The 56,776-nt window shown below is 33.7% G+C and overlaps 1 protein-coding gene, 1 non-coding gene and 2 pseudogenes across 2 annotated transcripts; 1 reads left to right on the top strand and 3 right to left on the bottom strand.

Moving 5' to 3' along the window:
* Nucleotides 1–33,174: 33,174 nt before the first annotated feature.
* On the bottom strand, nt 33,175–33,289 carry TRNAL-CAA (transfer RNA leucine (anticodon CAA)). Its single transcript has 2 exons — nt 33,252–33,289; nt 33,175–33,219 (listed from the first exon to the last, which is right to left on the bottom strand). It is a non-coding gene; the product is annotated as a tRNA-Leu (tRNA).
* A 5,335-nt stretch (nt 33,290–38,624) lies between these two features.
* LOC140446976 (uncharacterized) lies at nt 38,625–43,527 on the bottom strand. Its single transcript, XM_072539572.1, has 4 exons — nt 43,368–43,527; nt 40,939–41,209; nt 39,077–39,272; nt 38,625–38,747 (listed from the first exon to the last, which is right to left on the bottom strand). Exons 1-4 carry the CDS (start codon nt 43,437–43,439, stop codon nt 38,738–38,740), a joined length of 549 nt encoding a protein of 182 aa, XP_072395673.1. The 5' UTR covers nt 43,440–43,527; the 3' UTR covers nt 38,625–38,737.
* Nucleotides 43,528–51,011: 7,484 nt separating this feature from the next.
* Nucleotides 51,012–53,220, top strand: LOC140446975 (uncharacterized; annotated as a pseudogene).
* On the bottom strand, nt 51,318–52,223 carry LOC140446131 (uncharacterized; annotated as a pseudogene).
* Nucleotides 53,221–56,776: the final 3,556 nt, after the last annotated feature.

Below are 56,776 nucleotides of genomic sequence, written 5' to 3'. Positions count from 1 at the left end.
TGATCTTGTGTAGGATTTAGATCTATTAAGACGTACGTTACCCTGTTTATTTAACGGTGATCAGTATTTACAATTCAAAGATTCCAGTTTAATATTTTCTGAGTACACCAACTAAATTAAAAATCAAAAGATATTAAATTAGGTATAATACCAATTTACATAAGAACCGAAAATCTTTTGAAGATAAATCGTGTATTTCTGATGGGATTTGCCATCATAAATATCGTGAATATGCGAAGTGCAATCCAATAACACCATGGAGATTACCATATACGATTTTCATCTTGTGTGGTAAAGCAGAACTATCGAATTTACATATCGTGCTGTGAAAAAATTTTGCTAAAGCAAAAAAAGGCATAAATTCTCTCTTTGGTAATAATACGAGAAACATTCTAAAATATATGTAGGTTTTTCTACTTTGTAAGTATCAGGAATAAAGAATTTTAATAGGAAATACTCGGGTGTTATACTACAGCTGGTTTCAAATAAAGTGGCGAGAATTTCTTGGAACAGTAGCCTAATCTAATGAAGCAGTAGCGTTCTAAAATTAGATTAACAATATGTCAAATAGTTAAAGATAAGTACAAAATAGACACAATGTATAACAAAATGACATATAGTTTCGTTTTTGTATCATAACTTTTTATTGGTGTTTCACAGCACATCCGTAACTTATCATCTTTGGTCCTTAAGTTATCGAAATTATTACACATTTTTACCAAAAAAGTCTATATAAAAAAAACCAAAAAATATTTAACTGATATCAATGAGTGACATACATCTCAAAGCTACAAAATTATTGTCATAATTCATAAATGAAACGCTTATTTCTTATTGGAACATCAGCCCATCAGCTTTTTTGCAGAAGCTTCAATGATATACGACAACTAAAGAACTATTTGTCATAGGTCGTCAAGTGTGTCTCAGTTTCTTTTCGTTTAGCAGGTGTTGTAGCTGGAAATTATTGTGCATTGATTGAATTTGCGTTTGTTGACATATTTGCTTGTTAAATTATCCCTTTAACTGTGCATACATATACTGTTTGTATATTTTTAAATACTTTGTAAACTAATAAACTAACTGGGTAGTAACTTTGTCAACTATTCCTTTGGATTCCAATTGCAATTTGATCTGTTTACTGGTACTACACTTAACCGTCTTTATTCAATAAACTAGTTTCTAATACTCGTATTCGCAACTTTTTGTATAAGTGGTAATGGTTTTTCTCATTACCCAAAAACTTGGTTATAACTTTTGTGAATGCAATCCAAGCTTCTTTTTTCTTAGTAGTCATCTTGGTTTCAAAGGTGGAGTCGAACATCATTTGACGAATGTCTGGTGCAACAAAAATACCTTCTTTCAATTTGGCTTCTGATAGATGGGGAAACTTTCCACTTAAGTACTTGAAACATTCTCCATCTTTAGACAGGGCCTTGATAAACTGTTTCATTAAGCCTAACTTGATGTGTAGAGGTGAAAGGATAATTTTTTTTGGATCTGCCAAAGTTTTGTACAAAATGTTCTTCTCGCCAGGTGTTAAAACATTTCTTATGGGCCATTGTTTTGTGTACCAGTGTTTATCTCTTGCTTTAATGTCCCATTCACAAATAAAACATACAAACTTTGCAAACAACTTTTAAATCTCCATATGCTATTCAATTGTGAGCTGAACAGCTGATTTTCTGTAGAATTGTTTTAAGATTTTCATATATCTCTTTCATATGGACTGAATGAGCAATAGGAAGTAAAGAATAAGTGTTCCCATTGTGTAAGAGTACAGCTTTTAGACTTGTTTTTGAAGAGTCTACCAAAAGCCTTCAATTATCCTTATAATACTCAATAACAAACTCATGCAGTAGACCGCCAATATCATTACAGTAGGATAAATCCCCCTTCTGTCTAAAAAACTGATCAAACTGTTGTTTTCTGTACCTGTACTTGTTTATAGATGTACCAGGCGACAACAAATTCTTTTCTTTTAATCTTGAATTAAGCAATTCTGACTTTTCGTTTGTTAAACCCAAAGCTCTTACTAAGTCATGTACATTAGCGTGAGTAAACAATTGTGATTTTAAATTTTCTAAAAGACACTGAAATTGAGCATCATTTCCTGGACCACTTTTATCAGATTCTGATTTACTAGTATTTAAAATGGTATCAATACCCAGAGAAGGCTCAGGGATTGGCAGTTCAGGTCCATGCTCCACCGACGGATAGCAGACGGAAGGTTAAGTTAAACAACCACTTTCTTATGTTTGGAGTTATATCCAGAAACATTGACATTACAAAAATAACAATCATTTCAATAATTTTTTTGCTCTCTCCATACCATAGGCACTGCAAATCTGAAATCTTTTGTTTCTTTCTTCGACCACTTCCTTAAATCGTCAACACAAACATCCCTTTGTCTTGGTCACCAATTTCCCCACCAAAATATGCAAAATACACCTTTTTACAAAGTCACTAATGTTTCTCTGATGTTTTTTAATAACAAAATCAGCACATATGTAGGAAATATATATTTGGACAGTTTTTACAACCGCGTCTAGCCATACTTAAAAGCGTATGAGTCAAACACTGAAAAGTAAGGTTATGTTTATTAGAATGAAGGAACTATACTGCTGTTAATGAAGAGACAGAAGAATGAAAGCTTAGTTCGTCTTGGAATATCAGCGCATCAGCTTTTCTGCAAAAGCTTCAATATACAGCAACTTTCAGTTTTATGAAAATGATAAATTGTATTTCTAATGAACTGTTTTTCATAGGCCGTCAAGTGTGTCTCAGTTTCTTTTCGTTTAGCAGGTGTTGTAGCTGAATATTATTGTGCATTATTTGAATTTGCGCTTGTTAACATATTCGCTTTTTAAATTATCCCTTTAACTGTCCGTACATACATATACTGTTTGTATATTTTTAAACACTTTGTAAACTAACTGGGTAGTAACTTTGTAAACTATTCCTTTGGATTCTAATGGCAATTTGATCTGTTTACTGGTTCTACACTTAACCATCTTCATTCTATAAACTAGTTTCTAATACGCGTATTCGCAACTTTTTTACAAGACTGAAAAACATAATGAGACTGAGTTACAAACTCGTTTCCAATGCAGTGTTTAGAAATTCTCGAAAATTATTCTCAACAGTTCTTTGTATGTCTCTAATGACTATATAATTACCATATTAAAATTAAAACAATCTTTGTAAATGCAAATGTCAGTTATTGTTTAAGTAAGTAATACATTTTTTTTGGGTTGCAAATATAATATATTATTCCCAAATTGTTTAATATTGAAACGCCCCTGCATAGCTCTTTCTATTATCTACTCAATCAAATATTTCGTGGAACTGTTCGCCACTACATTTGAAAACAGCTGTATACACCAATAAAAAAAATAGAAGGATTTTTTTGGATTTTTTTAATTATTTTATTTTGTCATTTTTGTAGTACATTTTTATTATATTATAAGTAGATAGAGTGATACTACAATGAAGTAGCGACGGACTCTCTCCATCTGATGTAATTGGACGATATTGGTAGTAAATTGTGAACCTTTTGTTCCACAATTTGACGTGTCGTGTATTTTGGTCCCAAACTACAATGTGGCTAGCAAGACTCTAAGCCCTCTCACTTCGGAGTTATCCAGACGATTAACTTTGGTGATCTTTGACTTATTGATTTTAAACAGGAAATTTTTAATAATGATTTTGTTCTGGTCCCTAAAAATGAGTTCCGAAGTGGAAATCGAAACATCAGAATAAACCTCTTTTAAAGAAAAAATGTAGCTTATTCCCAATAAAAATAGTAAATTGCATTAGGGTGCCACATGAAAATAGATTCAGAGTAGTCCTAAGGACTTTGTAGAAATCAAAATCTTCCTTCTAACTATAAAATTTTTAAAAACCTTATAAAGTAGAATGCCTACAAATACTGTAAATTTGTAATTTTGGAAAAAAATGTATATTTTTTCATATGCCATATAACTTAAGATTAGTTTTAAGGTTTGACGTAGTACGACACCATCGTTTCTTAAGGCGCAAATTCAAAATTTGTAACTCATTATTAACAGGGTAAAATCTTCTGGACGCTACTTGTTATTTTTAGTCTTAGTTTCTTATAAAAGATTACAGAGTTCTACGTTCTAAGTTTCGTTTATTTCACGTAAAAACTAGATAAGTCATTCATCGTAAAAGTTCACCTGATTTCTTCCCCTCTAAAGCTTTCTACCTATTCCCGAAGATTCAGCTAAATCAGTAGAATCGATTTTGCTGTGAGTATTGCTTCTTCCGGCTAGAACTGAAATTTTTCTCCGAACTTGTAGATGAGTAGACTCTTTTTCCTCATTGCCTAAAGTCTCAATAAACGAATTTTATATTACTCCAGTCAATAAACGTAATATATATATATATATATATATATATATATATATATATATATATATATATATATATATATATATATATATATATATATATATATATAATATAATACAATAAATACCGGGAATGTATATATTAACAAATTTTAGGCAACTTTTGTCCTATATATTTTTTCTGAAAGTCAATACTTTTCGACTTATTCGCAAGTAAAAATGTTAATTCCTACACAAAAAAATACTTTTTAAACGATTTTTTGCGAATTACTCAAAAATTATGTATTTTATCATAAAAATCATTCTTATAAAAAATTTATCTCATAAAAAAAACAGAAGGGATGGTAGTATCTGTTGCCCCAATACAAGAGAAGAAATAGATTATCAAAAGTTGGTTCTTCTTCGACAAACGCTAAAATTGAAAGATTCAATTTTGATATTTTTTGTAGAAAACTTATAAAAACACCAGTCCTAAGAGAGTTATACAAAATAAGGTTGTTTTTGTAAGTATGTTTTCAGCCACAAAAAACGTGAAAATCATCTCTAATTACCACCTTAATTAAAAATAATCGTTACCCCTTTACTTCATTTTATTAATCTATTTATAGCATGCTTTAGAAGTTTGGCTGACTTAGAATGCTTAGGATTTTTGTATTTTTCCAAAAATGTCCTTTTTTTTCAAATAAATCGAAAACTATAAATAAAACTTAACCTACAATTTTGTACTCTACACAATTTTAAGTATCTCTAATAGATTATATATAACATATATGTACAATAGTTTATATAAGTAATAAAAATACAAAAATCGTCCTCACTTTAAACTCAATTTTTTTTTCAAATGTAAACATTTTAAACCAGCCAAACTTTTAGAGCATACTAAAAGTAAAATAATAAAGTGAATTGTAAAGGGATAACGTTTATTTTTATTTAAGTTGTTAATTAGGGGGGATTTTCACGTTTTATGTTGCTAAAGAAAATACGGGCTAAACTTATTTTTGCCATAATTCCCTCCCATAAGGATTAATGCCAGAGATAAAAAATAAAAATAAATGACTGTTTCAAGCACTACAGAAAATATTATGTGAGATTTTTTATAAAAAATGCATTGGTTTTTCAGATTATACGTTGAAACTTTCAATTTTGACGTTTGACCAAGAGGGACCAACTTTCAATAAGGTATTTCTCCGCTTAAATTAGGGCTACAGACACCATAAATCAAAATATTCTTTTTGTTTCTTCATAAGCTACATTTTTTATAGAAATAATTCTTTTGGTAAAATACATAATTTCTGAGTAATTTGCAAAAGACCGTTTGAAAAAGTGTTTTTGTTTTGTTACAAAATTGACATTTTCACTTGCAAATAAATCGAAAAGTAATGACTTTCAGAAAGAAATATAGGGACCAAAATTTGCTTTAAATTGGATAGTATATTTATTTATGGTGTTATTTTTAATAAAAAAAATTTAACCCGAAGGAGTGGCATCCCCCACAGGATAAAAACACCCTACGGCAGAGAGTCAACTTTAAAGTTGAGGTTAAATAGAACTTAAAGCCAAATTTTGGTGCAAATCAGTGCAGACTTAAAAATTATGCGGGAAAATGGTCATTGACTGGACTGCAGATATATTTTTTGATTAACTACACCGTTATTATTTGTATTACTCCAGTCCTCAGAGACGAAAATGCCACTGAACCCCTAAAAATTATACAAAAATATTATTTTCACAATAAACAACCTTATTTTCGATTACTAGAACAAGCTGAATTTTGACTGACCTCAAAAAGATGCAAAAAAGTTTGCCACTTTTAGCCCCGGGCTTTCCCCTAAAACCCCGTGCGTAGGGGGGTAAAAATGCAAAAAAAATGATTTACCAAGTATCAGTACGCCGAAGAAAAAATGTTTCAAATAAAAAATGTAGATAAGATAATTTTAAACAAAAACGTTTACAAGCATTTTTTGCGTACAATGAACCGTTCTCTTAGAAACAACGCTTGAAGCGACCGTCGTTTTTGAATGTTAGTTAGTCAGCTCGACGGTAAAAATTTAATATCTTTTGATTCAAGTGTCCTATCGACAAACATCAACATGCATTTTAAAGGTAAAGAGATCAGCTTTCGTACGCAAGTTTTGTATTTTGCCGCAAATAAACTCAAATTTTATAATATTGTGTACAATATATAATATAATGGCACGATTTTTGCCATTTTTTATGATTCTCATGAGATCAATACAAACTATGCATTTCATTGACTGGCCACTATAAAGTTTCGATTACTAGAGCATTACCTAACCTTTAAAACCAATAGCATGAAATTTTAGTTTTGAGTTATTTCAACAAATGTCAGGCATTTGAAATATGCTTAAAAAACGCTGGATTTAAACTTTCTCATAACAAACGAACTAAAACATTTAAAACTTTTTTTTTTCAATTACGTTTTTAGGGGTTTTAGGGGGAAGCCCGTGGGTAAAAGTGGTAATCTTTTTTTCACGTTTTTGGGGACCCAAAATTGATATTATCGGCAAAATTCAGCTTGTTCGTATGATTTTTAGGGGTCAGTTCTCTGACGACTGGACTGGGCTCAAACAAGAGACTCACATCAAAAGATACGATTTAACATTTTCCAAATCCCGCTATAAAATTTGACGCACTGATAATAGAAATTTTCTCCATCAATAATAGTCCTAGAATTGTCGAAAAATGTTGTTTTCCGAGATAGTTGACCTGCTTTAAACGTTACGTTCTTTGCGATACTCTGACAAAATGTTGTGTCTTTAATGGGACACAGAAATTCTGTATGACTGTTATTGACAGAAAATAATATACAGTGGACATTATATTCTTTACATACAGCTAATAAATCGACATTTAAAAGATAAGGTAAGTTATCTACGACGGTAACTTTTTAATTACATTTTTTTTTCAGTTTTGGTAACAAAAACTGAAAGAATCGTGTATTCAAAATCATGTGTTGACATAGCTAGTTGGACAATTCTTGGTCCACGTGTCATAAATATTTATAGTTGTAGACCTCAAAAGGTGTCAAAATATCACCCACTAAAGTTCCGACCATCGTTAAAGAAAAGAAGTTTTTGATGAATTCACGATCCTTTCTGGGTATTTTATGTTCTGTGATACTGATTTCACAATGTCGCGGTAGTTATTACAAGATTTAGACTTTCATGTCTGTTACCAGAATCGCAATACATTAAAATTTGGGTCGTACTATTGTGTTCAATCTTCCACACCCCATAAAGAATAACTAAAATAGGTGAAATAGAGTTGTATACATATTTTACTCAAGTAGTGTCCACAAAATTTTACCTTGCTGAATATTTGATATCACATAAGGTAGTTCAAAAAGCGTAAAGCCCTAAAACATTTTAGAAGACCGTATGTGATCAAAATTCTTATTTATTTCATTTCTGGTTATATGTTTTAAATTATTTGTTTATATTTTTATTAACATTATGAAAACATTATTTATTTTGGACGTATTTTATTGACAGTTTTTATTTTCTAATTTTATGTAAATTTTTTACTTTGACGGAGATATTTTTCGTAGAGTGAGGCTACACTGCAACATTCTTTTCACCATGGCGTCGACTACAAACGAAAAATTAAGGGCACCTACGTTAAATAAGAAATACACCATTTGTTTTTAGTCATGTATGTTCAACTTTTCGAATTTAATTTCTAGGTTTAAGTTTACCTGAACTACCCAGCGTAGCAGGACTGTAACGATCTACCTCATTTTTGTAAAGATATTATTTTTACTGATTACTTTTTAGGAAGTTAACCTTAGTATAGGATTTTTCTTACTAATTCCGTTTCACATCGTCGATTAGCGGCTTAATTGTGTCTTATCACGACTGTGCAGCGTTGCCACAGCGCCAAAAGTAGGCGAATATTGGAAATTTTTAAACCAGAGAACAAAGTTCATTTCAATGACAGTGTACCACAAAAATTATTAATATAGAAAAATATACTGAAACTTCAGGCACTTCTTGCGTTTTCATCTTTTGTACAGAGTGCCTTAGAGTAGATTTTAGTTTTTAAATCAATAAAACGTCGGTTAGATGTTGACCATCTCGCTCGTAGCACTCTTGCAATCTGGATCGCAAGTTAAGAAAGACGCGCTCACACACATTCACTGGAATGTTGTTAATAGCGTTGCGAATATTTTGCTTTAGCCCTTCGATTGTGGCTGGTGGATTAGCGTAGACGATGTTCTTTAAATACCCCCATAGAAAAAAATCTTAAGGGGTAAGGTCAGAAGATCTTAGGGAAAAACGAATATCACCATTTTGTGAAATCAGTGAGCCTGGAAACATTTCTGTTAGGGCGTTTATCGAAGTGCTCGCTGTGTGTGGCGTAGCACTGTCTTGCTGGAAGCATGTATTGCCTGGATTATACTCTGCAAAATTATTCAATTCTGGACGTAGCCAATCCGCAACATCACAGTGTATCGTGCACTGTTGACAGTTAGCGTGCGTCCTCTAGCATTTTCAAAAAAGTAGGGTCCGATGATCCCCGATGCAGATTGCCACACCAATCCGTCAGGGCATCAGTAGCGAGCATTGTGCTTATTGACATATCCATTAAGGTGAAAGTGACCCTCGTTACTGAAAATAATCCCTTCTAAGCCACCGTCATTCCAAAAACAAGTCATCATCTCCTCAGAAGGCTTCCTCAGTAAGTGATCAGTTTCTTTCAAATATTGGCTTAACTGAATTTTGTAACAGTGAAAACTTCTTTCAAATACGCTGGATACTAGCATGAAATAAATTTAGCGCTTGTGCATGTTTGTAAAGTGAACGCCGAGGATTACCATCCACAGCACGTCGAACTCTTGCAATATTGACAGGAGTTTGAATAGTTTTTACTTTGCCTGGATGTTTCACATTTGTAACAACTTCTTCTTCTCTAAATTTCTTTACCCATGCGTGCACTAACATCGCGGCTGGTGCATTATCCACGCGTCTAATTTTGTACCGCACACAAAAACGCCGTACAGAAACTGTATAGGAATCTTTGGTTTTAAAATACGCCTCAACTATGTAGTCACGCTACGTTTTCGTCCACTGTTCCATGGTAACTGAAATCCGCACATGTCGGCTACACGGCTGACACATCGTTTATATAGAATTTCGAACAGGGTCGACGTAAGGTAAGTTTAAATACTAAAATCTACTCTGAGACACCCTGTATATCTAGAATTTTTTAATCCCCATATTTTGTTTGCTACTTTTTCAATATTTTTATAATTTTTTGTTGGCTAAATAAAATTTATGAGCTATAGACAAAAACAAAGAAAATAATGCAAATTAAATACGTATATCATATGTTACCTTTGATAATGCGTTTTGCACAAAATCCGCAACATTGTTAAAGTTCTGTTGGATAATTTTTTTACTGAGATATATGACATCAATCATAATAGATTATTCGTGGTTATAAAGTGGTTTCTAGGTTATACAGTTGTGGTTTGTACTATACAAGATAAACAATATTCCATATACAATATATAATAATCTTTACAAAATGCTTTGTCTCCATGAGACCTTACATATTTATTTTACACTTACGGGAACGAAGGATATTGCCGCACTTCTTCTTTTTCAAGTTCCGCTCCTATTGAAGATTGAAATTTATTCTGGTTATATATTCTGATTATAATTTTGTTGGTTACGCGTCTGAATAGTTCAATCGAACTGCATTCAAACCATTCATTGAGATTTCGTTGTCACGAGATTTTATGTCTTCCTACGCTTCTTTTTCCTTTGATTTTGCCCTGTATTACATTTCTTAATAGTTCGTATTTTTCACATCTCATAATGACAATCAACCAATCAATCAGTTTATTACGTTCTACGCCGTTTTCTGATTTCCAGTCTCCATTTATCTGGGTCGTTACAAAGGTTTTCTTCAATTCCCCTCTCCCTTCAGTCTTTATCGATTCCTTCTCTCCAACTTAATCTCGGTCTACATTGCTTTCTTCTTCTATGCGGTCTTCAGTTCAATACTTTCTTTGGTATTCTGTATTCATCCATTCTTTGGACGTGTCCATACCATCTTAGTTGATTTATTCTGATGTCCTTTGATATATTGTACTTAACACCCATAATTTCTTGTATTCTTTTGTTTCGTTTGTTTGTTTCGTGAATCGGGTCTTTACCTCTTTGAGATCCTTGCCCTCAGCCAAGTGTTCACTCTTCTTAACGTAGAGAAGGACCCCTCGGCTAAATAAACTCCCCTCGGCCTGTACTAAAAAATAATAAAGTGTAAATTTAACGTCTGTAATATTCTTCTGGGTCTCCTGGATGACTTGCTGTCTTAGCCTGTCTACCCACAAATCTAGGTAACTTCACTTCAACATCCAATTCGTCTGCTAATTCTTTAACTTCGGTAAAGATCTTACTAAATATTTCTATGCAGTTAGATCCTCTATCTTTCGATAAGTCAGACATGGTATTGGAAATAGCCTTAGTGGCCAGGTTAGCATCAGAAGATTTTGTTTGTTAAAGCCGGCTTAGTGGCAATGTTAATTTTAGTATACCAATCTGTGACATCATTGACACTATAAAATCAGATGTGCATAAAGAATTAAGTAAGGAAAGTTGATGCAGGTGTAGCAGTTTTGGGATCCTTCCATGTTGAGATAGATTTTAGTGCTTCAATTATATGTAAAATGGCAGATCTGATTGTATTACGCTTTCATAGTGCTTAACCCATCTTGTTTTACACAAATTGATTTTAAATAGTGATACTAATGTATGTTGCTCGAAAATATCTTGTGGATAGGTGTTCTTTAATAGTCTCATCTTCTGATGCGATTTTAAAACTTAACAATTTCCTGAAATTCATCTCATTGCTAGGTCCAGCATCTTCGTGAAGAAGCAGAAGAACATCATCACAGATAGAAGGATGGAAGGGGAACGGCAGACGCAAATACTCAGTCTGTTGCTTCCTCCAACAGAACGCGTTTATGGTATACACCATACCTTAGGTTCTATGCTTAGATTCTAAACTCACATTTTACCTCCTTCAGCGCAACCTCTGCTACTCTCAAAACAAAACTAAAAACATTTTTCTTGTGGCAAGCGGGATATATGCTTGAAACTAAAAACATTTGAACTACAAATATTTAAATTGATATTTTTTTAAATTCTAGATCCGCCCCTGCCGAACAAAAAGCATGCCACCAACTCCCACAGTTTACCCACCTGTACTATGATTCCTTATCTTTACCGAAAACACCACAAATGAAGCATAGTTCCTCAACACCAGTCTCACCACCCCAATTTCAACAAAAGCTTGTTATAACTCTCCTTTATCATCACATAAAACGTTTTGTTTTCCCTCAAACTCAGAAGATGATGAACTCTCCTTTGCAATTTCCATTTTTATATTATTGAGTGGGTGGGACCTAGTACCTAACCCTGTGGAACCCTCTGCGACAACCTGATGTTGATATCTTTTTTCTTTATGGACCTGTCAGTACCTGTCAACCACGTACCTGTCAACCACGTTGACCAGGTACTGACAGGTCCATAAAGAAGAAGGCCCAATTCTCTCAGTCTGGAAATAACTTTTTCCTATGATGCCATGTTAAAGACATTCTTGATATCAAGCAAAATAAAAGCCACCAATCTCTTTGTATCTTGCGTGACTAAAGTGGCCACTTCTGTGACCGTATCCACGGTGAACCATTTGGCCCTAAAACCATAATGGCGGTCGCTCAGCGCATGCTTTTCTTCCAGCCCGCTCAAGGCGGCCTTTCACAAGCTGTTCGTACAAGTGAGCTACCAAACTAAGAAGCCGAAAACGCACCTCTTCCTCGTCACCTCCATCTTTCGAGATAAGGACAACCTTAGCATCTTTCAACCGAGTTAGAAACTCCTGGTGTTCAAGCATGAAAACTGAACACATGTACTGGAAAGCAGAAAGTGAGATTAGGTTGACGTTGACAGTAAACAAAACATCAGCTGTGAGTAGATAGTAAATGTGTTTCAGCAGTGTTGCCAACTAATCTACATTCAGTGAAAGTTATTTTACAATTCCATTTGAACTATATAAAAGCTGTTAAATTGTTTTTAACAGTTTTAGAAATTCTACCACTTGATTTGAATTAACTGTATATATGGATGGTTCTCACATTATTGACATTTCTATATTGTCTAGTATATTTTAATAGGAGTAAACCACAACTTTGATAAAAAAAACGTTATATTTGACGTTAATGTTTCCACTTCAAAAATCGTTTCAAATAAGATTTACTTTATATGTTTTATTTATCGGTTTGTAAGATGCCGGTGATAAGTATAGTTTTAGTTAGTATATACGGTTCTATAATGTCATAGTTAGGTTATTGACCATGTGAGACGGACTTAGTAGGAAAAAAGAAAATAACGAAGTTCCATTTTTTCTAACGTGTACCTGAAATGTGAAGTGGACCATTTCGTACAAGAAATTTTTGAAATAAGCTAATAATTATTAAATATTTAGTTATTTTCAAAATATTGTTTTTATACGATTACTTAAACGATCGGCAATGCCAGAATCATGCTACAATAAGTACAAATATATAATAAACCGACTATTAAACATGCAGTGCATTTCTTCTCAACTTGTTGCTTTATTGGTGTAAGTATTCCAAAGAATAAAGTTTGTTCGTAAATGTATACTGCAACTATGTTTTTGGTTGTTGTAGGATATTTGACAGTAGAATAATTTGTTTTTAATTCCACATATAATTTGTACACTAATTTTCCTTATTTTGTACAATAAACTTGCCAATTGACATCATCTGCAAAATCTTGTATTTATACAATTTGTATAAATTTTCAGCTTCGGTGCAAACTGTAGTCATCCAGATCTCCTTGGCCGCTGTAATTTCTTTACGAATTTTGCTGTGTATATTTCGGTATCCTACTTGGTCTTTCCTGATCTTACACTGTCTGTGTTCTTCTATAATCTTTAATATTTCTTCATCCGCTCATTCTTGGTAGTTGTTTTATTTTGGACAAGAAAAGTGTTCACATTATTAAATGATTCTTTTTTGGCGACCCATGACTTTTGGTGCTAATGGTGTCTTATCTGGTTAACATTTTCTTTAATATGTTCCCTGCTTTTACTATTTTTACCAAGAGGGTAGTTTTATTTTTGTGTTATCGTTTTGGTGTAGAGCTATTTCATCATATAGTGCATCCCTCTCTGTTTTCTTTAAACTTTTCGTTCAAGATTTCTGTTCATCTTTTAAGTATTGCACTTTGTCGTGTTACTGTGTATCTGCAAATCATTGTTTTTAGTTTAAACTCTTTTCTACTTTTGTTAAACTTTGATTTAATTTTTTAGTTTCTGTAGGTTTATTTAGTTCTCCTATATCTCTTTTTATACATCCTCTCTTTCGTTGTTTGATATACTCTCGTTTTTTTTCTCCTTGGAATCTTCTCCTTGATAATCTGTTTTTTACTTTCTTTATATTCTTTATACTTGATATAATTTAAGTTCCTTATATATCGTATTTTTCATTATTGGATATCTTGGATTCTGACTGTGGTTTTACTTACCACCAGGATCGAGTCTGCATTGGTCCCTTGACTAAAACATGCAATAATTATTGCAACTAATTTATGTCTGGAGTAAACTGCACTGGATTTCTCCATAATCTTTTTAATTACTTACTTTGTTTAGAATATTTTTGCCTGTAGTATCAGTTAGAGTTAATTTGTATAAAATAAGAAGCCAGAAATTCAAATGGAATTTTAAATATTATTGTTTATTTGGCTAATAATGAATGTATAAATATAATGGTTAACCTTCTGTACAATTATTTTGTAAATAACATCATAATAGTGTACTTACTAATTATTTAAATTTATAAATTATCATCATCGTCACTAAATTCATTACCGCTATCATTATGTAAATCTATAATCACTGGATTAATTTCCCAAATTTTATTTTCCCGGATCCACTACTCTTCTATTAATTTTTCACATTTACAGTTTTGGCTCATATTTCTGGAGTTGCAGTTTTAAGAGCTTCTTGCCACATTTCCCTAACTGCATCGTCACTGTATCCATTACATCCAACGTGATTATCATAATTCGTTCTACATATACCCCAGACGTTAAACTGGAAGTGATACGGTGGTAACCGTAGTACTTGATGTCCATAACTTGATACAATTTGGTCAACTACAAAAACTGTTGGTTGTTCATTACGTTTCGAAATTTTCAGTAACTCCGATTTGAAGCCGTATTCCGGAGAATTGATATTATTTTTAACTAAACAATTTTTTTTGCTCGGGACGTTCCATGACTGTTTTGGTTGTTTCTCCAAAATCTCCGAGTGGTGAGGTGCATTATCTAAAACTATAACTGATGGTTCACTCAGACTAGGTAACAGTTCCTCAAGCCATTTAACAAACATATCTGCATTCATGTTTTCATGGTAATGAGCAGATTTTGATTTTAAAGAAAAAATCAAATCTGCGTTTTCTACAAAGCCTTCTTTCCCTCCTGCGTGAGAATGTTGTGTCTTTTGCCGTAATTCCGTTAATCGTTTAGAGGTGTAAGTTAAACAATGACCATATTTAGAGCACTTACTAGGTTCAATAACCTAATGCCATCAATATTGGATATTTCATAGATACTGTGTTTGTCTACGATTAGTATAAATTGCTGTTCTTTCCTTATTATTGCGTTGAAGTCACCATAAATAATATTTATGTTCTTTTGGGAGTGTATGGTATGTGGTTTCTAATTGATCGTAAACCTGTTTCTTGATCTCGTCATTCTTTTGTCCAGTATAAACAAGTACATTTAAAATGCTATAATTAATATAAAATATTTCTTCTAGTCTTGGAATACACATTCGGTAATTTATCGCTTTAAAGTACTTAATGAGATCTTTAATTCTTATCTTGAGACAAGATCTTTAATATTACAACTGTAGTATACGTGTTTGCGTTATTTCCCTTTCTATCCATTTCTTTCCAGTCTCAGACTTTCTAATTTCTTGCAGAGCTATTATATCCATTTTATGAAAGCCTTATTTCTTCTCCTTGAACTTTCGTAACTGCTGATTTTTAAACTGTTTGTTTATTAGTTCTAGCCTAATCACACATCTGGAATATCAGATACACTTTCGTTAGTATTGCAATAACTTAACCAAGGCAGTCCAGATTTAAGGCGCTGGAAATTCACGCTGACTTGGGTATTGCTTGGTATTTAAGACAGCAGTAGCTTTGTGTGGCTTCTACCACCGACGTATTCACTAACCATTCACTCTTCTCTTTTATAATCCATGCTTGGGACTCAGCTGCCTCTGGAATTATTAGTGATATTTAATAAGTTTTGTTGTACTGCAGTGTACGCAACCACCATTTCACCAGAATATTTTTGAGATTGCCTACTAATGCATATTTATTTCGAACTGTACTGCAATACCATTTGATGCCAAACCAATTAGAAGCAAGTTTCTTTACAAAAGTTCCGTGTCCATGTTTCATTTTTTCCCATTTTGGCCTTTCGAATATCTTTTGTAAGAAGATTAGCGTTAACGATTTTTGGTATACCGATGATGATGATGATGATTCATGCATTAAAAAACTGCTATGAAACATGATATTCCTTTCTCATGGCTCATTAGTAGGTACGCCATAAGAGCTATTGACTCAATAGATCTATTTGGATATTAAAAAATATTTATATAGTAGTGACAGCTCCTATTTTATAATAACTTTTATTTATTTAAAACCTAGCACTATGTATTTGTTTTAAATTACATCTCTACATTTTTAGTTGAAGTTACGCTGTATGTTTAATTGTCATAAATTGTTATACAATAATATATAAATTCCTTTAATGTTCCTACTTCATGCGTTTATTCTGGTAACGATGTTTCAAGTATCTATAAAATTAGAGAACCTAGTACAATTTTTTTAAATAAAAGTCTTTACCTTCTAGGTTTGACCCCGATAGGAATACAGAACGAAAGGCAGTACGTATGGCATCTATATGCAAATTTTCACCCTGGTACTACATGTGAATGGCGCTTGCTAGTACTACGTAATTAACTACGAAGGGCGCTCTCCTCTTTATGTTCAATAAAATTATACAATCTTGAGTGTGTTACCCATTCGCAATAATACTGGCATTTGTGATGGTTTCACTATTACATCTTTCCATAATTCTTTATTAGCTAACAATGTAGTTTTTTATTGGTTCATTTGCTATTTCAATTGACTTTTTAACGCCTTTGTATATTTTCTGTTACATCTTATGTGAGTCCAAATATCCACGTAACTTGCTCCTTTTACATAATAACTTTTAATGCTTGGCTATAATTTTCGAGCCTTGGATGAATCAGAAGATGGTATTACAGTAAATGGCCCACTTCTAAACAATATTAGATATGCAGACGATAACGTATTGGTGGCAGATAGTGCACAGGGGCTCCGAATGATGGAACAAATACGGTCTTAAACAACATCAAAGAGAAGACAAGAATAATGATCATTCTCTCTCCTATACGAAAGCTGCAGTCTTACAGAAGATGCTATAAAACGGTTCAAATACAAAACAATCAGTTCCATTAAAATTTTTATCTTCAGTCAAATGACCAGAATAATAGTCTGTGTGGCAACATTGGCACAAGGTGTCCAGGGGATAGCTTGTGACACCGTATATCACCGTTCTGTCTGCGATGGAACTTATATGTTTTTATTATGTTTCTATTACAGTCATACCTAGTGAGTAAAGACCTTTATACATATTTCGATATAATACAAAAATGTAATACTGGGTTATTTTTAGTACTTATCATTACAATAGTTTAAAACGCTTTTTTAAGTTGATACATTTGAAAACTTATGTTAGTTTGGAATGACAGCTTTATTACCTGTTTGGTTGTATTTATATAGACTTAAATATTTAACAATAGACTGATTTTCCTCAGGGATGTGTATATGTTTAAGGGAGCAACTTAGTTTTGGATTTTTTCCATTGGCCCCACACCGTAGTTCCTCAGGGATATACAACAATGTCTACCAAACCAAATACAAACTTTTATTATTCCAAATGTACGTAATATAGGGTAGTTTGCAAATTGATTGTTTTATTTACATCTTTTTCAAAATCAAAAGTATTTACACAGAACTCAAATGCACTTAAAACTCTTAATGTGAGTCTGTGTGTTTTAAGGAACTTACGCTACAAAAGTTATCTCTTACAGAGAGATAAGTCTACTACAAATGATTCATCACACTAATTCTTATTTTGGAAAATCCATTGTACAATTCAACGGTGTCAAATAATCGTCAACAAAATCAATGAAAGCCTAAAAGGAAAAAAATGTATACCTCAGTATTTCTTGATTATACAACTAGCTTTCTTACAGAATTATTGTACAATTTAAAACTAGATCTTTACGAGCTTTATTTCAAAAAGTCTATGATGAAATTATCTAATTATCATAAAATAACCGCAGTACCAAAGGGCAGCGTGCTTGGACAGTTTCTTTATCTAATAGTTTCTTTGGGCAGTATTTGTTTTTACGATTGGTAAATTGGTACGAAGGGTGATCGGTTGCCAATCACCCTTCACATTTTATCCGAGCTTTAGAACCGGCTACGGTAACTGTAAAACTACTTAATCCAACCCGCAATTACTTCAGACAACTGGAAGGTCAGATAATAGAACAAGTTATGGAGTTAAAATATCTAGGCAACACACTATCTGGCTACGGAAAGCTTGAAATAGAAGTGGATGATTAAGTGAGTAGAGAAAACAGAGCCGCAGGTTGCCTGAATAAAACAATATGGAGAAATAAAAATATCACGAAAGAAATGAGAGGCAGAATTTACAATTTACAAATCGATGGTAAGACACTAGGGATAGAGGTAGAAGTACATATATACGCAGGAGATACAAGGTAGAGAACATCAAGGAGTGAGTAAGAAATGGGAGAAGAATGGAACGATCATATAAGTCGAATAATAACAAATAGAGTAGTAAAGAGGGCAAGACGGCATTCCTCAATAGGAAGATATACAGTGGGAAGATCACGGAAACGATGGAACGACAACTGGAGGCACATTGAAAAACAGACAGAGTTATCTCTATATAAAAAGAAGAAGAAGAAGACGATATTGCCGATGTTCGTTGCAATAGCAAAATTCGTACATGATACTGCCATTTTTACCTTTTATCCAGAAAGAGTCACTAAAAAATATCAGAATCATCTCAACCCACTACAGCATTTGCTAGAGAAATGGAAAATAAATATGAACTCATTAAATCAGTACATGTAGCACTTACAACCATAAGAAGTAATTATCCTTCAGTAAGCATACATTGTCATAATCGAATAGCCAATACGGAAGGGATAGAATGTAATATCAGATGATATACAAATACCAGATATATCCCGGGAGGAAATTTAACAGACTCTCAAAAATATGAAAAATAATAGATCTCCGGGAGAAAATCGTGTAGTCATTAAGACAATTAAACTAAAAGGTCAACTTCTGATGTCAAGAATCAAAACACTTTTTAATTTATGTCTGCATAACTAAAACATCCCAAATAAATGGAAGAGTTCGGTTACAATCCTCCGTGATAAAAAAGAAAATAAATTATATATTGAAAACTATGGGCCAATTAGGGGCTTAATCACTTATAAAAGCTCTTTACTCGAATACTGACAAACAGATTGAAAGTGAAACTCGATGTATACCAGTCAGAAGAACAAGCAGGGTTTCTATCAGGCCACAGAAAAAATGACCATCTGCCCTGCCTTAAAACTCTAGTCAAAAAGTCTATAGAATATAATAGACTTTCAGTTTTTGTTTTTGTTGACTTCCACAAAGCATTTGACTAAGTGGAAACAGTCGCTATCTTATAAGCACTATCAGAAAGCAGGATAGACCACACGTGCCCGAATTTTATAACAACAGCTGTAAACCATGATTGCTTGAATGAGAAGACAAACATTGATAGAGAGGTACAGCAAGGAGATACTTTGTCGCCAACATTATTTATAACAATCATAGAGTACGCATTTAAACGATTAGAGTGGGGGTATTAACATCGATAGGCAGAAATTAAGTCATCTTCGATCTTATAACAAACGACTTAGGAGAAGCCATAGGAGCCAGGAGTTATACTACAACAACCACAGCCAGTAACACAGAGAATCGATTTAAGGATTTATTTTATTTATCGTCCATTCCGAACGTTGGCGATCATTCTGGCTATGATGATTTTGTTGGTTGCTATACGAAATAGCTGTGTTGAGGTCTTTCTATACCATGCTCTCATGTTAGCAAGCCAGGTATTCTTCTTCGTCCTGGGGCCCTTTTTCCTTAAATTTTACCTTGCAAAATGCATTCAAGTATCTCGTATCTGCGTTGATTTCTCATTATATGTTCCAAGTACTGCAGATTACGGCTATTCACGATGTTGACCAAATCCGCAGTTGTGTTCATCCTCAAAAGTACCTCTTCATTGGTGACGTTTGTCACTTGACACATTTACATTTAAATTTACATATATTTTGTATCAAACATAATACATATATGTTTACAAACGAACATCTAGGAGGAATCCGGGGGGGTCTGGAATCTTCAAAAGACATCTTAGTCCAGGACGCCGCCTGACTAACTTTAGTGCAGGATTCGTTCTTCGTACTCCCGGCGATAGTTCCCGAGGTACTTTAAAATGCCCTCTCGTCGCCGAGTCTACGCCGAACGCCTACCTGCTAAACCAGACCCTCCTCTGTCATCCAGCGATCCTGAAGCGGAATGGCCGCTGTAAGGCCGGCATCACTTCCGAATCACTACCTTTATTCATTCATTCTCCATTCATACACATCCACACTCTTTTCATCAGCAAGGAGGTTCCCTGTCTCGTTCCAGGTAGCGCGTAGAAGAAACTCATCGCTCCTAGTTCGGCATTATTTCCAGATGGGCATTTCCTCCTTCCCCACAGTCTGACTCACGCATTCCAACTCATACAGTGTGACCCACTTTTCTAGCTTCACCTTTCAGCATCATTCACTCTTACCTTTGGCGTTGGTTTAGCAGTCTTTCTTCCTCTTCCTTTTTCTTGATCACTGCACGGATATAGCTGTGTATGTTAGTCTAAACTAATTTATTTTCAATCATTCTCTCAATCATTTGTCTCACTGTAACAAAATTCACACCTGTCTCTCTCTCCATTCTGTTCCTTTCCACTATCCATCTGCTGCAATCTAACATCGTATGTGCCACAGTGTCCGAGTATCCACAGTATAGGCATTCATCTGTATCAGCCTTTCCGATCCTATAGAGGTAGGCCCTAAAACACCCGTGTCCTGTGAGCACCTGCGTCAGGAAATAATCCAGTCGCCTGTGGCCACAGTCCACCCAATCTCTTATGTTAGGGATCAGCATTTTCGTCCACTGTGCCACATCTTCCGTGTTGTTCCATTCTTCTTGCCATCTTTCAACTGACCTTTCCCTTTCCTGTCTTTTCTCGGCCACAGTAAGGTTTGGACATCTTCTGTCATAAAGCTCTTTTCTTTCCACCGCCAAAACATGCAACGGAACACATCCAGTGATGGTCCATAAGGCTGCCGCAGACACAGTCCTGTAGGCGCATGCCACTCGCAACAGACTTGTTCTGTCTACTCGTGTCATGAGACTCCTACAGGCAGTTATCTCCACCGCCTCGCTCCAGACTGGTGCCGCGTAGAGGACAATCGACTGTACAAAATCCTCTGACCTGCCTTGTGGCTCTTGTGGGACACTGTTTTGTAATGTGACAGATGGTTTGTGGTTGTCCGCAGTCATAGAGTGGGGATGGTCGTTTACCCCATTTGTGCATCATGTAACCGCATCTGCCGTGTTGGGTTCTGATTTGGTTCAGCATAGTCCATGTGTTGCGTGGTAAGTCAAAACCTGGTGGTTTTTGTGTGATGCAGGGTAAGCTGCTATTTTGTTGTTCCATCCATTCTCAAGTCCAAGTGGTCATTAAGTTGAACTCATTTTCCACAGCAGTCTGTGCTGTTTTTATGGCCGGTGGTCTGGAGCGTAGACGGTTACCTTTGGTAGCGTCTATATCTTGACGAATTGGCAGGATCTCACTACTAAGTATTTTTCTATACTCACTAGTGAGGGGGTGTATGCTCCGTAGTTTGGGTGATGGAATGTGGCTCAGTACTGGGAGCCATTGCATAGGGGTGGATTTGATAACACCAGCAATCATTCTTATTGTATTGTTCAATAGGGCATCTACTTTATGTATATGTGGGCTGTTAAGCCCGGCTAAAAAGCACTATTCCGCGGGTGAGAAGACAAGGCCCAGGGCCGATGATCGAAAGGTGGAAGCTGATGCTCCCCATGTTGTGCCGCGCAGCTGTTTTTTCCGCTGTTTTTGACAGATGTTCCTTGAAAGATATGGTTCTGTCAAGACTCACCCCAAGGTACTTTGGTGTTTTATTGTAGGCGAGTGTGGTGTTTTCCATTGGATGTTAAGTGTTCTTCCTGCAAGCTTGTTATTTAGGTGAAAATTGAAAACCTCTATTTTGGTAGCACTGTGTGTAAGTCAGCCGTGACAATTTCTTCTGTTTGTTTAAATGACTTACAAACTTCCTTGATCTGGTTTCTGGTATATCAGCGATGCACAGGCTAAAGAGAAGAGGAGCCAGGACATATTTCTGAGGCAATCCATTCTTCAGTTTTCTTGGGGTGCTGATGTCGGTACTTGAATCGTTCGGTCGGCTAGCATACTGTTACCATTCCAACCAGGAATGTGTTCTTTTCGGTAGCCTCTTGGTATATGATTTTTGGCCGTGCTTATTACGGCTCCAACAAATCTTTTGTAATTTGTGATTGTAGGAGGTATCCAACCTAGAGTCTTGTCCAGTTCCGCAGAATAGCTACCCCATATGGCTTTCTTTAGATTCCACCGTGGGCGAGGGATGGATGTGATTATAGGAATCTGGGTTCCTGCCTTTATGATCACTGGGCGGTGTTGTCTGTCTCGTCCATCACTTTTCGAGAGACTGCTAGAGGTTGCCCGTTTCTATTAGCAGAGACAAAACATAGATCAGGATTGTACTTCTTCCATGCTGCTGATATGAATGTAGGTCGGTCTTTAACACCAAACTTAAGTGATAGAAGTTCGTACTCCGCCCATATACCCATGTACATGGGCGGAGGACGAATACAGAATTGTACATCGTTCCGAGAGGCTCCATAATAGCTGCCAGGTACATTGATGAAAATCTCCCAGATATTGTTGTGCCTTATGCTAGGTTTGTTGGAAATGATCATTTTTGATGCATAATAATTCCAAGCCTCACAGTGCGAGAATCACTCAACAGTTTTTAAATGAAGTAAACATTCCTGTAATGGATTGGCCAGCATTAAGACTAGACGAAAACCCAATCGAGCATGTTTGGGACAAGAAGCCCTTTTAGAGGAACGAGAACTTATTCCTCAACAGGACATTTCTCATTTGATTTTAGGCACGCCAAGGAGAATTCAGGCAATAATTCGAGCACGTGAAGGAATCATTCAGTATTAAAATTAGTTTGTCCCGACACATGATTTAAATTTTCATTAAGAGCGTCATTTTGTTACAACATTTACTTACGTTTTTTCTTTAATTTTTAAATTGTGATCTACTGACACATTCAAAAGTTAAGTTTTATTAGAAATTACTTAAAACAGTTTGTTTCGTTTTTGTTTACGTTATTTTAATAATAAAAGTTTAAATAAAATTAAAATTTTAAGTTTTTATTTTAAAAACACAAGTGCAGGTACAAATTTTTCGTACCGGTGAGTGTACCTATATAAGAAACTTTATAGAAAATCTGAAGGTTTTTTTATTAACAAGGTAAAAGCTTCTTATCGAGTTCAATATTAGGACAAAGAAGCAATGTGCTTGAAAAAATTCTAGTAGTATTCTTACAATATATTATAGATAATACCAGAAAGAATTTTGTATATTACATTTAGCAATGTAATTGGCCTATAATTTTAATGCTAAGATAGAAAGAGAGGAAGACATAACATCAGTATAGATGTATCATCTTGTAAAATCAAATAATCTGTTCCTTAAAGAAACGATGTTTTACCATAAAAATATGCTTAAGCAGACCTACTTGCTTATAACGGAAAACGAGATTGATCATATTCTAATTAATGCAAGATTGGCAATAACATTATCAAAGTTAGAAGTCTGCAATGCATGAACGCAGACAGAAACTATTTTTTAGTTGAAGCCAAATTCAGATAGACAAAGAATTTTCTGAATAACGCAATAGACAAATATACCATCGAACGTAGGGATGCCTTCACATATCTGGGCACAGATATCAATCAAAAGAAATCCTTAAGTAGCGAAATTAATGCACACATTTCCAGTGGGAATTGTACATACTATGCTGATGCAAATTATTAGACAAACACCAAAATCTCTATCTACAGAGCATTAATTAGACCCGTAGTAACCTATGGTTCTGAGATCTGGGTAATGACAAAAACGATGAAGAGCTCCTCAAGGCATTCGAGAGAAAGACACTGAGGAAAGTATACGGCCCAGTGCAAGAGAAAGACGGCACATGGAGATATTGTTTCATATGTGCATAAATTGCGTTCCTACGTACATATTTGTATTTCTACAGTGTGTTTTTTATTTCTAGTTAAACATGAGGTTGCGTTGTTAAGTTCCTCTATGCATATATTCTTCATATGAAGAAAGAAGAATATAGCATAAACATTTAGAAGAATTTGATGGTAAAATTAACACTGTTAAAAGTACATACGACTTTACTTCATACATTTAAAACGTTAATAATAATTTAAAAAACCATTGACGCTTTTATGTTAGTCATTAATAATTATTATGGTATTATATAATCAGTCTTTGAATGACGCTATTTATATAATACTAAAATTAATATCATAAATTAACCGTTCTTGTCCTGCACGAACTGCATAATCAGAAGAATTTTTTAATTTACTTTTTTTATTTTATCCTGGTTAAATATCTATTGATGTCACTATAAATCATAACAGCAGGTTATTAAAAATATTGAATTAGTTGTCTGTACAACTTATAATTTAAATTTTTTTACAAAAGGATATATTTAATTGTATTTTTCCAAAATACTCAGCTATATTATTAACAGCAGTTTGGGTACAATTAAGAACATAAAGCTTAAAGTTTATTGATAATTTGTTAATTAAAAATTTTATATCAATATAATTTTTTTAAAAACTATAATTAAGACGCTTAATATACTATTAAGCGTCTGGAAAAGCTTGTGTTTTTATAGAGGATAAGATATCAGACCGTATGTACAATGATAATACTTTTTTCAGTAGTACTTTAGTAGAAAATATACAATACAGCTCTTAGTAGGCCCTAATACCTCGAAAACTGAGAAGGGTACTCCATAGAGTACCCTTCTCAGCTATTTTTTACTTAGAGAAATTATTTAAAAACATTTCAAATTACTGAAGACTTTGTTCATTTTCTGTGCCGAAACTTTTGCTATATTGTGTAATGTTCGTCTTCCAATTAGCAAGCCTCTCTAAGATTGCATTTAGTCCAGTTACTGTGGCATTTTCCCTTTAAATTTTTTATAACCACCGATTTATCTGAAATGTTTACAGTGGGTAGTAAATTACTCAAAAAATATAAGTTATATGGTGCCGATATGTGCTTCTACCCCTGGGGTGGTTGGCACCCCATCTAGGCGGTTGAACATTTTACACTCAAAATAACGGGAGTTGATAGAGAATCAAATTTTAAACAAAAAATGTCATATAAATTTTTTTCGCTAAATCAATACTTTTTGAGTTATACGCACTTGAAAAAGTAAAGTTTTCGCAAAAAAAAAACATGTTTTCCAATGATTTGTACGAATAACTCAAAAACAAAGCGTTTTATTGAAAAATCTATAATAAACAAAAATAAAGCTTATAAAAAAACAAAGAGATTGTTTTTTTACCAAGTTTTATAAGTACAAAGCGATTTATAATTGTTTGAAGATGACTTTTTATTTTTGGGATACTATACTCGATGCATTTAACATCAAATATCAGAAAATGGACATCTTTTTTGATAAAAACTCATACAACACTTTTTAAAGAGCTAGAAAAAACCTTTAAAATGAGCTATGTTAAAAGCCATTTCGATTAAAACAAAGCGAAATACGAAGGAAAGAATTTGAATTACTCTAGCGTTTAAAAAAAAAACGAGCAGTATAAGTAACACTATTTCGATCAGAATTAAAATTAAGCATATATCTTCTACAATTCATTTTTTTTTAGTGTTATTTATAAGATTTAAAAGTTTAGCCTGTTTAAAATGCGTATTTTTTGAAAAAATCATGTTTAAATTAAAAAATCTTTACTTTACTATTTAAAAAGAAAGAATTTTAACATATTTTATTCTACTTAGTCTTGTAGCTTTTGAAATTACCTTCAAAATATTTTTTTAATGGACACTGTAGCTTAAAAATTAACGGAGTTATTCTAAAAAAATTTTGAAGCATGTTATTTATATTTTGGAGCATCAACTTATTTTCTGTATATATAAATGCTTTATTCAAGTATATTCGAAAAACTGGTAACAGACACACTAACACTCACACAAATATGTATATAATACATACATACATACATATATATATATATATATATATATATATATATATATATATATATATATATATATATATATATATATATATATATATATATATATATATATATATATATATATATATATATATGTTATGTATATAATATAGGCACCTCTAAACTGAACATCTGCTTCAGAGAACTAACGAACACAGAGAAGCGACACTCCTTTGAAGTTGCGTGGACAAGCCGCCAATGAGTGCCAATGACAGGAGTACTTCAGATCTCGAAGACATTTTAGAAGCTGGGAGATACTGTACAATTTTGCTGTATGGCCTTGCCAAAACACCCACATGAACAAAATGAATAAGGTCGAAGATTATTCATCATTACTTGAACAAATGCGATACGAATCCTTTATTAAAGCCACAACTAAAAATAGTGCAGTTAAATTATCTTCTCTTGTACCAACTGTAAGTGCCTTGGATGAGCATATCAAAAAAGTTTATTTACAAACTCAGATATGGCTTGGAAACAAAGAGATTGATATAACGGATGGGGGATGGTTCAAGAGTGATGATATTTTACAACCAATAAAAATGAAAAGTTCACCTGCACCAGAAGAACTATTGAAAACAGATATATTGCAAAAAGGGTTGCGGCTCAGCGTGTGGCTGTCTTAGACTAGGTCTATTTTGCAATGCTACGTGTGGAACATGCACTGGCGACAATTGTCGAAACTGTCCTGCAATAGACGAAGAGGTGGAGTTAGAACATGACGAGAATGACGTTTCAGACAATAAATAATTTGATATCTTGTAAATAATTTTTATTTTTGTAAATATATTTTGTATACTTTCTAATGTAAAGTATTTTCATGCATAATTTTTAACAATAAAAACATCATGAGTATACTTAATTTTTTTATTTAGACATTATTTTACCAAAGGGGAATTTGTTTCGTGAGCATAGAGGTGGTTTTTTAAGGGTTGAAAATAAGCAACCAATCAAAAAATATTTTATTGATAAGAAAGGAATTTTTGAATATAATGTACACTAAAAACTTTTGAAGTTGTTTAAAAAGATTTTTTTATATATTTCTGTCTGCCAGCCCTGTCTAGTTCTTTTTTTTTTGCTTTGAACGTATCTGAATATATTCTGTGTATTTTAACTTTGGCTGAGTTTTTATCATACAGATTTCTTATTTGGTTACCTAGATGGTTAGGTACTCCCATATAATTAATTATACTCCAGAGAGGATCCCATTTTACTGAATCGAAAGCCTTTGTGTAATCTACGAAACAGAGATGCATTGATATGTTGTGTTTTCTCGCTTTTGCTATTATGTCTGCTGTTGAGTATCCACTTCCACGTTACTTTTACTGGTATGAATCCGCATTGTTATTTGGCTATCTTTGAAAGGACAAAGTTCTTTATCCGTTCATTGATTATATGTAGCAGGATTTTGCTTGCATGAGAAATAAGGGCAATGGTGCTGTAACTGCTGAATACTGACTGATTTTTTTTACGGATAGGGATTAAGGTTGATTTGCACCAGTCATCAAGCCATTTACCTGTGATCTATATCCCATGTATATTACGTATCCTATAATCCTGTATTACATCTAAGCCAATCTCGCCCATTGCTTTAAAAGTCTCAGCTGGTATGCTATTGATACCTGGGTTTTTTTTGTTTCTTAGTTGGTTGAAAAACCTTCCCAACTTCTGGTCGTAAAATAATTGGTTATGCATCTCTGATTGCATGTTTTTTGTGTTCTGAGACTGATGCATCTTTTGAAGTATCAGCAATTGCTGCTAAAATGAGAATGTATAGGTAAAATAATTTAGGAATGTTGAACATAAAGACGTTAATCACCGAATACGAAGAATTGCTGATTTTCACGTTCTTGGGAGGAGTCATAGAGAAAAGCCAAAGAAGACCTGGAGAAGACACTTTCGTGTATAACCAGGTTATACATTTCGGTAAACGGGATTGATATTGGCATGACTCAAGATAAAAAAAAATTATTAGTGAGGCCGACCCGCATAGGGAAAAAGGCAAGGGATGATGATTGATATTGTTTTTTGGAAGCTGTTTATTGTTATAGGACTGTCATACTGCTGACAATTAACCATTGTCCATCTTCTATTCTTATAACATCCTGGATCAAGTTTTAGTCTCAACGACTACTTACGTAGCCGAGATCGACGGCTTTACGTTCCCTCCGAAGTGTTTGCCGAGATCGAACTCGGGCCGTCTGGCTTGGTAAGCCAGTACCTTAAGCTACGGCCGCCACAATTAATGTCGCTAGTTGTTTTACTTCTACATGAATGTTAAAAGTATCGTATTTAGAATCCAGATGTTCCATTTGTTAATATTGTTATGATAATCAATTCTCATTTGGTTAGTTTTGTTTAAATTTTTTTTTAATATGTTATTGTAATAGACATGTATTTATAGGTCTGCAGACTATAAATAAGTAGAATCTATAAAAAATTTTCGTACCTATTGTACTAACCACAGCTCTATACCAATTTGTCTTTAGGTATTATTATTTTTGTCTATGTTTACTGGATTATATAGAAGCCAACCCATAGTAAATTTTATCTAAGGTTGTCACTAATTTCTTGCTTAAAATTGTTTACCTAGACGCTTTTGTTTTTATTGATGCTCAGCGAATTGAATATTTCTGTCTTTGTGGTACCGATTTGTTAATTGAACAACAAAACTACGTTGTTAACGAGAAAAGAAAGAACAATAACTTGACCTTCAATCTGTTCATTTACCATTAATTTGATGTCTAAGCACCGCAAAACTATGTTTTAATGTAAAATAATTATTATAATTTCTAAGCCACAAAAAAATTTAGTGTTAAATGAAAATTTATAATAATAAATAGTTTGTTTTTTTTAAATAAATAAAATAGTTAGTTGTGATTATAGGCCAACACCATAAGTTTCTTTTAGTTGGGATCTATAAATATTCAGAACGTTCAGAAACGTTCAGAACGTTTTCAGAAAAACTTCTATAAAGTTATTGGAACTAGCCACATAATGAGATCACATGACAATTAAAACATAATAAAAATAACCAATATTATAATTATTAAGACATAATCATTTTTTAACGGAACGTACAAATTCCCAACTCGAAAAAGGGACTTTACACCCTGAGTAGCAACAACCAACTGTAGGTCTAACTTTTGTCATAAATAATAGTGAAATTAGCGATTTATACTAATTTTCAAAGTAAAATCGTTGCACGTCACGATCTATACAAAGTGACGTCACTTATATTTATTTTTTCAGAACATCAACCTTAGAGTTCAAATTTCCTTAACACAGGTAATAATATGACACCCAAACGGGACGGGACTTTCATAGGCGTCAACATGGTATAATAATCAGAAAAATATAATCATGAATATATTGAGAATTTTAGAATTATATTGATTAAATAAGCAAAAACATTTGTTATTATTATTAATATAAATTTTGTGAAATAACTGTTTAGTTTAATACTCCACAAAATAATAATTTTAATTAAATAGATTAGACAATCGTACGCCGCTGATGCAAAAATACTTTAAATTTTAATGAAAATTTAGCCTTTGGTAAAATTATTTACAGTGTTGTCGCTTCTTTAGAGTAAGAATTTTGTTCATGTTTTGATTTCTTACACAATTTGATTCACAATATATTGTCTTAAAACTAAGTGTATCTACTGATAATAATATTTCTCAAGCTGATAAACATAATGAACTTTTAAAATCACCTCATAATAAACGGTATTACAAAAAGACAAACTAATACAGAAGAGTTGAATGTCAGTGGTATTCGTGATGTTATTTACAACATGTACAAACCAAGTAAGAACTTTGACAAATTAGCAAATGCAGACAGAATCATTGCTCATAAGAAATACTTTAAATCATAGTGTTTTCTTTGTAGAAAAACATGTAATTTTAAAATTATTAAGAGACGACTTGGTTAACCCTTTCTTTACCAGCGACGTATATAGACGGTTTGGGGAAAAGTGCCACTGTTCCCAATGACGTATATATACGTTCTCGAGTGAAAACGTTTTTAATACCATGCCGTTTATATACGGCATCAAATTTTTTTTGCACCTCTGCCAGCCCCATTGCCGCATCTATCCGGAATTGTTACAGTGCCATCAGCCCCAATCCCGTATTGGTACGTTCGAAAATGCATTGTGATGAACCCACTGCCGTATTGATACGGCAGCTTCTGATACACGACGTTCGGTAACTGCCGGGTATGGTCGGGTTTTTGATCTATTTTTAGCATGCGTCTTGTACCGCAAATATCCCGTTAGCACGGACTACGCAGTATTCTGCTGTTACTGTTGCAGTGCAAATGTATTGTGAAATTTCAAGAAAATGTCTGATTCCAGAAAAAAAAGGCGCTCATGCGATACAGGTGGTTTGTGTGGATTAACGCAAAAAGAATATGATAATATACTGGCATGCTTGGATTCTGATGAAGAGACTTTTGCAGAAAGTGAAAGCGATTATGTACCAGATAGCGATGATTCAGAAGAGGAGGAGATTGTTAATATTATTTATGGGAATGATGAAGCTATTTCTGAAAATGAAGTTGCTGATAAGGACGAAGCCGCAGTTGTGGTTGTAAATACATCGAGAAATGAAAGCAAAAGAGCTTTAGCGGATGATTTTAGTATACAGTGGGATAAACAGCAATTTGTGTGCGTGTACGAGATTGATGACACAAATTTAGGTGCCCATTTAGATAATATTGAGAATCCTGTGAGGGAAATAGATTGTTTTCTTTCCTTTCTAAATCCAGGTACCGTTAATTTGGTAACAAACGATTTGTTATATACACCTATATTTTCTAGTGTAATGTCCCGGAATCGCTTTCAGTCTATACTAAGAATGTTACACTTCGCTGAAAATGCTGATCAACCTCAAGTGGATTCTTCTTACAAGGTGCGAGGCGTTTTTTTGCAGGTAAAAAACTAATTTTTTTTTGCTAATAATTTTACGCCATTCCAAAATCTGGTAATCGACGAAAGTTTGGTTCTATTCGCAGGACGGCTGCAGTTTAAACAGTTTATAAGGATCAAACGCCATCGATCTGGAATAAAATTGTTTCTTCTGTGTGACTGTGAAACGGGTTATGTGTTAGAGTTTATCGTTTATGTAGGTAAAAACACCGAAATAAATCATTATGAGGATATCGACCTCTCAGGATCTGTGGTTGCCACTCTTATGAAACCCTACTTGGACAGTAGGGGTCACTCGCTCTTTACTGATAACTGGTACATGTCTCCTAGTTTGTCAAGTTACCTATTTGACCATAAAACTAACTTTTGTAGAACAGTCAAGGTCAACAGAAAACACATGCCTAATTTAGCAGAAAAACTAGAAAAAGGTGCAAATTCCTCAATGTCGAGTTGTAATATGTTGGCACTAAAATGGAAGGATCGAAGAGAGGTCACTATGCTTACTATCATGCACCAAGACAAAATGGTAGAATTGGCTAAAAAAGACAGAAAGACAATTAAATTCATTAAAAAACCAGCTTGTGTAATAGATTACAATATGAATATGGGAGCAGTGGACAGGACTGACATGTTACTAAGTTCCACAGAAAGCGCCAGGAAAACCGTCAAATGGTATAAAAAGCTCTTCTTTCACATATTGGATCTTTCTATTCTAAATGGACATGGAATATACCTTACACAACATCCAGAGAAAACACCATTGGCCCAGTTTCACTTGAATCTTATTCGTCATCTTCTAGACAGGTATGTGGATCTAATCTTGAAATTATCTTGTTACAATGAGATGTTATTTTTAGGTATCATTTACCAAAACATACAACTGTAGTGCCTGTGCGAAACGGTTTTCGTCTTGTAGGTAGACATTTTCCTTTAGGTTTGCTCAACAACAAAGACTCAAGCAAAGAAACGGCGCGAATCAAGGTAGGTACATGTGTCGGGAATGTGACGTGGGTCTCTGCACACATCCTTGCTTTGGTATTTACCATACCCAGGAACAATTCTAATGACTTTGAAAAAATTAATGGCAAATATCGAGCACAATTTTAATAATCAAATCTTGCCCAAGTACTTTCGCTTTCTACAGTATCATCAGGGGCATTTCGTCAAATTTTGGTCAAAGTATGGATTTACTGATAGAGCACAAGCGATATATTCTTTAAAAACCAAATTGTCTGATAACCATGGATAATGGGTAAAGATAACTTTCTACACTGGTTTGAAGATCAATTATTAAAGAACCTTGTACAACCTTCTATAATTGTTATGGACAATGCTTCATATCATAGCATGTTGTTACATAAAATGCCAAATTTAAGCTTTACAAAAGCTCAAAAGTCAAATACAAGAAAAAAATATAGATTTTTCAGTAATTATTACTTTAATGGGAATAAGCTACAATTAAAGGTTAAAATAAATTTATTGACGTTTATTGATCTTTTATAATATTTTAGATTGAACGTATCTAGTTTTCCATATAATTGAAAAGTGAAAAAAAAAATTTTGAAAATGTGTCAACTGTCAAATAAGTCTTCGTGATTTTGTGGTCCTTCTTTTTTACGCGAAAGAATTATTGATTTCTCAAATTTAAAATTAATAGTATTGCACTCGTTATTGGTAGAATAAACTGAACATTCCCGTTCACATCACATCGTAATAGACAATGTGTTAGATTGGATTGAGTTTTCATCGCGATTTTGTTAAGGTCGTTAGCTATGTATTTCGGTTTGTTCACAATGCTCTTTCCAAGATAAGTGATTGTAGCTTGAAGTCAGGCAAGGTAGTAATCGCGGATAAACAATTAAATGCAGAAAAATTTATCGTTAAAAATCTTCAAAAATATGTAAGGTTCTTTCTCTCTCTCTCTCTCTCTCTCCCTTTATTGAAAAATCGAGTGGACTTATATTACAACTACTTTGATTTTTAAATTTGTAATGTATTTTTTTATTTATTTTCTAAAATATAAGAATTTATTTTTTACATTGTATAATAGAAATGTTAAGGGTGTAAAACCTATTTTAAATTGTAATTCGGCAATAATCAAGTAAATATTTTTTTTATTTTATCTATTGATAAAGATTTTTACTTAAAAAAAATAAAAAAAGGTATGTCAGAAGTGGGATTCGAACCCACGCCCACAGAGTGGACCAGAACGCTCGTAACCTGTTTAACAGGTAAGGTTTACCTTGAGTCTGGCGCCTTAGACCGCTCGGCCATCCTGACATATGAAATGAGTTTTCTATATTAGCAATATTATTAAGATGAAATCATAGAATGGTTTTATTTTTATTTTAAAAATACTATTTTTGTTATATCAAAGAATATAGATGTGTATGCGTCTATATTCGCATGATGTTGCAACATTTGTTTTTTTTTATTATCTTTTTGCAGAAGTTAAATCTGAAATGAAACATGCCTAGAAGCAAAGAAAGAGTAAAAAGGAAGGCAGTGGACGAACAGTAGTTGTTCCTGAGAAAGGAAAGGAATGACTTATCGACAGTGGCGCACCCAGAATTTGTATCAGGAGGGATTTTGAAATTTTTTTATGTACTCCATACCTGTGATTTTATCTACCTCCATTTTGAGTACCTAAAATTTGGGTTTTAGTTTAGTTTAAGGTACTAAAGATAGCAGTGCCAAAGATTCAGGTATCTATTATCCTGCCTACAAACTAAAACCACTTTCTCTTGTGCACAGTTGACTGTCGCACGTATCGTACTCCGAAAGTGGGATGTGCGCAGTAAGGATATTTTTGGAACATTCCCTTCTCTTATCTAGATCTTATCTATTGTTCTGAAGCTATTTTGTTGTGGCATTTTAAAGTAATTACTATTTTAATGGGAATAAGCCACAATTGAAGGTTAAAATAAGTTTATTGACGTTTGACATTAATCCAACTTGTAAATACAATACATTTTGGAGACGGCTATCGCCGTATTCCCGTTCTCCTCCGCCAATCCTCCCGGTCCAAGGCATGCTCCTCCTCAAAACCTCTAGATTCCATCGCTCTTCTAATTCCTTCATTCCATGAGCGTCGAGGTCTACCTCTTTTTCTTTTTCCAGGGGGCTTCCATTTGTGAGGTTTTTGGGGCCAACGTTTGTCAGACATTCTCAATAGGTGTCCAAACCATCTTTCTATTCTGTCAATGACCGTTTCTGTAGCATTCATGTTATTTCTTGTAGATTCGTTGGTCTTCCTTTCCTGCCTTGATATTCTAGCACTTCTTCTCAAATAATCCATTTCAGTGGACCGCCAACAATCTTCTCTTCAGGTCTGCATCAATTGTCCGTTCTTTAGACCCATAACAAAGAACTGATTCAACCATGGTTTGCCCTATTCTTTTTTTGTTCCTTTTGGAAATGTTGCGATCCCACCATAAGGAATTCAGAAATCCTACAATTTTACGTCCCAGATTAATTCGGTGTTTAATTTCGGTTTCTCCCAAGCCGTTCTTATCAATGAGTGCAACTAAATATTAAAATTTTTCCACTTGTTTGATGTCCACGTCCTCGTCTATCAACACTTCAAACCTTGCATCTGAATTGATAACTAAATATTCTGTTTTTTTCATGCTGACTTGTAACCAACATTTTACATATTCTCTGTATAGACTCTTTATCGTAAATTCTAGATCATAAGAATCTTGAGCTAGGACGACTTGGTTATCCGCAAAGCTCAGGGAGTACAGTACGTCATTTCCTATGGGCATTCCCATTCGCTGGCAGTGGTTTTTCCAATTTTGGAGAGCTGCCTCAATATATAAATTAAACATTAAGGGTGACATACTGCATCCTTGTTTTAGTCCTTTAGTTACTTTTATTGGCTCTGATAGTCTATTTCCGAATTTTAGGTAAGTAGTGTTATCTCTGTATACTTCTGTGATTATTCCTTAAAGATATGGACTAATGTCGAGTTGTTATAAAGCTTGCCACAATTTAAGTCTTGGAAGTGCTATTCCTTTTTCTATTAATTGTTGGAGTATAAACAAGTTATCAGTGCAAGATCAAAGATCACATATTCAAAGGTCAATAAACTTATTTTAACCTCCAATTATTTAATGGGTTTATTCCCATTAAAATAGTAATTAGATCTTATCCCTGTCGTTGGCCAGGTTGGTGATTCTCTTCTTCTTCTATCTTTTTAATGACTGCTCGAATATATTTGTGAACACTATTCCATCCCTCCGTACTTCCCGTCATCTTCACGATCATCTCTCTTACAGTCACAGGGTTCATACCTATTCCTTTATACATTCTGTTTCTCTCCACTGTACATCTATTATACTCCAGCATTGTGTGAATAACAATGTCGGAATATTCGCAGTATAGGCATTTATCTGTATCTGTCTTTGTGAAGCTATGAAGATATGCCCTAAAACAGACAATCTACCCAGTCCGTTAGGCACGGCATCTTGGTCCACTGGGCAACATCTGACTTGTTGTTCCACTCTTCTTGCCATCTTTCCATTGATCTTTCACTTTTTTCTTTTTTTTATAGCTGTTGTCAAATGCTCTCTTCTCTCATAGAGATTTTTTTTCTACTGCTAACACATGCAGAGGAACACAAACCGTGGTAGTCTACAAGGCCGCCGCAGATACAGTCTTGTAGGCGCATGCTACAACAGACTCGTTCTGTCCACTTTTGTCATAAGCCTAATATTAGGCATCTATATCTAAATTTAATGAAAAATATTATTAATTATTGTGTATTTATACAACAATTATTGTGTTCTACATATTTAAAGTGGTAATTTAATTATTCAATTAGAGGTTTGAATTTTTTGTATTGTGTGTGAAAGACAAGTTACATTTTCCTACTATTCTTTATATATTTTTTACTTTATATGTCTGGAGGGAAGGGGGGTTTAACCCCCAAAACCTCCCCTGGGTGCGCCACAGCTTATCGAGAAGCAGTAAAGGATTTAATATTAGTAGGTCTACGTTAACCAGTCACTCAAAAATTTTTAACAATAATATTGACTACCACTATTTGACAAATTGTGTTGTAAATCAAGTATTTACCACTTGGAAACGAAATGTACCGACTAAATTTTTTTCTACCGCATTTCTACCCCACCAAATCTTTTTTATTCGATACTATTATATTTTTTTATTTTTCCAAGTGGGCCGAAAATTGTTATTACCAAATAACTTAAAACAAATAAACATTTTGCCGAATTGCTTCGAGTAAAATTTTTTTTACACGTATCTCATCGAAGTAAATAGTTTTTCCCTCTTGGTAATTTTTCAAAAAATTTTTCCTTTTCGAGTTATTTGCAATTTTTTGTTGAAAAAAATGCTTTAATTAGTGACTTTTCGGATTTTTTTTTCTAAAAAACTATTTAATGAATTATAATTCTACAAAAATCTTTATAATTTTTAAACCTTCACGTATAAGTAAGAATATTTTGACAAGGAGAAGTGGTTTCTATCTTGCTAAAACCATAGTTTTAAATTTTAATGTCTAAACGCCGCGCGCCTGTATCGCGGCGATTGTACACGCTACACGCTTATATCATATACAGATAGATGGCTCGAAATGCACATTAGAAATATTTGGTTCCACTTTTTGAGCAAGATAAAATCCATTTATCCGTGTCAAAATATTCTAACTTGTACTCCAAGGTACAAAGATTATAAAGCTTTTTATAGAATTACAATTCATTTAGCAATTTTTTTAGAAAATGATTCCGAAAATCAATAATTAAGGCATTTTTTTCAACAAAAATATGCAAAAGCTAATGAGGAAGAGATTGCAGGAGAAGAACAGATCATGAGAGGCTCCAAAAAAAGGCATGCACAAGAACTATCAATCCGCAAACCAGAGGCTACGAACTTAAGTCCCATGACTAGTTTCAACAGAATGAATATTGGGAAATTTTTCACGAACTTAAGAGGTACACAGAAAATATGGTTTATTTCCACCAGATAAAATTTGGAATCGTGATGAAACAGGTTTGAGCACAGTTCGAGGACAATCCAAAATAGTTGCATATAAGAATGTTACAAAAATAGGTAGTGCTACGTCAGCAGAACGAGAATGCTTAGTTACAGTTATTGCTGCGGTAATTGCAATTGGTAATTCATTACCATCAATGACGATATTTCCACAGATTTATTTCAAAGAAAGAATTCTGTTTGGTGGACCGGTAGGATGCATTGGCACAGCAAATCAATCAGGTTGGTTCAACGAAGAGTACTCTTGACGTTTTTAGACGATTTTATGAATGCTGCCAAAAGCTAAAAAGACGAGCTTGATAGTCATGGGTCAAAGACGAATACTTGATAATCATGAGACACATCTTTCTCCAACGGTTATTGACAAAGCATCTGATCAAGATATTGTCATTGGGACTTTCCCTCCTCGTACATCACACAGGCTACAACCCTTGGGCCTATCAGTTTATGGTCCGTTGAAAACATATTATAATCAAGCTGTTAAAGGGTAGCTTTTGAGCAACAAAGAAAAAACCTTTACGTATCTGATGTTTTAGGTACTGCTTACCTAAAAGAGTTACTTCAAACAACATCTTATCAGGCTACCGTAAGTCAGGAATTTATCATTTCAATTAGGGAACTTTCACTGATGACGATTATTTATGTTTTTACGTGACTGATAGGCCCTCAGACGCTTTTAGCCCTGTCATTTCTATTTCCTTAGACACTGGTACTTTAACTTCTTTAGAAGATATGCTTTTGACTTCTTCAGAGCTTGTGTTATGTTCTTTAGTTGCTGAGACATCAACAGTTCTCGAACCCGCTACGTCCGCATCTTCAAATCCTTTTGCAACATCAACGGCTAACAAGAAAAAAATGAAAATATTCCTAAGCCCCAAAGAAGCACAACCTTATCTTAAGACCGAGGCTTAAGAGGAAGAGGCAAGGTAGAAAACCATGAAGAACCGTGAAAAGTCAAAGAAGGACATCAATCAAAACAAAAACTAACACAAAATCTAGGGACATGTTTGAATTACTCTACTGAGTAAAGAGAGCGTAGGCAGATAGTTCGAAATTTAGTGACAAGAGTTTGGACCAGTGGTGCAACTGCACTTGTTGTGGTCGCTAGGTATATATTTTATGTGCGGGTGTAGAAGGAAAAGAATAAAATGCTACATGTTGATACATGAGTGATATTTGTATCAATCGGTCAAATGAACAACCTTTATGTTAATAAAACTTTGTAATAAAAACGCGCTTTCAATAATCAAAATATTCTTGAAACTGAGTGCATTTTTTATAAGTACTGAGGTAACCTTTATTTTGTACTTAGCTCAAGGTACAAGATGCCTGTTCAAAGCATCTGAGCAACGTGTATCATGGACCATTTGACACAAAATTTATTTTGCATTTTTTAAGCTTTTTTTGAATACTTATATCAAATAAACTAAAGCCATTCAGAGTTCTGAAATTCTATTGAAATTGAATTAAAAAATTTACCGCAAAAAGTGGTGTATACAACGGTCACCTCTACTATTAAAAAATAATCAATATTACAAAAAACTGCAAAGGAAAGCATTGGAAAGGATCTATGTTTTAGGAAAATATAATACACTAGACATGTAATCAATTTTTTATTAAAGGCAAAACACACACAAAATTTTTACAAAAATAAAATCACAATATATTCGTCTTTTCTTATTCCTCATCGCTATCCAAGGTACTCATTGCTTCTCATTTTCCACTAAAAAAACATTGAAAATGAATTAGGTTCTTATAACGTGCCATAAAAAAGTATTTATAAAAATTGCAAAATTCGAAAATATACTTCAAAGTACCTATGTTGTCTTGGGGTTTCATCCTTTAAAAGATTTATTTGTTTACACATTAGATATTTGTAGGTACATACATTTTAGCTTTGGTGTTTTATTTAAAAAGTGTGGTACTTACGCTTTTATGTAGTGATAAGAATAATGATAAGAAAATAAATCGTTTAAAATGGAGAAAACTAAGACACACAGACTTTACTTTTACGAAAAACAAAATTTCAAGCAACGATAAAACAGTACTTACTAAGCTCCGGCTTTAGCAGACGATGAAGCAGATGCGAAACTACCAGAACTTCCATAACCACCTCCATGGTGACCACCGCCACCACCTCCGTTGTGTCCACCTCCGCTGTGTCCACCTCCGTTATATCCACCGCCTCCGTTGTGTCCTCCACCTCCGTTATGACCACCTCCACCACTGTGACCGCCTCCTCCTTGTCCTGCACATTTAAACAATGAAAAAGTCATAAAAGTGTAAATTATTTACATCACATTCTTCTTTATCCGATGGCTTTTGTGCTAAATATTCTTTAAATTTTTCTTTAATAAATATATACAGTAAGGTCTCTTTTTATGCGGATTATTTGTATGCGCAGTTTATCGTATTGAAGTCTTCCCCGGCTTTAAGCAATTTTTTTCACCTCTCGTCTTTCCTTTTTGCAACATGTCCCGCCCATCTCCATTTTTGCCCGTTCGATAATGTCTTCCGCTCCGGTTCGTCTATAAACTTCATTGGTTCTTAGTCTATTTCTCAAACTCACTTCAAGCATTGATCTCTTCATTTTATCATCATTGATCATTGAGGCAATCATAGGGAAAGTCACTTTGTTTAATTTGGGCAATATGATTCAAATCACCTCAGTAAGTATCTTTTACTAAGTCGATATCACAACAAAAATAAATTAAACAGAGAATAACTTGCATTGAAAAATGCCAGGCACATTTATCAAATGAAATACTTTTAATAAATAGTTTTTTTGTTAATTATAGTACCGTTCTAAAATATTTTCAAGTGGTTTATTAACCTTCAAATTTTATTTTTCATCAAGTCTTTTATTGCATTTATCCTTCTTAATGAACATTTTAGTGCTAGTTTTACTGTTTGGAATCTTTGGCCTCTACACTGCGGCCTGAAAGATTTTTTGGGTATATCCTATATTTTTTATTGATAACTCCAAATCTACGTTTTTCGGAACGTCTTTTCGCGGTTTCAAAGTGGTTTTTATCTGGTCAGATTCTAAGTAGACATGTTGCAAGTATTTATAGAATTGACGAACAATTGCTCAACAGATAGTCTTCGTGTTAGTATGTCCACTTTGTCCCTTTTACAGAAATGATATCTGAGTGGGCAGTATCCAGTGATAATGCTTGTGATTACGCAGAGTGTAGGTTTCTGAAGTTCTAAGAGTATTTTGCGTAGCGATTAGGGGGTTATTTTTAGCCTTTTTCTTTGTATTAAAGCTTAAAGTATGTTTGCTAAATAGGCTACACTAAAGTTCCTTTTGCTATTTTCGGACATTTTGTACCGTACGGCTTTCGGTTTACCTCAGAATGGCTTTGGTATACCGCAGTGAAAGGAGTATTCGATTTTTCGTCAACTCAAATCTGTCATCAATTTCATTATGCTCTCTCACCTAAAACGAACTTCCCATGGTATATTGGACCATTTTATTAAGTGATTAGCATTCCTAGAGATTTCAATTATCACTCCATATTGTTAAGATCTCCCGTTAATTTGAACTAATTTCAGCTTTTAAACAGTCAAAAAATCGCAGTTTGTTTTCCCCTTTATGTATATTTCTAATCCATCGTTGACCTTTCTGTCTCAAATATAAACTGCAAAGTGGTAACCACAATACATTTTTTGACCAAACATCTTTGATCCAATAGTGTTTTGTATTAAGTAATTACTATTTTTCTGCGTATTTTTAATAACGACGTTAACATATTTTCATAGATTTCCCTTTTTTGCAGACTTTTACATAACTTGAATCTGGAAAAAGACAAAGCCTTTTATACGAGTAGATCAGGACACGAAAGCCTGACTATTTCCTTCTTTTTGTCCATGTTTAACTAAATTCTAAACAGATAAATTAGGATTCTTACCGCCTCCGCCACCCCATCCACCGCCACCTCCGGCTCCGCCTCCTTGTCCACCGCCGCCGCCCCATCCAGCTCCACCGCCGCCGCCCCATCCTCCACCGCCTCCTTTACCGCCTCCTTGGCCACCGCCGCCGCCCCATCCCGAACCACCTCCGCCACCTTTACCACCTCCTCCTCCACCGCCCCATCCTCCGCCACCTCCGGCTCCACCGCCACCGCCTCCGGGACCGTAGCCGCCTTTGTTGTAAGAATTTCTTCTTACTCTAAGGACATTCTGAAAAATAAATAAAAATTATGTTAATATTTAGTGTATCTACTAGTATATTTAAGAGTATCACGTTAAATTCAGAAAAATTCGTCCTGCCTGTAGAAAAATGGTTAAGGTTACCTAATGCCATTCCCTCTTTCTGAACACACACACACGCAGAAAAATGCCTAGCATATTTTATACTGTTCTGTACAAAGACGGCAGTCCCATGTCATAGCAATCAGAGATGTTATGGAGCTTCCCTACTTTCTTTCCATCCCAAGATTATTTTTTTCTCTAAAAGATTAGCCTGGTTGCTTGCGTTTTCTCTTGGTATGCTATGTCCAGTCGACTTCAATTGCTCGTTCTTCTTGATATGCAACTCGTATTTGTCACTGCATAGATTTATTCTAGAGCCAAGAAAAGGATTGTTGTCTTACACTGGGATTTGATTTTGTATAAAATGAACATTATTAATACAAAGGCTGAATTGGATTAGTTTACATCTATAGAATCACCACTTTGTTCAAAAATTAGTGTGTTAAGATCGATGTTTAGCTCTGAATGGTTTATAATTTTTTCTTTTGCAATTATTTAATTTTTTTTCTTCTTTCGTCTTCAGTATTGCCGTATTTTTCTATTTACATTCTATTTACATTTGTATCTCTAGAAAAATACGAGTTTTTTCAGAGATACTGTAAATATCACCTAGTTATTTCTTTTAGGATTTTCGTACACTCCACTTGATATCTCATACTAAATTTGACATTAAGAAAAATATATGCAAAGTATGCAGGACAGTAAATATTTCTATTTTTTGCCCATAACCATAACCTCATGTGTTTACACAAAAGATATTCACAAAAACTTTATCATTGGAGAAAACTGCAAAAACTAAACTATATTATGGCAATGTTATGTTATGACTTCTCACAAAAGGGTAACCATTTTTTAAGATATTTAAATGAAATAAATGTTTTGATGACTTATTTACAGAGCTGTCAATAGGTAGAATAAAATTTCATTCATACTCCATACAAAAGTAATAATCAAATATTGCACTTAATCATTATTTGTCTTAGTTCTAAACTGAGATGATTATTGCAAAGAAATATCTTCATTTTCATAAAAGCATGTCTGAATCTAGTTGCTCCGGTATGACAGTTCCCAAATATGTAATTTTGTGAACTTTTTCAACTTGGACTCAATCTAAACTATTTGCGATATGCTGATGACAAGAAAAATATGATAAAAGATGAACTGTGATAAAAATAAAACTATGAACCACCACAACGAAGACCTAAATATTATACAGTGAAATATACAAACTTAGAACAATTCGATGAATATGTACACTACTTAAGGCATATCACAAAACTAAACAAGGAAAATCAGGAAGAGATTAGAAGAAGGAGCCGATTGGCTTGGGCATCATTTGGTAAACTCTCATATATTGAAGAACAAAAAATACCATCAGGATCTTAAAATGAGGGTTTTTGATAAGGGTGTACTACCTGTTCTTACATATGACTGTCAAATCTGAACATTTACTAAGGATAATATAGAAGAAAAGTTAAAACGCAAAGATCTATGGAAAAACATATGCTAAACAGTTGTCTAATAGGAAAAGAAACAGCTGGATTCATAGTAGAACTAAATTAAAAGAGTACTAAGTAGCACAAGTTACATGGAAGTTTCCTGGGCATACCTTAATATGAAAGGATAATCGATGGAACAAAATAATTATACATTGAAGACCTTGGAATCGTAAACGTCAAAGAGGAACATCACAACTTAAGGTCAAATGACATTAAACAAAATGCTGAATCGAGATGAATGCAATAAATGGCGCAAGATATAGAACTCTGGCAAAATGAGAGAAAGGGGTTTTGTCCAAAGATGGATATTCTTGACTGATTAGATAGATATGTAATGTAGAGTATTTAGATTAGGATAATCAGATAACTATCCTAAAGTTTCTAGAAGGTATAAGGAATAAAAAAGAGGATAAATTCTGGACTCAACAGTTTAAGAAAATTATCTAGCAGTTAACCAGTTATAGAAGATTAGAGAAAATATTGGAGAACTCTGATATTCAGCGCCATTTGGATATTGATGATAATTTGTTTAAATCACAGCAATAAACTTGAAAACTAAAAACTAATAAAAATTTTGAAAAATTTACCTCGAGCTCTGCTGTTTGGATCGCTGCCACAAGGCATAACGACACAATTGCAACCACCACAAACCACTTCATGTTTGTCTGAATGCAATGTGGATTCTCAGTCTATTTATACCAAATCTTCTCTTTTTTGCAAAGGTTTAATATAATGACGTAACCTTCGTATTAAGCTGAAGAAAAAATTTACGTATTGTTATCGTTTCTGTTAAAATTATACTAGTGGAGTTACTATGAAATAGTATGGTGGATTAGTACTTAGTATTATTAGTTATCTGAAAAGTAATAAATTTTATTGTGTGTTTTATGTTTGTGGTAATTTTGTAGAAATAATAATTAAATATTATATCCGTTTTAAAAATGTATTAGATAATATATCGTTAACTTATATTAATCATAGCATAATTATAACATTATTATCATTGGCTCCTCAACCCTTTTTGAGCTTGGGTTATTTAAAAATTCATCTTCATTCTAATCAATTGATCATCGTCTTTCATCCTTTATATATTAGCCCAGTCTGGTTATGCAAAAATCATCGAACTCACGTCAAAATTTTTAACCTGTTATTATTAACCTGTTATTATAAATGCCACACCAGACGTTCGTCTTAAATGAATATTGGTCAGATCACCGGCGACAATGTAGTAATGAGACCGCCCATTTGATAAAATGTTGCTTCATCGGAAAAAAACTATATGCCTCATAAAAAAGGGTCCTCGTCTAACTCCTCCTGGACGATAAAATACCTTTCTTTCAATGTGTAAATGTTTTTTTTCTAAATGGCTTATATTTATTTAGTTTTAAAATTCTTACTATTTTATTTTTACTTACAGTTTGTTGCATCGACGGTTTCCTCTTGCGCAATGAGAGTTTTTGGATTTGCTATTACAGACAACATTTTAGTTCAAACGCGTATTCTTATCGGCAGCCAGCTTTTGGCGTTTTCAATTAAAATTATTTTTTATACTTCAAGTACTCTTAATTTATTTACTATTTTTGTAACAGTGGAATTTCTATTTAATAGGGATGTCTATTATTAAAAATAATAGCTGCTTTTCTATGTGTTTTATAATGTTGTTGTTGTTGTTTGTTGTTTTTATATGACTGCGGACACTTCGTCAATCTTCCAATTTTACTCATTTTTTCATTAGTCAATGTTCCGTATACAATCTTATCCTAAATATATTATCTCTAATATGTATTAATCTCTAATATATAGTCTTTTTTTGGTAATGTGTTTCTAGTTTTTTTTCTATTAGGTGCTTTTTAGTTATTTATATATAAAATAGTTGATGAGGTCCTCAGAGTTCCACAGCAAACTCTTCTGGTTTTATAATGTTCTCCCACAATCAAAACAATTTCAATCTTATTTTCTGTACTTAATATTGCAGGCATTTCTACTAAATTTTATAAATATTTTCCAACAAATTTGTCTAAATACAACTGATGTTTTGAAAGTAAATATCAAGCATGTCTTGCTAACAAATCATTTATGTTTATTAGTGTATCCCAGATTACACGTAACTATAGGTATTGTAGAAAAAAATGTGGATATATCGAGGCATTAGTAGAATCAGAGAAAATTAAATATCTATTCATTTTTGGTCAATGTTATATTGGGGACCTGTTTTTTTCTAAGAGGGGAGCTTAGGAGAGATACAGTATCTGGCGTAAGGGTAGGGTTGCCAAGCCCTGAAGTAGTCTGTTTTTTACTGGGAACTGTAAAATAGTACTACCCGCTACCCCTTGCCTAATACTAGTGTCAATAAAAACTATTTTTGATTTGGGGTTGAGAATTTTCATGCGCGTGGGTGGGTTTTTTAAGTATATCTGTGCTAATCGTACCACTTTCATGAACTCCTATTTCCTCCATTGCCATTCACAAAACATATCTGCTTATATAATCGTGTGCTTATTTAAAACCTATAAAGATTTGATATTTGTATTCCCTATGCTTTTGCAAAATCTGACGACGAATAATAGTCTAGTTTATGGTGGATTTTCCAGGTATAAAGCCACACTGGTAATCGTATGTTATATATTTGACGTAGAGAATTAATCTTCGCAGTAATATTATATTATCTTTAAACATTACTTTAAATGTTGTATTAACTAAAGACATTTGTCTATAATTCCTACGTAAGTTTACCTCTCTTTTTGTGACTGTGGCTTGGCTTTTATGCCTTTCATGTCTTTGAACGCCATCTAAGTCAGGAGCTTTATGATTTTTTAGAGTCAAAATTGCCTGCCTGCTTCGTTCAGCGTTGGTGTTACTATCTCAGATTCAGCTTACTGGTAGTCCCTTTGTTTATGTCATTGTTGGCTTATTGGTTTATAACAGTTGCTTGAAGTATTCTCTCCATTGAGAACATATTTCCTTAATCTGTAAGCAATTGTCCTGTCTCATCTTCTATAAGGCTTAATTACTTTTAACTTCCTGTAAAACTACCGAGACTGCCCGGTGCTATGTTTTTCTATATGTATTATGTATTTTAAGTATAATTTATTATTTTTCCTTTTTTTCCGAAGTTTTCTCGTTTGTGCTCTAATTCTATCATATTCTTCCCTGTTCTCTTATCTAAATCTTGTTAATAACTCTAATGCTTTATTGTCCTTTCCTTCATAGGATGCTTAATATATTTTGACATTTCTGCTTTATGATCAGCTCTGAATTTGATACTTATTCTTCCATTGCCTGGAATTCGTTTTTTAGGTTTAATTGAAATATCTGTTAATTATCTAATTATCTGTTATATATTTAAAGAAAGATTATGATACTGAAGAAAAATAAATTGGTGAAAATTAACGCACCAAAACCCACTAAAATATAATAATTCTAAGCTAGTTGATAATCGTTAATGAATTTACTTAAATGGAAACAATTCCAAACAACATTAAACCCATTAATATAGGTATAAAATTAAGATAAAATCTCTGTGAATTACTTGTCAAGGTTAGTATTAGAGAATTGATGAGAGAGATTAAAAGTCTTTTTGAAATCTCAAAAATTTGATTTTTGGATATTAGCAACGCAATAGAAGATTGTATGTAAATAGAAGGTAAATATATAGCTAAAGATTCATCAATTTTATTATTATTTAAAAAAAATATATATTAATAATTTACAGTATTTATGGTATCTTCTTCTTCTTCTTCCTACTTTATAAATAGGCTTAATGCCTGTTTTACTTCGGTTTTTTGCCTCAATTGACGTTGTCTGACCATCTTTTCCTCGGTCGTCCCAATGATCTTCTTCCATTTGGCGATTTGTCTCTTGCTATTCATACTATTCTATTTTCTGTCATTCTTTCGATATGTTGATTCCATTCCACTTTTCTTCTTTTGGCCCACGCGTTTATTTCCTCTATACCACATATCGCTCGTATTTCCTCACTTCTTACTCTGTCTCTTAGAGTTTGGTTTGTTATTTTTCGTAAAACTTTCATTTCTGTTGTTTCCAGTAGTCTTTGTGTTTTCGCCGTATCTGCTCTTGTTTCCGCTGTGTACGTCATTATCGGTCTTATTCTGTCTGTTGTATATCTAACACTTCAGCGCAAAACTTTTTCTCTTCGAGAGTTGTTTTAATTATAATATTTACTATTCTGTGGCATTGTTGGATGGTTGAGTGTTCTCGTCTAAATCCGAATGGGTGTTGTAGTATAATTTCGTTTATGGGAACAACTTGCTCGATTTCACGTAACGGTAGACTTTCTAATACTTTCGACATTATTGGGAGTACGGGCCTATGGATTTGCTTACGTTGTGGGCTTATCAGATTTCAGAATCATAGTAACTTGATCAAATCCATTTTATTCCAATTCCATTGTAGTGGAAAGTATCGAAGACGTAGTATGCTGTTGTATATTATTGTTAATAACACCACTGCTTTTCTCGGTAGCTTCTGAAGTAATTCTCCTGTTATCAAATCCTCGCCAGGAGCTTTATCTCCGTTATTTTGGATCCATCCTAAGATCCATTATTGACTACATTATCATGAACCACAAAAGCTCCATCAAAGTGAAAGACATCAGAGTGAAAAGAGGGGCAGAGTGTGGAACAGATCACAAACTTGTGGTGGCATGGATGGAATTCCCCTATATCTGGACAAAACAAAAACATACATCGATTGTTACAACGGGAACGACAATAAACGAAAAGAGGCTCAAATTACATCTATTGCAGGAAGAATCAATAAAAGATTTATACAAAAGAAGACTAGACCAAAAACTAGAAGAATTCAGATATGACACGTTAGATGAAATGCATGAACACATAAAAACCTGCCTGATTTCAGCGGCCTTAGAAGCTCTTGGAGAAGACGACCAAAGGAACATCCATCAGAATATCAAATTAAGGGAAGACACATTGAAATGCATAAAAGAAAAGAAAAAACTACACATAAAATACCTAAACACCAAAAAACAGGAAGACTTAGACCTATATAGAGCGAAAAACAGAGAGGTAAAGAAAAGAGTAACAAATGAAAAGAACGAACGATGGGAACAAGCATGCACAGAGATAGAACGACATATCGGAGGAACGAGAAATTCAGAATCATGGCGAATATTAAAAGCACTTCAACGAAATAAGACAGAGAAAACCCAGATCGGCAAAATTAGTGAAAACGAGTGGCAAGAATACTACGTAGAACTACTTACAGAAAACCGTCCCCAATTTCAGGAAGAGAATATAGAACATGCAGGAAATGGGGCATACGACCAGATAGAAATAAGCCTGGCAGAAGTTAAGAGAGCAGTCAAGACATTGAAGAACAAAAAAGCCAAAGGACCCGGAGGAATACCAAACGAACTAATTAAAAACGGAACGGAAAAGTTATTCCGCATGCTACATAGAATGTTCGAAAGAGGACTAAATGGAGAAGAAATACCTGCGGAATGGACACAAGCATACATCACATCCATACATAAGAAAGGAAACAGGAAAAAATGTGAAAACTATAGAGGAATTAGTATAATATCGTCGGTAGGTAGACTTTACGGGAAAATTATTAAAGAAAAACTAGAAACTGAAATAATAGGAAAAATTGGAGAAGACCAAGCAGGGTTCACAGTAGGAAAATCATGCCTAGATCATACGTACACATTAGAACAACTGATAGAGAAGAAAATGGCAAAAGGTAGACCGGTCCATCTGGCCTTTGTTGATCTAAAGAAAGCATATGACTCAATACCTAGAGTCAAATTATGGGAAGCAATGAATGATCTCGGAATCCGACAAACACTAATAAAAGCAGTTAAAGCACTATACAAAGAAAACAAAGTAGCTATTAAATGTGGAAATAAAGCCTACAATCCATTTAAGACGACAAAAGGACTTCTACAAGGCTGTGCTACGTCCCCTACTCTGTTTAAAATATTCTTGGAAAAGACACTCAAACCATGGAGGAGAAAGTGCGAAGGAATGGGCATACCAGTAAGAGACGAATACCTATACACCTTAAGTTTTGCCGACGATCAAGTAGTCATCGCACAAGATGAAGAAGATCTCAGCTTTATGCTCAGAAAACTAGAAGAAGAATATAACAACAACGGAATGGAAATAAACTTAGAGAAAACCGAATACCTAACAACAGAAAACAAGGATATGAGAAACCTAGAGATAGACGAGGGAAGACAAATAAATGGAACAGATAAATTCAAGTATTTAGGAACCATAATATCGAACCAGGGAACAACAGAAGAAGATATAAACAACAGACTGAGACAAACAAGAAACTGTATAAGACAACTAAACTCAGTGTTGTGGGATAAGAACATTACGATAAAGACAAAAAAGAGAATATATAACACCCTGACAAGAAGTATCCTGACATATGGGTCCGAAAACTGGACAATAAACAAGAGAAATAGAGGTAGAATAAGAGCAGTAGAAATGGAGTTCCTGAGGAGAAGCTGTAGACTTACAAAAAGAGACAGAATTGAAAACGCAGAGATTAAGCGGAGAATGGGAGTGCAATCAGACATAATCGACTATATAGAGGAGAAGAGACTATCCTGGTACGACCACGTCAGAAGAGCGGACAGAGGACGCTGGATAAACAAAATCACAGAATGGAGCCCGATTGGAAGAAGAAAGAGAGGAAGACTCCGAAGGTCATTCAGAGATGAAATCGACGAGGCTATGGAGAAAAGAACCCTGCGAGATGGAGACTGGAATGACAGGGAAAATTGGAGAAAACGGTTGAGTGAAGGAAGACAGTGAAAACTGTGGAAATCCTTAGTAGTAGTATTTTGGAGTAACGGTGTATAAGTTATCTGCAATTGATATATTCTTATATTATCGATAGATATAAATTGATTTATACGTATAAAAATTTTATTGGATACATTTTTTTATAAAGCAATCAGGAATAGAAATAAATATTACCGAATTATCTAAGTTTCTGTACCCTTTTTGTATTTTTTTGCGTTTTGTCAAGCCTGTTTATTTTTTTATGGTATAATCTCATAGTACTTTTTAAAAGTGGAATGTGCTGACTGTTTACATTGGTTTTAACTTCTTTTCTTATTAATTATATAACATTGCTACTAAATAATTCTGAAATACGTTAATTCAATAAACAATTTGGTAATATCTTTAAAAATGACAGCAACCACTGTCGCCGTTCTGAGCCAGTTGCTGCGTCACTAGCAATGGGAAAAACGTTTTTTTATATTTATTTATATTTTATGAGCCTATTAAGGGCATTTCATGATGTTCCTTATTCAAAACTTAATAAAAAATATAAACAATCTAAAATTTACTAAAACTTCGTGCATATTTGTCGAAATATGCAGGAAGCTATTATGGGGTCAAAGCTTTTTGTTAATGGGAAGCTTTTTATGATTTACTTGTCTTTGGTGTACAATAGATTGTATTTTAATCCACTCTACTATTTCGAGACAACAAATTCGATTTGATTTAAGCACCTACCAACAAAAAACCGTTCAAGTTCAAGAGATTCTATTACAAAAAATTAGTCTTATACGATGCTAAGTAATCGCGCTGTAAAATCCCGGCAAAAGTAATCTACAGAAATATTTGTGTAATTACAACCGAATAATTATTGTAAAGAAAAACAAAAATTGCTTATTGATGTATAACGAGTAATTGCTGCAAGAATGGTATCTAAATGTTGTGATAATTGAACATTAATTGCATATTCTAAGTAAATGCATCATAAAAGATAATAACTAAGAGATATTGAGTAACCATTGAATATACACCAGAGGCGATTATCATAAAATAAATTAGTAATTCACTCATGTTTATACCTATTCCAAGTATTCTTCTTCGGGTGTTCTTCTTTTAATATATATATATATATATATTATATATATATATATATTATATATATATATATATATATATATATATATATATATATATATATATATATATATATATATTGTGACCCATTATATATAAGACGTATGTACACTAGATCAAAAAATTAACGGGATAACGGGGTTCTTTAAGAAAAAAATATAACGCTATCTAATTCGCTGGGAATTATTACGAATTCATTAATACTATACAACTACCAACAATAAAAAAAAAATTTAATGTTATTTAAAATCGTCACCATCCTATCTAGATTGCGACTTAGGCATTCTGCACACGAAGCGTATCATCATAGTTGCAAAGATGTCAAGTGATGAAGAGGACTTACTTTTGTTAAATTATCTTCGCCACCGCTAAAAAAAAAGAAACAAAGGAAATTTTGGGTGCATCCTTATATCTACAAAAGACACAAATTTTACAGAATGTCTAAAAATACATTTAAAGAATTGGTGTTAATTGTAGGTCCTGCCATTCAAAAGAACAATACTAACATGCGTGAGTGTGTTAGTTCAGAAGAAAGACATGATAACACTTAAGTAAGTAAAAGACGTACTATATCTAGGTATATTTATTAATAAAATATTACATTAATATTTGTAAACAACTATGTTATTGCATATTGGTCGAAGGAGGAGAAATGTCATCAGTAGTAATTGTGCTGCAATTACTTCTATGAAATGAAGTTGTGGCAACATCATTGGGCGAAGAATCGGGTGTGCCGACTGTATTCATTGAAAATCCACTTGAGGTGTGTGATGCTGATTCGTGGTGGTGATAGTCTATTCTTGAAGTATCGTGTATCGGAAAGTGTTGAGTTAGATTATTTTGTTCTTGTTGTCTGATTAACTGTTCAAATAACGTTAGAGTTTGTATTTTGAACGTTCGTAAATTTTTGCCAGATAGGCTTTTTACATCAGGAAGTAAACTTACCGAAAATCCTGGAGGAACGAAGTAGACGACGTCATGAGTAAGAGAGGCCTAAACGATGGAGAATGGAACAACAGAGAGAGATGGAAACGGTTGAGCGAGGGAAGGCAGTGGATACTGTAGAATCCCTAAATATATATAGTTAACTTAAAAGAAACATCTTTCGATCATCATCTGGTGATTCCAGGGTATTCCTATCTTTTTTTTATTTACATATTGTAAAACTAATACATTTTTTCTTTTTTCTCTGGCTACAGATAGTTTCCTGAACACGTTTTGATGATTTGATTACTGAAGTGTTATTATTTTCTTCAATATTGTTTTCAGCTATGTTTTCGTTTGGCGGTGCTTGAGATGATTCGTCTTCATCTAGCTGCGTCAATACCTCAGTGTCTGGTAGCGAAATATTTTCAGTATTTTCTAAATGTTGGACCGGTCTTATATATGGCAATACAAACTGCATAACGTCTCGTGCAAGTAGTAAGGTTTTTTTGCTTTTGCTGAAGAGCCAGATGGGGATGGTTTTAGGCTCCGGACAAACCCGTTGCGAATGTTCTTCCATTTTTCTTTACAATTAGCCTCTGCAAAGAGTAAATATTGTAAGAATATGTATACAAGCTAAAATTTAGTTGTTATACATTTTCACTTTTGTTTTTTGTTTCAGGTATTTAGCTACTTGCTGCACATTTGCTGCCCTAGCTTTATATTTTCAAAGAGGTGAACGTACCATTGGATTAATTATAGAAGAAACTACAAATGCCATATGGAATTCGTTAAAAGAACTATATATGGTATTACCAAATAAAGAAAAATGGAAAGATTTTAGCACAGAGATTTTTTGAATTATGGCAATTACCAAACTGTCTAGGGGCGGTCGATGGAAAACACATTAAAATTACAAAATATCCAAATTCAGGATCTTCAAATTTTAATTATAAAAATTATCATTCTGTTATTTTACTGGGTTGCTGTGATGGTGATGGTATCTTTACTTTAATATAATGTGGGTATGCTGGACGAAAGAGCGACGGCGGCATCTTTCGGGTGTCGACATTTGGTCATTGGTTGGAAAGCAACAATACTTTACCACCGTCAACTGCACTTCCTCATGATGAAAGTGACGAAAGTTCCCATACTATTTTGCAGCAGACGCCGCATTTCCTCTAAGAAAAAATGTCATGAGACCATACCCTGAAAGAAATATTGATAATAAAAACCGAATTTTCAATTACAGACTTAGTCGAGGTAGAAAAACTATAGAGTGCACATTTGGAATGATGACTCAAAAATTTCAGGTTTTGTTGACAGCTATCAGATGTCGACAAAACGAAACTATTATCTCAATAATCCAGTGTGATTGTAGATTATACAATTTGTTTCTAAAAAAGGACGGTGCATTGTATACAGTACCTTCTCAGCACTTACTACAACACAAAATATCCCACAAAATGTAAGAAATGTGCCAGACATGGATAACTTAAATATAGATGAAAATTCTTTACCTCAAAATTTACAAAATTACTTGGCAAATTATCTTTTATTACAAAATATTGCTTTACCATGACAATGGAATTATTGTTTATGAAATATGAAAATTAATTTAATCAATATATACTTTACTTACTTTACTTAATCAGTAGACATATTTGTACCTTTCGGTGTTGGGCCGTTTAAAATACAATTCATTAAATTACAATATTTGACAGTCTTCTGAGGTGTCCTAGCTCTTAACGAACTTTCTCCATTCCTTCCTATTGGATGCCATCTGTGTTGCTTCCTGCCAAGTTTTACCCTTACTCTGCAGTATCTGCGAGATGTTACTGTTCCATTCTTTAATGGGTCTTCCTCTTCTGTTCTTCTTTATTGGTTTGGCGTCCCACACTCTTTTTACTTGTCTATTATTGTCCATCCGGGTTAGATGTCCGAACCATGCCAATATTTTCTCTTTGATTGACTCGAGTATCGGTTTGATTTTGAGTCTTTCTCTTATTTCTTCATTTCTGATTCTATCAGTTCTTTTTACTTCTATCGTTCTTCTGAGGTATTTCATCTCTGCTGCCTGAATTCTGCTCTGATGTCTTTTGTTTAATATCCAATTTTCTGTTCCATATGTCACTGTAGGTCTATATATTGTTTTGTATATTGTCATCTTGGTCTTTGTTGATATTTCTTTGTTATTAAGGAATCCTCTATTTAGTGCTTGGAATAGTTTTCCTGTGTTTTCCATTCTGTTATTAAGATCATCCTCGATGTCTCCTTTGTTGTTGATTACTGTTCCTAAGTATTTGTATGAATTTGTCTGTATTATTTTTTGTTGGTCTATCATTACTTCTATTTGATCTTCCGTTCTTGTTTCCTTGATATTTTCATTATTTAAGTCTTCACTTTGTTTACGTTTAAGTTGTATTTGCTTGCTTCTAGGTTCCATTTCTCTAAGTTGTATTTCAGTTTTTCTGCAGTTTCCGCAATTAATACTATGTCGTCTGCAAATATACACATCTCAGCATTTATCATTTGCATTCTGTTCCAACCGATGCAGTATTTCTTGAATGTTTTCTTACATTCTTTCACTATCTCATCTATTACATTTATGAATAGTACTGGGCTGAGACTTCCCCCTTGTCTAACTCCTTGGGTTGTTTCAAATGGTTCTGACTGTATATTTAACATTCTTACTGTATTTGTTGTTTTCATGTATATACTCTTTGTTGCTTCTATCAGTTCTTCACTTACTTGTTTCTTCTTTAGGCTTTCCCATATATCTTTTCTTTTGACTGAGTCGAATGCTTTTTCCATGTCTATAAAGCTCAGATGTATTTCTTTATTTTTCTTTAAGGCTTTTTCTATTACTTGTTGCATGGTGAATATATGGTCTTGTGTGTTGTGTCCTTTCCTGAATCCACTTGCACTCCTGTACATCCTCTAATTTATGTCCTATTTCTTTTCTAATTTTCCTTTCTATTATGGTTTCGTATACTTTTGCTGCTACACATAGTAGTGATATACCTCTATAGTTCCTACAGTCTCTTGTGTTTCCTTTCTTGTATATAGGTATGATTACTGCATTTGTCCATTCTCTGGGTATTACTTTTCTCTTCCATATTAGGTTATATATGTATAACAATTTTTCTTTTGCTTTTACTCCTATATATTTCATCATTTCTGGAGCTACTTCATCGCTTCCTGGTGCTTTTCCAATCTTTATCTTTCTTATTGCTTTTTCCAGTTTTTCTATAGTTTCTGGATTTTCCGTGTTTCTCATGGATACTCTCCTATTGTGGCTTTCCTTCTCCATTGTATTCGCTTGATTTCCATTCAGTATCAGCTGAAAATGTTCCCTCCATCTTTCCATTATTGTCTTATCGTCATTTATTATTATTCCTTCCTTGTTCATTATTTGTTTCAGTTTCGTTTCTTTGTTGCTTCTTAGGTTTTTCAGTGTTCTGTAAAATAATTTTACGTTTTCAGTGCTGTTTTCTTCCATTTTTTCCCCGAATTTTTCCCAACTTTTCTTTTTCTCTTTCTTAACTATCTCTTTAACTTTTGTTCTTTGTCTCTTATAATTTTCATGTTTTTGTTGTGTTTTGTCTTGGATGTATTCTTTCCATAATTTCTTCTTTTCTTTTATTTCTCTTTTCACTTCATCGTTCCACCAGTTAATCAATATATATGTACCTAAATAACAATTAAGTTTTAGTTAGGTCAGCTACTGCTGACCACGCTTTTTCAGGCACATATTTTCTGGAGTACTCTTGTAGGGTATTATTATATAAACACTGATAATTTTCAATCAGTTAGACAAATTTTAATATTTAATCCGCCATTCTCATAAAATTCCGTCAAAAAAGGTATTCTAACACTAAAGCGTGTTGCAAGCGACTGACATCGTTGTACGCCTGGCGGCTTGAAGCTTGTCTGCGTTGACGATTCCGCGCCGCTTACGCTTCGTGTACAGTATTCCATAAAGACACAAATGAGCAGTACGAAAGCGTATGCTTTTTGTTCTGCTCATTTGTGTCTTTTCATTTGTACGTTTCATGATTTTATATTAAAGAAGGAACCTCCTCCAATGTGTTATGTGTATAATAGTGAACTAACAGTGCAACATATATTAATAGACTGTCATCTCTTAATACTAGAACGACAGGAACAACAGTTACCTAACACCTTTATTGAATGTTCAAGTAAAAATAATACGTCTAAAATTCTTAATTTTTTACGTGCCATAGGCCTGAGTAGCCAAATTTGATATTAACTTTTTGTTCCTCTTTCTCATTTCATGTAAATACAGCTCAATGCTAATATTCCTTTGATGTCAAAGCAAATTATAAATAAAAAAGGAGGTTGGTTAACAAAGGAGTATATCCTGATTCTGCTTGTTTAGCAGCCACCTTATAATTAAGTATTATAGTAAATGAAATTAAGTATAATAGTAGCACTCTTATCTAGAGCTTTCTATATCAATTCATGAAGAGGAATCTTCCAACTGTGTTACTGTGTGAAACTCACCGTAGTTCCGTCTAATACTTCTATTAAGGAGTACTTATAGACACTCTATTGCGTTGAGATCCGAACTTCTAGGTGGCCACTCTAATATCCAAATACCAAAAGATATCAGACGTTATTTGAGACTCTTCCTTATGTACTTGTCAGTGTTAAGCGTTCAGGCTGCCTCTTTTAATATTTACAAGCGCAGTACGGACTTCCAACGAAATATCTCTTATATTACTATGCTTTCACAAACTCTCTCCCTTTTTCTCACTCTTGTCGTCTATATCTTCAGCTACTTTAAGGGTTTCGCAGAATGAGTAGTCTGCTGAATTCTGAATTTAGTCAACCATTAGGTTGGAGACCGTACTCTTGGTCTTTTCCCCGGAACGTTTTCAGAAACAATTAACCTCTCTAAATTATCGTCACCTCTGTGAAGCACGTGACCAAAAAAACAGCACAGATGTTGCGGACAGCCCTTTTTTAGTGTAAATTAGGTTGAGAATGGAAAAGTTTGTCCGCTGAGCTATCCAATATGTCAGTTACCAGCTGAAGTCCGTTTGAAGAGGTTTACTCTCCGGACACTCGAACTCATTTAAGCATGGGTGTATGTTACCTGAAGTAAAATTTAATTAAAATATTAAACATCATAT

Source organism: Diabrotica undecimpunctata, chromosome 7 (assembly GCF_040954645.1).
Source record: "Diabrotica undecimpunctata isolate CICGRU chromosome 7, icDiaUnde3, whole genome shotgun sequence".
Classification (NCBI taxonomy): Eukaryota; Metazoa; Arthropoda; class Insecta; order Coleoptera; family Chrysomelidae; genus Diabrotica; species Diabrotica undecimpunctata.
Note: the sequence above shows the minus strand (reverse complement) of the source record. Positions and strands in the feature narration are given on the sequence as shown.

Excerpts from the sequence above, each read along its gene's own strand:
- LOC140446976 (XM_072539572.1), bottom strand. The coding sequence starts at position 43,439 with ATGAAGTGGTTTGTGGTGGTTGCAATTGTGTCGTTATGCCTTGTGGCA. Across the intron at positions 41,210-43,367 it reads TCCAAACAGCAGAGCTCGAG|AATGTCCTTAGAGTAAGAAG; the intron begins GTAAATTTTTCA and ends TTTATTTTTCAG. Across the intron at positions 39,273-40,938 it reads TGGATGGGGTGGCGGAGGCG|GACAAGGAGGAGGCGGTCAC; the intron begins GTAAGAATCCTA and ends TTAAATGTGCAG.